Here is a 52023-nt window from a genome sequence, read left to right on the forward strand (position 1 = left end):
TTCATGCGGAGTGGGGAATTAAAAATCCATGAAAGAACTCACTCTGTTGAGGAGCCGTATTCCTGTACAATGCAGCCACTGGACAGTCATCCATCCATCATCTACTACGGCCCCCCTAATTAGAACACAAGAAGCCGTGTCCCAGTCCACACTGGCTGCCTCTAAGCCTCATGCTGAGTTGCAGTTGGTCATTTTTCCTGTCATTTTGTTTGAATTTGTTTTATTAGTATTTAGTAATGCTGAGTGGCATGTCTACTACATGGAAATTGGGCCAGGTACTTGGATTGCAAAAAAACTGATTCCTCCTACTCATTGTAGGGTTGTGATGCTGTTCCCCCTCGTAATTTTGTGTTTTCGTAAGGTTACCCAAGTGAATTTCAAGTTTGAAACTCCATCAAACCTGCCCCTTTGAAATGTAACAAAATGTAAGCCTTTGTTTGTACATGATTTTGTTCAATAAAGCAAATACAAAATAAAACTTCCCCGAGCACTGCTGTCCTCACTTTCCATAGCAGCGGGTAGGAGGGGCTATGGGCACTTCAAAATAATATCCTTTTATTTATTTCTTCCATCACTCAACATGTTCAGTGTAGTATGAAAAGGGTGTTACACAATGCAAACATTTGTATGAAGATTATGTTTTTGATAGATTTGCCAATTTGTGGCCTCCCTGTTACTCATCCGTTCCACTATTTTTAGACTTGCAATGTTGTTACGGTTTCCCTAATTTCCCCTCTTTACCTCCAGAACAGCGATGGGAAACCATGCTATCATCTGTCCGTCATCACAGAGGAGTCATTTCAAAGTTGTTCGATATTATCTTGGCTTTTAACAACCACTCAAATGCTCAACCTAAGTGTACATGGGAAGAGAAACTGGTAATGCAGAATACGGGAGGAGTCCTGAGAACATGGCATAGCAAGGATACGATCTACCACCTCTTGTGCTCGTCTCTGACTTATCCAACTTAAGGTCTGATACAGGATACATTTCTGTAAGTCTGTACAATCTAAACAGTATCCGGAAATGGAAGACATGATAAATGTCATTGCTCTGTGTCACGTTTAAAAAAAAAAATGTTAATCTTTTATTTCCAATTTCGCTAATTTGATTACCTGATTGAATGTGTGCCTGTTATTGTTGTATTTTGTATTGCATAAATAATCGGTAACGTGTGTTGGTCATGATGAGCTGATTCATTCATTGTTAGTTACACTGTATTTTGTAATTTTATTTAATTATTTTCTTCTACATTCTTATCAAAGTGTTTTTTTTGTTTGTTTATTTTTTTTTATTTAAGTTTGTATATATGTGACTGTTAAAGAATGCATATATGTTTGGGTTTTTTTAAAGGAAAAAAACGTTTCCATATGTAACCACAAGGGGGTGAGATAGGTCAGAAAAAAGGTTAATGTAAGTTGATGTCGCTGGTCGTCCAAGGCATTAGGTGGCGCTGTGGCTGTCTGTCAATACGGCCACCCCGAATGTGTGGTCCGGTCCTGCAGATACATAGTATTGTCTTTTCATGGCATTAAAGGATATTTAACAAGTATAAAACTAAGTGAGTTACATTAATCATTATAAATAATGTGTAAATCGTATTTCCAGTTCTCCGAGTTTCATGTGAACAGTTTTACAGGCGCCTCTTTGACACAGCGCTCACACAGCGGAAGTAGACACTAAGCGGAAGTAAACAAACAAGGAGCTAGCAGCGTTAGCTATGGTTAGCTCCGTACTCTGCGTGCGGACATGAAAAGCGTGAAGACGGTGGTGTGTTCATGTGTCGCGGGTTAAATACTCCGGTTGTTAACGAAGCAGCGATGTCTTCGCTTCAGTATTTCAGAGATTTAATCACCGAGCGACTAACTTTTGCTGCGGAAGAAATATTCAGACACGTCGAAAGAACCGTCGTAGAGTACGAGGAAGAGTTGGATCGTCAGCGCAAACTGTTGGAGATCGTTTGTAAACCTCGACTAAAGTTACAGCGAATAGGTCTGTAAAACCATGTTCTTTATAAATACTAAGACGTAAATGTGACTCGTATCGGACTTATTTAACTGTTTTATACATACATATAACAATAGAATCAGTGTTGTTTTTAGGGCAGCAATTTTAGATTTAATATTAGTCTTTTGGCCTAAAATTAGTTTTAGTCAAAATTTTGTAATTTCTATATGTGACAGATTTGGTCCAGTTCTAGTCGACGAAAACTTCAAAAGGTTTTAGTAAAAAAAAAACAACAACAACGTATTTCCAACATCAACTGTTTTTCATGAATTGATGCCATACGTCATCATATAAGAGTGTTACACATAAGTTGTGAAAATGACATTTCCTCCGCCGTTACTACACTCAAATTCAAAATACTGCAACGAGTCGAATCCGCCTCCCCCTTCACCCCCAGACTCGAGGTTGCCAGAGCGGTTGGTGTATCCTCCGTCAGCAACGAGCGAGAAGCGACAAGGGCGAGCGTTTTAGCATAAAGTGGCTCTTAAGACACACAATTCTGTTCTCAGTAAAGATCAAGATGTATTATAATTTATGGTTACGTTGACTAAGGATGGACATATCAGATGGATTAACAGTATGCATGATATTTGATAGAACTGTCCTTGATTTTTGTCTCCCTTTTATAGCATTAAATAGTTTATGGGGATATACATGCAAATAATTTCCAGCAGCTAGAGTCCCACTGGTGCTGTACCCAGTTGTGTCAGCTCTTATAATAGTAAGTCAAGTATTTATTTATTTATTTGTTGATTTGTTTGTTTGTTTAAAAAACAGTTGGCGTGTTTTGCTTAGTATGTTCAGAGACTCCTGTGAGTTCAAACTTGAGTGAGCTGTAGGTGTAGATTAATGATGCTCACCTTGCTCAGGACAATTTACAGTACTGATATCTGTGTGTCAAGGCCCACATGCTTATATTAGGCAAATGATCAGTTATGCAAATTAGGCGTTCGCCCAATTTAGCGAATTTATCGTATGTTTATGTTATCGAGGTGAGCTGCTCAATATATGGTGATATTGATTTGTCAGACAGGGAGTGTTGTTACCAGTGATAGAGTCTACAGATCGAGCCCAAAACTGAATCACTTGTTCCTGGTCCCATTGCGGACATTTCCTGGAGATTTCATCCAAATCTGTTTGTGGCTTTCCGAGTTACGTTGCTAACAGGCAGACACACTCCGGCGAAAACAACTTGGCGAAGGTCAATGAAGGGTTTGGTAGGTTGTCCAAATTCAGTTAAATCCCATCTGGACTCGAGTAAGGAGTTGACTGAATTAAACTTTTTACTAGGTTAAATTTTGCAGTTGTACTAAATTAACCAAGAACTATCTTCCTTTATGTCTCTTTGTGTCTGTAGAACTTCCACCGCAGCATGTCTGTAAAGAGGAGGAGGTTCCCACTGAGCAGCAGCTCTGTAACCAGGAGAGGAACTCCAGTCTGGACCAAGAGGAACCAGAGTCACTACAGATTAAAGAGGAGCAGGAGGAAATCTGCACCAGTCATGAGGGAGAACAGCTTGAAGTGAAGCAGGAGACTGACACATTAATGTTGACTCTTGATAATGAAGAAAGTGACCACATGGAACCAGACAGTGACCACCAGCTCCTCTCTCACAGCTCTCCTGTAGCTCAAAATCAAGATCACACAGGAATTCACTATGTGGAAAAAAACACCATGGAACATGAAGAAGATGTGGATCTTCAGCACAGACCTCATATGAAGTGGAGCCCTGTAAGAACGCTACAGAGGACAGGTCTGTACAGCCAGGATGTGACTTCTGTTTTACTTTGATCATTCCCAAACCAAGTGTGTTTCACCGTGACTAGATCTGATTTAGAAATGAACGAAATACATTTTTTCTTAATTACGTCAGTCACAGTTAAAGCTAAACTACGTAAGATAAACCCACCAGGTTTTGAAACTCAGCAATTAAAATATTCGGACCGAATACAATTATTCGCAGAGCTACAGTTCTATCTTATGTCACGCGTCTCGCCGATCGCTGTCACAGCTTGAGTCGGGCGTATCTCTGACAGAGCAGTGTTGCCAAAATGCCGACTTTTTCGTCGCTAAATCTTTTGTGGTGTTTGGTAACTCTCACATGCAGTTACTGAGCTCAACAAGCAGCGTGTTGAAAACCTCCGCTGTCCCAGCCTACTGTCAGAGCAGCGAGGACCACCTGAGCATGCAGTGTCCAGGCTGCTAATGAATCACGCATGCGCATAGCTGCTGTGGTTCTGCCCTGGAGGGTGGGACTTTGAGGGAGGCGGAGGTGGTCATGTTCAAATTTTTACTAAGTGCTATTAGACATTCAAGAAAGGTAAGTATAGCTTTAATGTAGAGCCTAAGCTCTACAGCTGGAGTCCCACTTGTGCTGTACCCAGTTATGTCAGCTCTTATAATAGTAAGTCGAGTATTTATTTATTTATTTATTTATTTGTTTGTTTGTTTAAAAACAGTTGCCGTGTTTTGTTAAGTATGTTCAGAGACTCCTGTGAGTTCAAACTTAGTGAGCTCTAGGTGTAGACTAATGATGCTCACCTTGCTCAGGGTGCTTATTCTTCTCTGTGTTGTAACCTATTTGTTTGTGTCTCTGTGTCTGTAAAGAGGAGGAGGTTCTCACTGATGTGGAACCAGAGTCATTACAGATTAAAGGGGAGCATGAGGAACCCTGCACCAGTCATGAGGGAGAACAGCTTGAAGTGAAGCAGGAGGCTGACACATTAATGCTGATTCCTGTTAAGGAGAAAAGTGACCACATGGAACCAGAATCAGACAGTGACCACCAGCTCCTCTCTCACAGCTCTCATGTAGCTCAGAATCGAGATCAGACAGGAAGTCACCATGTTGACTCTGTGTCTAATAGAAGTGCAGAGTCAAAGCCATGCAAGCCTTTTAAATGTGACATTTGTGTAAAAAGTTTTGCTTCTAAGTCTGGATTCATTCCACATATGAGAATCCACTCTGGTGAAAAGCCACATTCCTGTAAAACATGTGGAAAGTGTTTTACCCAGAGCATGGCTTTGAAAAGACATGAAAGAATCCACTCTGGTGAGAAACCATTTTCGTGTAAAATATGTGGAAAGAGTTTTACTCAAAGGTTACATTTGACAAGTCATGAAAGAACTCACACAGGCGAGAAGCCATATTCCTGTAAAACATGTGGAAGGGGTTTTACTTTGAGGGGGAATTTGATATCCCATGAAAGACTTCACTCTGGTGAGAAGCTATATACCTGTAAAACATGTGGGAGGGGTTTTACCCGGAGTGGGTCATTGAAACAACATGAAAGCATTCACTCTGGTGAGAAGCCATATTCCTGTAAAACGTGTGGAAAGAGTTTTACTCAAAGGATGCGCTTAACAGAACATGAACGAATTCACTCTGGTGAGAAGCCATATACCTGTAAAACATGTGGTATGGATTTTGCCCAGATGGGGACTTTGGTACTACATGAAAGAATACACTCTGGTGAGAAGCCTTATTCCTGTAAAACATGTGGAACGTGTTTCAATCGTAAGGCACATTTGATATCCCATGAAAGACTTCACTCTGGCGAGAAGCCATATTCCTGTAAAACATGTGGAAGGGTTTTTGCCCAGAGGGGGACTTTGATGGTCCACGAAAGAACTCACTCTGGTGAGAAGCCATATTCCTGTAAAACATGTGGAAAGTGTTTCAATCGTAGGGCACATTTGATATGCCATGAAAGACTTCACTCTGGTGAGACGCCATATTCCTGTAAATCATGTGGGAGGGGTTTTACCCAGAGTGGGTCCTTGAAAAGACATGAAACAATTCACACAGGTGAGAAACAATATTCCTGTAAGACATGTGGAAAGTGTTTTAGTCAACGTTCAAATTTGACTAAACATGAAAGTATTCACTCTGGTTAGAAGAAGAATGTGGGATGTGTTATCGTCAAAGATCGCATTTGATAGAAAAATGTTTGGTAACCTCACACACCATTTATTGTCTTTTCAAAAGTCCTTCCAACAAATCTTCTAATATATTCTTTGCGCAGTAAATACTTTTCATAAATCCAAAAGCAAAGGTAATCCATTTTAAATGGTGTGTATGCAGTGTGTATCTGTTAAAGCAGAGATTTGGTTTTGAAATGATTACATTTGTGATGATATTGAAACCTATGATCACTTTTTTTTATTGTTTTTTTAAATGTTTGTCCTCTGAAGCAATCTGGACTGATATTCATGACTGGCTGATCCAACTTGAACCCTTCTCTAAAGATTAGCTCTAGATTTATTGTGTTTCATAGCGGGTGTCTTTCCTTCACCAAAGCCCCAATGAAAGGTAAAAATTCAATGAAATTATCATTTTATTTGAAAAAATATGATTATTTTAAATCTTATTTTAATTTATTTAATGATTTTTGTTTATTTTCTCATGTAAATTTTCTCTTCTGCATTCTTCCTGAGCACCTGCCCCTTTGAAATGTATAAAAAAAATCTAAGCCTTTGTTTGTACATGATTTTGTTCAATAAAGAAATAACAAAATAAAACTTCTCCGAGCACTGCTGTCCTCACTTCCCACAGCAGCAGGAAGGAGGGGCTATGGGCACTTCAAAATAATATCTTTATATTAATTGCTTCCACCACTCGACATGTTCAGTGTAGTATGACAAGCCTATTACACAATTCAAACATTTGTATGTAGATGGTGTCTTTGATAGATTTGCCAATTTGTCATCTCGCTATGGCCTCCCTTTTACTCATCTGTCACTATTTTCAGACTCGCAATTTGGTTACTAAGTGTTTCCCCAATGTTCCCTCTTTACCTCCTTTACCTCTATCATGGCTTCTAGTCCCCCCCCTCCCCCAATCATTTACATGCGGCCCCCCCACTTCATATCATCATGAAAACATGGCCCACGACCTCATCGTCTTTTAAACACAGTGTAGAGCTGAGGCACAGCTGCCAGCGAGGTAAAAGAATATAATCTTTGTTTGATGTTTTTTAATGACAGTAATAATAGCACATTTAGTCATATTTATCCCATTATTAAATGTATCATATACAACATTCAATTACATTTATAAACAGCTTGTTAGGGCTCGAGCCACAAATGGCAGTGGCCCAAACGGCTCCTGGTACGAATTTTAATAACAGTTGTCCACACTATTGTTTATGTAATTTAAAATAAATTAAAAATAATATTATTAAGTATACGTGCAATATTGTGAACAGTTGTTTGTGTGTGTGTGACATAAAATAAATGACAGTGACCAGGTTATTTTCAATGTACAGTAGTTTAATTCATGAAGTTGAAAAATAAAATCCATAAAGTCAGAAACAAAACAGCATAAGATACATTTAAAAAGCAAAAGTTATAGATAATAAATGAGTAGAAAGATTGCAGTCTTAAATGAGTAAAATATACATTTCCAAATGTACATGGAAAAACATTATTGAAATACAGGTTAACATTATCAGACTCATGCAAAGCAACACAGAATAAATATAATGCATTCAGTCTTTTTGTCAGAATTCTGGCTATTTTAATTTATTTCGTTGTGTTTCCAAAAGAAATGTCACATATAACCCTAATCCGCTTCCGTAGTGTTGTTAATATCATAGTTAAATGTCGTCTTTGGTCATCCAAGTCGGTAGATGGCGCTGCAGCTGCCTGAAACTGCGGTCTCCGCCACTGCAGACACGAACTATTGTCTTTATATGACCATAAGGAATGTTTGTACAAAATTCTAAACTCATTGAATTATAATATAGAATATATACATACGTACAAACATAACTCCATGTCTCGAAGTGTCATATGAAGAGTTTTACACGGGCCTCTTTGACACGAAGCCAAACCAGCGGAAGTAAACCATATGAAGCGGAAGTAAACAAAGCGCTAGCAGCCTTAGCTTACGTACGGTGGTGTGTCATGGATGTATGTTCATGTGTCACAGCTACATAGTTCTGCTGTTAACGAAGCAGCGATGTCTTCGCTTCAGTATTTCAGAGATTTAATCGCCGAGCGACTAACTGTTGCTGCTGAAGAGATATTCAGACACGTCGAAAGAACCGTAGTAGAGTACGAGGAAGAGTTGGATCGTCAGCGCAAACTGTGGGAGATCGTTTGCAAACCTCGACTACATTTACAGCGAATAGGTCTGTAAAACCACAATGGTCTTAACCCTGTAAAGCCTGAAACATTGAAAAACCTTTTTTGGGGGAACTAAATGTTTATTAAACGTTATTTGTTTGTTTAAATAAAACCTTTTGATTTAATTTTGTTGTATAGTCACAGAAACTGTTTCTGTCCAAAAATGGGCAAAAATGCACATTACACCTCTCACAGTAAGCATGATATTTCAATGTACTTTAGTTTTCTCTATTCTTTGAATCTGTCTGACATCTAATGTATTTTAAGATGGCATTTCAGTCAATAATTAAATTATATTATCAAAACAATGTGTGGTATAGTTGAAGGCGTGATGCAAATTACCCTGCAGAAATATGACATGAATTTTCAGAGATAAAGCACCTACTGTATATACCTGCAGTATCGCATCTGATATGATTTTACCATTATATAATGAATATTTTTTGTGTAATTATGCATTGTTTGAACACGGACAATATTTATTTTTAAAAAGGATTAACAATATACATGTTTTTTGTTTTGTTTTTTAACCATAAATTCTTAAATTAGCAAAGACTTTCCTGTGAAAACCCCGGTGATTTAATAATAAAAACACACACCTTCCACTGCCTGCAGTAGAGTGATGCTCCACTAGGGGGAAGAATACAGGTATTAGAATTAGATCATTTATGATTGGAGTTGCAGTATAATAATTGGATCTTCTAGACTGAATTTGTGTATGTTCTCAAGCCTTCAGCAATTGCTATGGTAAACTTCCATCCAAATCCGTTTTCTACCACTTTATCATCCACATGAGGGTCGCGGGGGTGCTGTTCCAATCTCAACCATTTCGCAAGCCCATCGCAGGGCCCCACCTAGAGACCAACAACATTCAATACGGTCAATTCAGAGTCATTATTGGCTTCTGAGTAATGTTGTATTGGATGTTAATATTTTTTTTGTTTTTAATAGAGGCTGAGCACAGACCAATGACCGTTTCAGTTGTAGAGTAAATTATCCATCCGTACTGTGATGAAACGCACCATTAGTGTAGTCAGATCCTGCGTTTGGATTGTTCGCCATCTCTTACTAAACACCAAGAAAGTAAATAAAGATACTTAAGGAAGAGTTCCTTAAAATCTGAGTATTTTGAAAATACAAAATGCAGTATTATATTTTGATACATGCTGTGGCTGCTGGATTTTGTAGTTTATTTTGATAATTTTTTTAGTTGGGTATTTTATTTTAAAATACATTTAGATGAATTTTTGAGTGTCTATGTAGAATAAAATACATAGAAGAACAATAGAAGCTAAATGTAGTAGGGATGCACCGGTCCAACTTTTTCGGTCATGATACCAACATCTTGGCTTTGCATATCGGCCAATACCATTGTTAAATTATAACCAAAACGTATTAGTAAACATTTATTGCAGTCCTATACTACTCCATGACCTGTTGTTACTGAAACATCAATGACAGGTTCTTTCTCATGAAAATGAGAATTTCCACAATGTTGGAGACTGTGCTAAACAGTGCGTCACTCTTTTGTTACAAACAAAAGTTTTCCAGTCTTTACTGTGCATCCACCAAAGCTTTTTTTAAACTTTAAATCATTGTCAGCAAGGTTTTAACCTATTCCTTTGTGTCTGTAGAGCTTCCACATCAGCATGTCTGTAAAGAGGTGGAGGTTCTCACTGAGCAGCAGCTCTGTAACCAGGAAAGCAACTCCAGTCTGGACCAAGAGGAACCAGAGTCACTACAGATTAAAGAGGAGCAGGAGGAAATCTGCACCAGTCATGAGGGAGAACAGCTTGACGTGAAGGAGGAGGCTGATACATTAATGTATCCTGATAATGAGGAAAGTGACCACATGGAACCAGAACCAGATAGTGACCACCAGCTCCTCTCTCACAGCCCTCCTGTAGCTCAGAGTCGAGATAAGACAGGAAGTCACCATGTTGAAAAAAACACCATGTCTAATAGCAATGCAGAGTCAAAGCCATGCAAGAGACGGAACAGGAACAAAGTGGAAAACTGTCACACATCAAAGATTAAGTCTGAAACTCACACAGGTAAAAAGTATTTTAAATGTGACACTTGTGGAAAAGGTTTTGCTTATAAGTCTCAACTTATTATTCATATGAAAGTCCACACAGGAGAGAAACCATTTTCCTGTGAAACATGTGGAATTAGTTTCACACATGGTTCAGATTTGCTAAAACATGAACAAAGTCATACAGATGAGAAACCATTTTCTTGTAAAACATGTGGAAAGTGTTTTAGACACGGTTCATACTTGGTAAATCATGAAAGTATTCACACAGGTGAAAGGCCATATTTCTGTGAAACATGTGGAAAGTGTTTTAGATTAAGTGTACAATTGATGGTCCATCAACGAATTCACACAGGTGAAAAACCATATTCCTGTAAAACATGTGGAAAGTGTTTTAGTCAAAGTTCACATTTGGTAAATCATCAAAGTACTCACACAGGTGAGAAGCCATATTTCTGTGAAACATGTGGAAAGTGTTTCAGACTAAATGGACAATTGATGCTCCACAAAAGAATTCACACAGGTGAAAAACCACATTCCTGCAAAACGTGTGGGAAGTGTTTTAGACTAAGTGCGCAGTTGATGGTCCATAAAAGAACTCACACAGGCGAGAAGCCATATTCCTGTAAAACATGTGGAACGCGTTATAGTCAAAGTTCGCATTTGATAAGGCACGAAAGGACTCACAGATGAGAAGTCCTATTCCTGTGAAAGATGTGAAAAACAACAAAACCCTCTCCTTCCACCACATCACCCCCATTTTACAGGAGAATTCTGTATCACCTCACCCCTCCGTATTTGGTCCACATTACCACCCCTTCCCATTCCCTCAGATCCTCCTCATCTCACTGTCCTCTCAACCTGCCTCGCCACTATGGGGATCACCAGCTGCTCTGCTCTGCAGCACTGGAACTCTTGACCATCTCACGCCTCTTTAAAGAAGCATAAAACTTGTCACCACCTGCACACTATGTGAAAGTGTTTTCTTTGTACATTGTTTACATGTCTTTTATTGTCATGTATAGTGTCCTTGGGTGTTTGGAAAAGTGCTTTTTGAATAAAATGTATCATTTTATTGTTATATTTGGGAGAGAGGATGAAAATCATTGAGTCTAAACTTCACACTGAGAAGACGTCACAGTGTCTTATTGTTCATCAACAATGTCTGGGTGTTATTAAGCTAGTCAATTTTTTTGGTTTTGTTCTTATTATACGATGAGTGTCCTTACCTCCTAGAAAAAGTGTTTCTTTCAAACATTTATTGTCTTCACAGTCCTAGACATAAAACCTTTTGTTTGTATTTCTTGCAAGTTTCTTGTGTTTTTAATAGAGCTGTCAGAGGTAACATGTTTATTTTGGCGATTCATTTAAATAATTTAGCGCATTAAAAAAAATTAACGCAGTTAACGTTGTCTGTTTACTTCCGGTGGCGACTGATCCAGTAGAGGATGAAGGGCTGAAATAAGTAAGTGGCGTTGTGTCGGGAGATACCTCTTATAATCTACAATATATCTACAAAGAAGAAAGATGTTTAAAGTTTAAAGATAGCCATTAAAACATTCTTTGTATTTAAATATACTGTTTGTGTTGATTCTACATTCAGTCCAGAATTGTATATAAATAAATATGTTAGATGATCTTGTTTAATCGAGATAAGTTACAAACAAGTATCATTTTCTTTAATATTTATTATTAGTATTTGGGTGAAGTAAACCTTTAAAAATATAAGTAGTAAAGCAACACGTTGTATTTGGCTGGAATAAAAAATTAATTAAACCCAGTGAATTAAAAATAAAAATATAAAAAACAACTGACTATTAAGACACGGAGCAAACCCAGCGGAAGTAGACATCCCAAAGCGGAAGTAAACAAACACACAGCTAGCAGCGTTAGCTCCGTACTCTGCATGCGGACGTAAAAAGCGTGAAGAAGGTGGTGTGTTTTTGTGTCGCAGATAAAATATTCCTGTTGTTAACGAAGCAGCGATGTCTTCGCTTCAGTGTTTCAGAGATTTCATCACCGAGCGACTAACTTTTGCGGCGGAAGAAATATTCAGACACGTCGAAAGAACCGTCGTAGAGTACGAGGAAGAGTTGGATCGTCAGCGCAAACTGTTGGAGTTCGTTCGCAAACCTCGACTGTTGCGAATAGGTCTGTAAAACCATAATAGTCTTCTACTAACAGCTACTAAAAAGTGAATGTGACAAAGTGTTTAGTTTAGTAGAAAAGATGCTCTGACTTATTTTGCATCCACGAGGATTTGACTGAAGTTGTCAGCTATGTTGCAACCTATCATTTGTGTTTCTTGTGTGTCTGTAGAGCTTCCAAAGCAGCATGTCTGTAAAGAGGGGGAGGTTCTCACAGAGCAGCAGCTCTGTAAAGAGGAGAGGAACTCCAGTCTGGACCAAAAGCTGCGTTGCTATGGTGATGGATCAGTTTGGTTTAAATGTACAGTGTAGCTTAATTTTGTCTCAAACCAGGACACAATGTTTAAACTGAGTGTGAAGTATGCATTCTCTAAATTCTCTCAACTTTGTAAAGTTCACATGATCTTTGAAGGTCACACTGGTCCAGCACTGTTCCCAAGGAACTTGTATGCTCCATCTGCTGGACTATAATGGTAATTTAAACAACAGTTCAACCCCATCTGGACTTGAGTAAGGAGTTGACTGAATCAACCTTTTTATAGGTTCAACTTTGCAGTTGTTATACATTAACGAAGAACTGTCCAATCTTAAGATAACTTCCTTCTAATTTTCTTATATATCAACTGTAACCTATTCCTTTGTGTGTGTTTGTGTCTGTAGAGCTTCCACAGCAGCATGTCTTTAAAGAGAAGGAGGTAACCTGTAACCAGGAGGGGAACTCCACTCTGGACCAAGAGAAACCAGAGTCACTACAGGTTAAAGAGGAGCAGGAGGAAACCTGCACCAGTCATGATGGAGAACAGCTTGAAGTGAAGCAGGAGGCTGACACATTAATGATGACTCCTGCAGGTCAGAATCAAAATCAGACAGGAAGTCACCATGTGGAAAAAAACACCATTGAACATGAGGAAGATGTGGATCTTCAGCACAGACTCTGTATGAAGTGGGGCCCTGTAATAAAGTTACACAGGACAGGTTTGTACAGCCAGGATGTGACTCCTGTTATACTTTGACATTCCTCAAACCAAGATTGTCTGTTTTTCATCATGTTGCAATTTTAAATACACTTGCACAACATCCATGTGGACACCCATTGGTCCTTTTGTCGATCTAATTCGCCTTTATCATAAAGGGAGGTTTTAAGTGTAACTTTAAATCCAGAGTGAGTGTCCGCTTCCTGAACCGACACGGAGCTGGATTGCACAGAAAAGGAGGCTGGTAACTGAATGCTCTGCCTCCCATTCTACTCTCTTTTCCACTGAGTGGAACGATTCGGTGCGGTATTTTTGTGCGTTTCCATAAGGAATAGTCTCAGAGTAACCAACCCTCATGTTCCATTTTTTGGTACCCCTTCCTTAGGGTTACCAGTTACAGTACGGGTGGAGCTAGACCCCTTGTCGGTCTTCAATCACAATAAAAGTGAGTAATGTTACAATGTTGTTTCTTTGGGTCTGTAGAGCTTCCACAGCAGCATGTCTGTAAAGAGGGGGAGGTTCAGCAGCTCTGGAACCAGGGGAGGAAATCTAGTCTGGACCAAGAGGAACCAGAGTCACTACAGAGTAAAGAGGAGCAGGAGGCTGATACATTAATATTGACTCCTGATATTGAAGAAAGTGACCACATGGAACCAGAACCAGACAGTGACCACCAGCTCCTCTCTCACAGCTCTCCTGTAGCTCAGAGACGAGAGCAGACAGGAAGTCATCATCTTGACTCTGTGTCTAATGGAAGTGCAGAGTTAAAGCCGTGCAAGAAACGTAAGAGGAACGAAGTAGAAAACTGTCACGCGTCAAAGACTGAGTCTGAAACGCACACAGGTAAAAAATATTTTAAAAGTTTAGTTTTGCTGTCTGTCTGGAATCATTATACTTTTGACAATCTGCTCAGGAAACCATTTTCTTGCACATGTGGGAAGCATTTTATTGAAAGGTCGCATTTGATAATCCATGAAAGTAGTCACACAGGTGAGAAGCCATATTCTCATGAAACATATGGAAAGGTTTATAGATATAATTAAAATTTTTATAGAACATCAAAGAAATCATTCAGTTCGTCCTTCTTAAATCTTTCACAGCCCAGCATCATTTTCTGCCCCATGGCAATGTTTTCCATCAAAACAATTTACACCTCCATGGTTACCCAGATGACACCCAGCTTTATCTTTCCAGAAAACTAGTGATGGGCAAATGATACCGATACCTTTGGAGCTTGTGTCGCTCTTCCTGAAGCGAAGGGGTTCGAACCTCTGTGTCAGAGCTTGTATCAAAACACCAGCCTCACGTGACCGAAGCACTAACTGCTTCATTGCTTCAAAATGTTTCGAAAGCCTATGACAAACTATTATCTGGACACTGGTGTAAAACGGTACAAAAACAATCTTTCTGAGTTCACATACCATGATCAAATAAATAAACCCCTAACCAATTTAACCCTTCATATCATTTAGATTTATTCTTTGGTATAATCTGGGATGTTTTACAGTATTGGCCAAAACATGTAAAAATGAGCACACAGTCTTTTCTAAACTTTTATTGCTGACATGGGCTTGAAACGGTGTGAGTGCTTCAGTAATGCTCTTGAGAGGCTGCTATGGCTTCAGTTGTCCACCAGATGTCACCGTCACTGAAGCGTTGAAGCTTTATCTGAATCTTTTTCCAACACAATTGTTAGGAAAGCCTCAGTGCTTCATTGGGACTTCACTTTAATTGTTAATAATATCGTAATAATACTTTTTATTAGTTTATATTAATCATTTATTTATATTAAAGTGTCAAACACACAACCCTATCGACAGGGGCTCGGCCTGGCCCACTGTCTTTGTGTTGACAGGTAGCCTAATAGAGCATCCATGACACTTCTTCACTGTCTACCTTGTTTTGAAAGGATTGATTAATTATGGTTCACATACGTCACTCTTTGCCACCCAAGTTTTTTTTGGGTTGCATATAGCTCCTGGAGGGGATGCAGGCTATCAATGTGACTCAAATAAAACTTTATTGGCTTTCTTTGACGGTGTGTGTTATCAAGCAAATGTTCTTTTTGACAGATTCACATCAGATCTTCAGTGAAGCACAGTCTGTTCTCAACTTTGTGGATCAGCAGTGTATATTTTGCAGTCTGGACGTAGAGGCTACTACTGGACATCTACTTCAGAAGCATCTTACTGAAGCTATGTATTTTGTTGATGGAGACACAGGTATCTTGACAAAACACTGTATGTTGTCTCTTTTATGTGAGTTAAAACAAATATGTAAATTACTATTATTGCTCATTTACATTTTTTTTCTTCTGCAGAAAAATTTGTGATGTCGTGTTATTGCAAGGAAGCAAAACCAACTCCTATAAGAATCAGCCACTATCATTGTCCGTTGTGCAACTACAGAGTGCTTTCTCACACTAAAGCCTTCAAGAAACATCTTCAAGAGTGTCATGGTAAGCACATATAATGCTTTAAGATAAAGACAGTGCCAACATCTAAGGTTAAAAAAGTATTTTTTTAACTTATAGACAGGTTGGTTTGTAACATTGTTGTATTGGTTTGCTAATGTTATCAAAATAAAATAATGACCAATCCTTTTATCTATTGTAGGGTTGGAATCTTTCAAGAAAAAAGGTACATTTGTCTTATATTTCTTATATATCTCATTTGTCTGTCATTGTTTATTGTTTATTGTTTATTTAAAAGGATCCCCATTAGCTGTCACCAAAGTTAGACAAGCTAGTCTTCCTGGGGTCCACAAATAAGTTCTTACAAAATCTAAAAGCAGTGAAACATTGCAGACATAATTATAAGCATCATCAGTACATTTTCAGAATAAATTCTTACAAAATCTAATTTAAAAGCAGTGAAACATTGTAGACATCATTATAAACATATCAATAAATGTACAGAATAAGTTTGTCATAAACAGAGATTCACTGTTGTCTGTTTTCTTTTCTTTCTTATGTGTGTCAAATGATGGTGGTTGTGGAACTGTGAAGCAACTGTTATATTAAGACATATTTATAATTGTATTTCATATTACATATTGTAATATAGCTTGTGTTAATAGTACTTAGGGATGGGCATCGTTTGAATTCAAACGATTCCGATTCCTTGTTTGGATTCTGGTTCCTAACGATTCTCGATTCCGATTCTTTTAACAGGAAGGGTCAAAAAAAGTGTACATATTTCAGACGAGCTAACTAACTAAAGGTCTTTCTGGATGAAATAGTCATCAATTTTTATTCTATGAATTTGCCACAGGGCTGTTTTCAACTAGTATGTAAATATCAAACCTATGAACTTGAATATTAATATTGTACATTTTCTTTTCGCAGGGGTACACTTTTCACAAGATAGATTTATTTACTGATGGGCTAACCTGGTGCAGAATATCAAACAAACAATAACCCGGAGCTGGAGGAAGAGGCAACGGCAGCAGAGGAAGGCCGGCGCAGCGCGTCAAAGACGGGGCACTCATTTATGTGTGTGCCCCGGACATCGCTCTCACAGGAGACCACTGGACTTCTGTGAAGTCACAACTACAGTGCATTTCATTGATAAAGACTGGACTCTGCAGTCGTTTACTGAAGCATATCGCATTAACTTAAAATAAAATAAAGGCTCAGTTTTTACAAGATTTTTGCTCCCATGTGTTTTTTACTCGCGTCATCACTTGAGTGATTTTTATTTTTGTTTGAATAAACAACTTTAATTTTCTCTAATATGTATTATTAGTATTTGGTAGAACTAAACCATTAAAAAATACCCTAACCCTTAGAATGAAGTAGTTAAATGTATGGTGGCCCTGAAGTCCAAATCACCAACACAAATGGGAAAACACAAAGAACTGTTTTAGTTGATGTTGTTTCAGTTGTTGTAATTGTTGATGTTTCAGTTGATGTTGTTGTGTTTTCCTTTTTGTATTGGTGATTTGCACTTTAGGGCCACCGTAGTTATGAACAGCTAATTGCATTTTCATCTCTGAAAGAAAACTCCAATCTTTCTAATCCTTTATAATATATAACTTTTCCTTTTTAAATTTATCGTACGCTGTTTTGTTTCTGACTTTATGGATTTTATTTTTCCACTTTGTTGTGGAGCATCTTGAATCTGCGTTTTGTGTGTAAAAAAAAGCTTCATGAATAAAACTACTGTACATTGAAAATAACCTGGTCACACACACACACACTCGTGTCCCAGGTGAATTATCTAGTTTATATCTGAACAAATATTAAATTTCAAATGGAGCAAAGTGAAAATAATACCAGAAATTGTAAATGTAAAATGTTTAGTTTCTGCTCGCTAACCCTCCATGAGCTGCTCACCCAGCTGCGCGTTCTCGACTTGCTCAGCGCGTCCATGAACGGCGAAAGGCATGATGGGAGTACGCTAATGACGTGCGCTAGCGGGAATTCACGAATACCGATGTCACGTTTGCTTCTGCTTTAAACCATGGATTTGTAAATACATGGCAAAAACAACGGATTCTATGTGTGGTGGTTGGATCACTCTAGATGTGAGTAAACGGCAAGATAGTGATGAATATTACTATTTTCTTAAGTAGCACTTCCGCATCTCTACAGCAACAACACTTCCTGGTTATGCATCACGTGTGTCTGAAGCAACCAGTGAGAAGCGAGAAACACTTAGACTGAGGTAAACGTGAGTCAGAACCACAAAAGGCAGATTCAGCTAAATATTTAAACAGTTTTTAAACATGCTGCTGTATATATATCGACACGTAAATATGTAAATAATCGTTTGAGAACCATAGAAATAGAGCAGTGATATAGTGTGCACTACATTTACTGTGTTTATTCCTTGTAGATTTGTTGACATAGTCTCAGTGATTTATGTATGTTTGTCTCTTATTTCAAATATGGCACATCTTTCATTAAATGATTTAAAAAGATGAGTTGGTTATATTATTAGTATGTGTTTCACATGTTAAATGATAAATGTACGCATCAGATCATATCATAAAGCTTTCTTCTTGCTCCAAGACCAAATTACCTCCTCCTCTTCATCTTGGAGTATGCTTCCATCCAGATATTTGAACCTGAGTTGGCAGGTTCATCAAAGAAACATCTAACAGGTTATGTATTAATAATGTCCTCTTCCAAAGCAGATATAAAGCTGCAGCAGGTCCTTTTTATAGCTTATGTCTATTACACAAGGACAGACAAAGAATAAAGGATGTTTGGTTCATTCTCTGGGTCGTAATCTGTAAGCGACACGTTTCTCAATCAATCGAGTATTTGTTTGGTCCAGAAAATGTTGAAAAATGTTAATTGGTGTTTTCCCAAAACCTTGAAATTATGTTCTCAAATGTTAAAATGATTTGACCCCATGTATCTGATAAAGTGCCTTCCAACGCCAACACGTGGCAACCACAAGGTTAAAATTACACTCTATATGCACCGAAAGTGAGCCATTATTGACCTTTTGACCTGTACAATACTGGAGTTATGTTGCTCACAAACAAAACTCACAAAGGCAGGTGAATATATATTATAATCCCCTTGCTGGCAACTTTAATTTTCTGCTAATAAATGTTATATATTTGAATCTGGGGGTGAAAGGTTGTCAACCATTTATAGAAATGAAACAAAAATATACGTTTTTGTTCAAACTTGCACCAATAACTAATTGTGCGTGTAATTTAGTGTGTACTATATACTACTATAAACACTATAATGTATGAGTCTGAACACTTTTCACAGACCCCATTTGATAACCACAACTGTAAAGGTCTTTATTATCATTACTATTGTTTTTATGATTACAATATAGAGCACATGTGTCAAACTCAAGGCCCGGGGGCCAGATGTGGCCCACCACATCATTTTATGTGGCCCGCGAGTGATTAACTGGTCTTAAAAAATCTGTGTTAAAATAGGTTTATGCTGCTTTAAGGCGTGCGTTGGCCATTAACTACATTTCCCACAATGCATGGTGATTGCGTTGCACTCTTAGAAATAAAAGTGCTAAGTAGAACCATATAAGGTTCTTCAGCTTGTCCTCATAGGAGAACCCCTTTTTGGCTTCAGGTAGAACCTTTATATAAAGGTTCCACCAAGAACCCTTTTAAAACCCTTTATTCAGGAAAGGGGTTTTAAAGGGTTCTCTGGATCAAAATGGTTCTTACTGGAACCATCGGTGTTACCAAGAACCCTTGAAAAACCCTTTCTTGGGGAAAGGGTTTTTCAGAAGCAATGGTTCCAGGTAGAACCTCAGTTGTAGAAGGTTCCCTTTTGGAACCCTTATTTCTAAGAGTGTACCCGCAAAGTGACGGCATCGCCCCTCGATCGCAGTGTATCATTGTGTATAGTTCATGCGACGGGTGAAATAAGTAATAAATACAGAAAGTTATTTACCAATATGTTACAGAGTAGTTACCTTTATTTTACATAATATTTGGTTACATTTAGTTACATTTATTCTCTATGACAGTTACATCTGGCCCTTTGAGGGTAACAAAAAAACACAGATTACCTCCATTATGAAGCATGTCTTCACACTCTCAATCCCCTTGGGTGCAATTAAAGATTGCTGAATATTAACGTGAACTGCACAAGACCTTAATCTGGCTCCTTTGTTCCATTTTGTTTTACCTGTCCTGCGCCTTTAAGATTAGACGTTTCAATCTAGGCGTGTTTCCTGCTGCCATTAACTAAACAACTGGCATCTTGCGGAGGAAAGGAAACGCTCTTCTTCTCCAGCAGCAGCAGCGGCGGGTTTACGTTTGCGCGCACACAGGCCGACATTATTATTAATAATATTACTATTATAATTTATTTTTATTCCGTATTGTCGACGTCCTCGCTCACGTTGTGGTGTTCTGTGAAGGCGGAGAGCAGCAGCTCGTTGATGATTTATCCAGATATGATATGAATGTCAGTCGGTCAAGGTCCACTCAGCTGGATCCGCAGCCTCGAAGGAAGCGTTTGGATGATTTTTCTTTGGTTCCTTTAGTGAGTGGACGCTGAAGGACGACGAGGCGTCGAGATTTGTTTGTGTGTGTGTGTGTGTGTGTGTGTGTGTGTGAGCAGCAGCAGCAGCAGCAGCAGCAGCGTGGAGTCGAGTCTCACCGTGGGCATGACACCCTGCAGCAAAGACTGAGAGACAAACTGGGAATGTTACGGATCATCAGAAAACGTCGATGATGTGATTGCGAAAAAATGCTCCACAGTCATGATCGCCGCGCGCTGAGGAAATCTTTAATATCGCTGAGTAAGTTGTTTTTCGTGCGACACTAACTGACCAGAATGTCGTCCAGGAGGATCCTTTTCACTGTGTGATTTATTTTTTTATTTTTTTTTACAGTATAACACCCCGTGACGTTTACCCCAGAGAAGCACTGACAACAGGACGCCACCATGTCGGCGGTGATGATTACGCGCAAGGTGCGTAAATGGGAGAAGCTCCCGGGCAAGAACACGTTCTGCTGCGACGGGCGGGTGATGATGGCCCGGCAGAAAGGAGTCTTCTACCTGACCCTCTTCCTCATCGTGGGGACCTGCGCGCTCTTCTTCGCCTTTGAGTAAGTGCTGTTTTCCATACATGGACTCCATACTGTAACATCACAAGTCCCTACAGTGCCTCCTCCTCCCAGCTGCACCCAAACATGGCAGTGGAATGATGTGACCAACATTATTGTTATTCCCATTCTTAAAGGTTCAGTGTTTCCCTCACCCCACCCTTCCTTTCCAGGTGTTTTGGAGAATCTACATAACCTTTTAGCGTAAAATATCTGTCCATTTTGTGCTATTGTAAAAAAACTCAGTGCCCTGACCCCATCCTCTAAAGGCCCATTTATACCATCATTTGCATAATAATAATAATAATAATAATTCCATGATTGCAAATCTCTCTTTTCTTCTAAATCCTTAAGAGATCCAATGAATTTAAGGTGTTTTATGATCTAGATAACTCAAGGAGACCCGGGTTGGTGTCTGAACAAGGGCCTTTCTGCATGTTCTCCCCGTGCGTCCGTGGGTTTTCTCCTGGTTCTCCGGTTTCCTCCCACAGTCCAAAAATGTAATATACACAATATGGGGATTAAGTAAATTGGACACTCTTAATGGACTGGCGATCTGTTCCAGGGTGTGACCCCCACCTATTGCCCCATGTCAGCTGGGATTTGCCTCATGTGGAGGATAAAGCGTGATTGGATGGCTGGATGGTCGAGATAAACCCGATTTTGTAGTTTGAGGGCGTTCTGTAGATTGTTCCCGTCTGAACGAGCACAATACTGGAATGCCTTTTTTTTTTTTATCCCCACATTCTGTTCGTACACTGAGGACAAAGTCCTGGGAGCGCAGGTGACATCACATAGGTGATGGGGAAGCAGAAGGATACAAAGACCCATGTTTGTACCAATGATGGGATTCCAGAGCAGGCATCCCACCTGAAAATAAAGTTTGACCTATATACGGGCTTTTAAAATGGCGGAAAGTTACTCTGCGAGATGGTGCGGCACGTTTCACCAACGCCACCAGCGAGAAATATTCCCCATTGATGGGACGACTTACATTTCGCGGTCTTGCATTCCACCCCCAGCAAAATCTGCTTGCTTTTCAGTCTATTTTGGATCAAACCCAATAAAATAAACTCCTCAATGGTCGCTATGTTTGTTGGTGCCTGCAGCTTGGCGCTCGTCACTGCCCTCTAGAGGAAGTACTGCTCATAGCGATTATCGTATTGCTCGACGAAGGATGGGAATAGATCACCAAATGGATATTTTGACTAATTCCTACTAGTCTTGTCCGTGAATTCCATTTGGAAGAAGTCTATAAATACCTTTTTTTTGATGCAATATGCTATACAATGCTATACAATGCTATACAATGCTATACAATGCTATACAATAAAGTCATGTTAAAATGCATGTGAAATTCGCACATATGAAAATTTACTCAAATGAATACTTGCTGAATGATTGGTTATCTAAAGATACACATTTTATACACGATCTTCTCGGTCTTCATGTTCTAAAAACATCCCAAATGGACCTTGTGTTCATACTTCACTGCTCCAAATTTCAGCTCCTGATAGAGAAAGGGGTTTATGATTGACCACAGACCGAGTGGAGGTGTTTAATTTTTAATAACCTTAGCTGTCCGGCTCCGCTTTGGGGGGGTTTTAAGAAAGGACGTTTCTGTTGTCTCAGCACTTCCCTACTGTCTCGATTCACTACCCACTCAGCCCAGTGGACTCCTCATCCCTGCGAACACTGCAGTCTCATCTCGGATGCGGCGTGCAAAACCTAAATTCTGTCAGTTAAGGAAGTCGCGTAGAGAGGATTGTTTTCACTGTCTGTGCGTAATCCTCGTAAAACGCCGCCGCTTCTCATTTAGAACGTCTACCGTCTCTTTTTGTCCCTTCTCATTTCCTCCTTTTACGTATGTGACATCTGTAGCCTCCACTGTGGGTGCATATGTGAAAAAGAAGCTGCTTTTACTCGTGCCGGGCCCTGCCCATCATCTCCCACATCCCTCCCCCGCCTCCCCGCTAGCGTTCCTGCGAGTCTGTGCAGAAGGAGCTGCTGTTCGCCTCAGAGCGTAGAGGGGAAAAACGAGCCGATGCTGCTCGCTCTGAGCATCCAGAGCCCACAGGAGGCATTTCAGTGACTAATGGCTGGAGGGTTGTTAGCATGCTATGTTCATATTACAGTGAAATATAATTATCTCTCACGGGGGGGGGATGGATATTAATGTGGAGATTGGACTCGGACAGCATGGGGGGGTAGTTGTTCACTTGTGCACCATTACGCTGCATGTTGATACGTATCTGGTTGAAGTCCAGGCATAAGAACAAGGGATGGGCTGAGATGCAGTTTTATCATGCATGACAGTAATAAGTCGACTGTGGTAAATCTCCGTTATTTAATGTGAGAAATCGGTCACATTTGACACGAGAGACTTGTTTGTGTCCGTTTTTAATGGCTGAAAAAAATGAAGAATGGATTTTTGATTTGATTTGATTGATTGTAGTTCAAGGCCCAAGGAAGAAATCATTCGATTTTGAGTGAACTGACACTGGGACTGCAACCAATTTTTGTGAATTACTTTGATAATCTATGAATCGGTTTGAGTGTTTGTGTTTCCTTACACCGGACAACTAAGAAATCTTTAAAACCCAATCATTTTGGTTTGTGGCGTCTGCCTATCCATAAAAAACACACCTAATAGATGAATCGAGTAAATAATCAACATATTAATTAATTATGACAATAATTATTCATTGCAGCGCTAATTGACACTACAGGAAAAGGAAGCAGTGGTGGAGGTTTGCACTCTCTGAGTGTTTTCCTCTAGTTTTGAAGTGACAATAAAGGGCAGTCTGCATCTTTCAAGTCATGGAACTCATTTATAATAATCACAAATAACAACTAGAAAAGCACTCGGAGAGCGCGGACCTCCGCCAAGGCAGCTCGGTGCCTACAAAATACACCCTGCCTGCGCTCGGCATGTACGGATCACGGCCCCAAAATTTACACACTTCCTGAAAATTTCATCCAAATCCGTCCGTGACTTTTCGAGATAGACAGACTCTGGCGAAAAACATATACCTCCTGGTAAAAGTTTCATTTTCGTCAGGATGCACACAATAATAATCAGGATGACAATAGCACTGCAGCAAAACTGCTCCAAATGGTGTTTTGGAAGGTTAATAACATTAGTATGATGTGTTTGTCTGTTTCCTGTGTAACTGTAAGCTTAACTAACTTTTATTATTTCGAACACTCAGTCATGAGACTGTAATTCCCTCAGTGATTCATCTATTGCATCACTCTCCAACACTGACTCCCTTTCCTAAACTATAGTGAACTTTAAGCACAGGTTTTTTTTCTTTTCCTAAACTAAAATGTTGAGCCTTGTTTCTCTGATCTTGTGATAAACAGAAGACTTTTGTTTCAAAGCGCCGTGCAATGTCCACAATCGATCAAATACTAATAGTTTGCAAAAGGCCTCGCATTGATTTAATAACCGAACAACAACAACCCAGCGTACACACACAAACAATGCAAGGCACTGCATTATTAAAATCTCATTTTAAAGCAGCAAAGCTCTCTGTGAGGGCTAATTCCTGTTTACTGTTGTTCGGTATTGAATAATCTTTAACGCTTCCTCTGCAGTGTTTAGTTTCCTTTCAGTTTGACCAGTTTCTCGTACTTGTCCTGTCTGGCCTTGATGGGAGGACAGTGAGGACAGTGAGGACAGAGTGGACAGAGTGGACAGAGAGGACAGACAGGACAGTGTCCTGGTGTGGACTCGCTCATATCCTCCTCACTTTTATCCCCAGTCATCAGCGCCCGTGCGAGGAAAAACCACTCTGTGCTTTGATTTACACTAAATTGCGGAAGCGAGCGGTTGAACACGCAAATGGAAAGACTCATTAGGAAGAACTAAACAAATGATTCAGCGAGGATGCAGGCACAGCTTCTTCTTTTTTCTTTTCCCAGATTAAATTAACTCTGTAAGACTGTATACATCTTCACTCTGCTGGTTTTCCACTCGTCTCTTTAAAAAAAATAATAATTAGATTTTACACTCGATGTATTGGGTTTAATGAGAGATTATTTATGAAGGCTTTTTGGATGTCAAACGCGTGAATGTTTCTACAAGGTTTGGCCTCCATTTGTGTGTGTGTGTGTGGTTGTACTTGTGTCCTCATGGAGACCAAAACCTGGTCCTGTTGAGGCAGAATCTCATATCTGAGGAACTGGATTGTGGTCCGGTTTAGGTATGAACTGATTATGGTTCAGGTTTGTATTTGCAGGCTCCTTAAAAGAAGAGCTGCATGAGGACATGTGAGGACCAAAGGGACATTTTGTCTCGTCCTCACATCTTTAAAGGGCTTCAGAGACCTGGTTTTAGGGTTAGAATTGGGTTTAGGTTAGGCTTAGGCATCTAGTCCTGACTTTGACTGCTGCACAACCATGTGTGTGTCCATGCATAAGTCGCCTTTAGAGCTTGGATGAAGGAACAGGAGGACAGTGTGTCGTGTGTGTGTGTCCACCCCAGGATGTCAGCATATGTCTCTCTCTCTCTCTGTCGCTGACCATCTGCAGTCAGGGGAGATTTTGTTGTATCTCGTATCCCCGACCCACTCTATGCCTCCCTGAGCATCTCTAACCCCACCCTGTCTCCCTGTCGGGCCAATCGGAGAGCAGCTTTTGGCCCAGGCTAATGAGCAATAACATGATTTATGCTCTATTCAGAGCACAGGGTCCATTTACAGTAACCGTGATGTGGAGGCTTTTGTTCTCAGGCAGGAGGAGGAGAGGAGGAGGAGAGAGCTGGAATTATTATTTTTTTTGCCATACAAAGATGGACATTTAGATGCTCTCCTTCGAGATAGATTACAGATATCTATGCTGCTGCTATTTAAATTAAAATTAAACCAGATTCACCATTAGTCCTTATTTAATAGCAACTATTGTATGATGCAACGTCTGTAATCCAAGCTTCAATGCAAGTAAAATGGCCATGACCTCGCCTCTAATGTTACATCTCTGTCACTCTATCATATGGTATTATACTCGTACTGTATCTTGGTTGTATCTTCTCCAGCTTGAGCGTCACCTCCTTCAAACTCACTCGCTCATTGGTTTTATTTAAAAGTGCTTTCAAGGACGTTTCAGGTCAGATTTCTTTAGTCCAGTGTTGAAGTCACAGAGCTGATCCATAATGAAAAGAAAGAATACCTGATGCTCTTACCTCTGATTAACTTGTATCGTGTAAGAAATTGAATATTTGAAATGAAGGGCTTTTCAGAAGACTTTTAAAATATTTTGTATATTGTACAGCTTTGTTTTTAGGTCAAATTCTGCGATCATTGGCATTCGGATTGGAGTAATGTGACTGACACAGCAGATAATTCTTGACATGAAATAGTAGGACTAACAACAGGTTTTACTACGAACATAAATTAGGGTTTCACTCCAGTTTTAAGAGTCAGGGTAATGCTATAGTTCAAGGTCACACTAAATAATGAATGCTTTAATCTGTAGAAGCAGATTTTTTTCTTGTTATTTTATAAGTGCATACATGTTTCCCGTATTTTAAAGTTATAAGTGATAATTATACTGTATGGGTCAAATCCAAATCCATAGTTTTCAATATTTTGTTATTTTTTTCCCAGAAAATAACACATTGTCATTGATGCTTCTACAAATAGATTAAAGGACTTTGGTTAGTCACGGCGACCAGGATGAAAAACTATAGTTGGAGCTTATGAAACAAACAATGTGATGGTGCAACAGAGAGAATAACAATGTGGACAGATGAGAAATAAATGTTGTCGAACAACCTCCTGGATTTTTCAGGCTCTGTCAGGTATTTATTTTGGCTTTGTGACTTCAGCGAATGAGACGCTCAAACTGGAAAGGAAGGAACCAAGGTCGGACGTTTTTCAAAAAATTATTCCACCCTCTAATTTGAATAATTCCCAAGATCACTGCTGAGCTTTTGTTTCCTTTAGCAGTGTCCCAGAAAGTGGCATAACCACAGCGAACACAGGTGTGGGAATAACACGGGGCCCACTGTGGATCTGCTCGCTCAGCACAATTTATTTGTAGTAGGATTCATAAAGGGTTTGAAATCTTTCACTACAGCGTGACACGGTGACGTTTTTTAATCCTGGTTTTATTTTCTGCGCGGTCGGAGTGGTTTTGAAGCAAAGATGCAGCGACTTCAGAGGCTTTGTCATCTTTCCGCTCGTGTCGTAGATCAAAGTCTGCAGGCGACACGCCCTAATGCACCGAACACTGTAAATACTGAATAAGCAGCTGCTGCTGCTGCTTTTCTTTATCTCCATGTGATCACAGGGGGATTTTGTGTTTTTGTACAGAGACCACGTATTATTAAAACAGTAAACTATCTCCTCTCGGTATTCCATTATATCTGAGCCTAACTTCCACTCTGTTGTCGGGGGCCCATTAGTAAAATATGGCATATGGAAGAAACAATTAACACACTAAGCAGTAGATTAGTGCGGTGGTTAGCACTTGTCATGTCAGTGCAAAGTTCTGGGGTTTGAACAGCCAAATCCTGTCTGTTTGCATGTTTCCCTGTGTGGTTTCAGACATGTAGGTTAAGTGGTTAATCAGAATTCCCTTTAGATGTGAATGCAAGTGTGAATTGTTGTTGTTGTTAGATGGTGGTGGTGGTGACTGTCTCCACCAGTGTCAGCTGGGAGCAGTGGCTCCAGCCCCCAAGGCTGTTAAAGGATAAACAGTAATGGGTGGGTTTAGTTTAAGCAGTAAGTTGGAGTTTATTAATCAATATATGTGCGTCAGGAGATTCATGGTTGGTTGGTTAGTACAGGTACAAAGAGAGAGCAGGTTTCACTCCCTGCTTTAGAATAGAACGCCTTCAGTGGACTTACTGGTGTTGAAATTGATAACGACTTTATGGATAATTTGACCTGCACCTGCACTCTCGTACATATGCTTTGTCATTTGCTGCTGTATAGGAAAGTTAAAGCTTAAGGCAATTGTTGTTTTTCACCTTTTTCGCTTTTGCGTTTCAGGCTAAACCACTATGGAATAAGATTTGTGTCAATATTTTTTTTTACACTTTTCACAAGCACAAGCAACACTATTAAAGAAGCAAGCAAACAAAAATGAGCCACAAAGTCAAAATACACAAATTGCAAATAAAATACTGACCTAATCGATTACATTCATATGTGGAACTCGTTTTCCCCGTCTACATCCGACCATCGGACTTCCAGACGGTGCCCGCGATTACTTCCGGTCCGTTGAGCTGTCGCTCCAAAACTCGGTAGCCAATCAGAAGGCAGCTTCATAAGGCCCGCCCATGGTCAGAATCGCAAACAACAAACAACAAAAGTTGCAAACAACAAACAAAGTTGGAGCAAACCAAAAGTGTATTTTATTTGGAATTCACTCCAGCGGCCCCTACGTAGTCTTTGTAACATTTAAATCTGATCTGAGCGTAAGCGTACATAACTCTTTTAGGGCGGACTGTTCCACAGTGTATAATCTGAATTTGTGTTAAATTGACTCAGAGTTTTACTTTAACGCTGCAAAAATTTACTGTGCACTCGCGTTAACTTCCAGCGCGGCACTTAAATGCACTTTTCATTGCTGGCAGTAGTTTATAATGAGCTAGGTTAGAAAGTTGAGTAAGAGGGAATGGGGGGAGTGTGTAGGAGGCCTGTGAGAGTCGTTTGGCATCTTATTGATGATGAAACCACCCCCTCCCCCCCCCCCACAGTCATGGACACCGGCCAGATTAAGTCGTGTTTTTCTGCTGCCTCTGTAGTGACTGATGAGCACACCACAGCTCCCCCCCCCCCCCCCCCCCCGTGTGTGCAGCCACCACCCTGCCTCCCCGACAGCACAGGAAACGGTCACATCCAGGAAGGACGCGGAGGCTTCGATGGGAAGCGATGATAGAGTGTGCCCTGAATACCTACCAGTCATCATTACTGGAATTACACTTCATCGACAGACTGCTTCCCTCATTCCGTATCCACTGCCTGCTGCTGCCATGTCTGCGCTACAAATGGAGCAGAAGTATTTTCACAGGCCTGCGCCACTGGAAATTTCTATCGATTCGATCCGTGCTCCTTGTTTCCATTAGTGTGGAAACAAAGCCACTGCAGAGAAACTGCTCAGACCAGTACTCTTTAGGATATTTTGGTGTGGAAGTCAATGCAGAGTCCTTTTTTTTTTTTTTTTTTAAAGGATAGCCACGTGGAACCTGTGTGTGCTGTTGTGTTGTCAGTGCTCAGATATGTCGATGAACCGGATTCATCCACATATTGTTTGAGCCATTAAACGAGACTTATCTGCCTCGTTGAAAGCTGACTGCAGTTGTTTACTCGGCTGCACCCTTTCTTTTTAAACTCGCCGTTGGCTGTGTGTGGCAACGCTGGATGACATATCACGTAAAGCAGGGGTTCTCAGTTCAAAGTTTTGATACCTGAGGGCCAATTTAGGGACCCAACATTGGACTGAGGGCCGCCAAAGGTAAAAAAAAGGAAAAAAAACAGAAATAAATCCCATTTGTAATCATTTTAATGACCAGATCGCAGTTCTACAGTTTAGCGTTAAGTAATATAAGCGTTAATATAAAGTAAATAGCTAGTAATTGGGGGCTGTAGCTACCTGCTTATTACCAGCTTATAACCCAAAAATACACTAAAATTCACCATATAGAAACCAGGTAAATACCCAGTATTTTTGTTTACACTTATTGGTCTGTATCCAGTAATGTCCAATAAACCTTTAACAAGCTTAGTCGCTCCTGGATTAAAACTATCAACTGTGATTCATTGCGGGCCGCCAGAAATGTTTCTGCGGGCCGCCATTGGCCCGCGGGCCGCACTTTGAGAACCAATGACCTAAAGGAACCTAAAATTAAACTTATTTTGTCCTCAAAGTAATACTCAAAGATCAAGAAAGTCATATTAAACTGACTTTTATTTCACTACATTTTACTTTCTAGCAATAAAGATATTTGTCTGATCAAACTAACTAGCAATTTGATGAAATAGTCTAAAACTAATGTATGCATCAATGCTCTTGGATCCAAGTAGGGGAGTCTCTCAGATGTGTGGAAAGTTTTTTTTGTTTTTTTCATGATGTGTTACAAAAGTTAGTCTTATACAGGATATGGCCAAATAACTTCTGCAATCCTGCAGTGCAACATTAGCGTTGCGAGTATATATGAATATATACTCGGGGGAGCCATGGGAGCGAGATGAACTATTAATAACTGCACGCAGAAGCTCCTTTTTCTGCTCCTGTGCTTCTGTTGTGTCGCGGCTCACATCTGCTATCGCGCCGAGCAGCAGGCAGCACTGCTGGCTCTAATCTCAAAGAGCTGGCCAGTGGAGTTATGCTAATGTTTGTCCACTCTTTCAGGAGGCGAGGCGAGGCGAGGGGAGGGTGGTGTGGATGTTGTTTATTCATGACGATGACTTATGCATGGCCCAGAGGGAAAAAAAACCAAAAAAAAACAGCCTTTACAGTTCATGACCTCATACTCTGAACACCAGTTCAGAATAAGTATAGTGTTGTTGTGTCATGTCCTCGCTGCTCTTTTTCGAATAGGTTTTTCCATCTCTGTTGAGGAATTTATATAAGGAATAGAACCCAGAACAGAACCTTGTGGGACACCACATGTTGCTCTTTTCAGAGAGGATTGAGGATTGCACATTGAAAAGCTGTTATTTAGGTAGCTTCCTAACCTGAAATGATTTGCCACACCATGTTTTCCATAATGTTCCATTTTCTGGAGGATTAATGATTGAATAATTGCGTGAAATGCTTTACAAAAATCAATACATACACCTACACTGTGACGTTTTTTTTATTTATCTATTGCCATTGTTATATTTTAACAAAAATCCAGGTGTGAACAGTCTTATTTAAATGTTGTCTGAATGTGATCCAGATTAGCAATGACGTACGTTTTCGTTCCACAGCTAAAGAGCAAGATAAACGCAGCATAAAACACACAAACTTCTTTCTCTTGTCACTTTCTTTTTTGTTCTTTGTCTGTCATCCTCCCAACCATAAATCATACTGTATGTAAAAACAGACTACACTCCTCCTGAAGCCAACCAGGAAATAAGAATATGTTGATAATAGCCACTAGGGGGCAACTACATTGGATGCAAAAAGAACTCGATTTGAACCGAAGGGTCCACGGGAAAATGAGCTTACTTTTCACTTCATTTATAATGTTCGTAAAAACATTTACTCGAGGAGTCGACAGTCTCAGTTACTAGTTTCAGGTCTTCTTCAATTAGACATGATGTCGATTTTGTAAGTTATGTTCAAATATTGAGGAAAATGGATGATAAATTATGGCACACGTGAGAAGAAAATACATATTGAAAGCAGGGTTAATAGGGGATGTTTGTTATTGTCCAGTTAAATCAGTTTCAACATCCTAATGACAAGTTAGAACAAAACTTTGTCTATCGCAGCTTTAAAATAGTCGCCTAATTTTCCACTGATGTCTCATTAGAGCTGTAATGACCGTGCCACATTGTCACCTCCCTATATTCACACATAACGTGTTTGTCTTCCTTCTGCAGATGTCCGTACCTGGCCGTGCATCTGTCTCCCACCATCCCGGTTTTCGCCGTCGTGCTCTTCCTTTTCGTCATCGCCATGTTGCTGAGGACGAGCTTCAGCGACCCCGGGGTGCTGCCCCGCGCTCTGCCAGAGGAGGCCTCGTTCATCGAGATGGAAATCGGTGAGTTGTGGCGACGGTTTTAGCAGAAAAGATCAATATTCACCTTTTTATTTCCACTCAGGGGTGTGTAAAAAAATATATATTAATACACTAAAATATTGTGAGAATTTATGGTGTGAAACTGTATTGATTCTTTTGGATATGGAAATATTCTCGACCAGGCTTTTCTAATTGTGGACTCCAACCCTCCTTCTTCTTCTCTCGCTATAAGAAAACTTATTCTTATGCAGATGACACTGCTTTCTCTACATATTTTCTAAAAAAAAAACCACATTTTGTGGGGAAAAAGATGAAAATCTATCATTGTGTTTATACAGTAGTATTGCACTATATCTCTAATATGACTTGCCAACACAAAGCTCCATTTCACACTGAAGCTCATTTATAAAACAGGTTTTTTTGGGACCATAAACTAGTTTTCTATTTGTTTCTCCGCACGGACTAGATCCTATCTTGTGTAGAGGTAGTTTCACCTGGATCTGCAGCGCTCGATCCTCGGCTTTTAATCGAGTTTATCTAGTTTAGTGAGTTCAGTGAGTCTCGGCTCGTTTCTCAACTCTACTGTTGTCGTCGCAGATTTGATTTGAGTGTTTCGTCAGCAGCAGGCAGCTGCTTTCAACCCACATAACCCTGGCTACAGAGCAGCATAGTTGGGCGAAAGATGGAGCTTAAAGGGTAAAAAGAGATTAAAATAAAAGACTTCCAACATTTGTTTGTCAGTTTTCGGGGGGATTTTTGACCATTTATGGCAGATTTATCTAAATTTAATGAAACGTTTTGGGTGATATGAAACTAAAAATAAAAAAATACATACATGGTATGTTGCAGGGAATATTAATATCAGCTTAAATGTGAAATATTCAGCAGGCAATTTGATTGCTGATAACAGCAGAAAGACGGAGCACCACGTCGGCGATAACGCTCTGTTTCTGTTCAGATCTCTGCAGCTTCTGAAGCCACGTGTGGTCTAATGCGACGGTCTCTGTCTGTGCGGCTATAATTCACAGTCTGTCGCGATAACGCCACCAGACGCAAATCTCCTTATCTGCGTCCATTCAAATGTGAAGTCTGCAGCGTAACCAATTTTTTTACAGCTTGTGTGTGTTGATACGAAGATTATGAAAATGAACGTAGCCGTCTGGTTTGAGGATTGTCTCGATTGTTCGTTTCGGGTCGTCTTCTATAGCACACCCTCGATTTTGTAAATTATGATTTTAGTGGCGAATGTAGACGCCGCAGAACAGTACGACTGCATGTGTAACAGACTTTACTTTTACTTTAAACATGTCGTAATTGACTCTCCTGTCTAAACCACAATTTCTTTCATCCCAACCGGTCTAGGCAGATGGCTGCACGTGTTTGAGTCTGGTTCAGTTTAAGATTTCCTTCCTGTAAAAAGGGAGTGTTTATTGTGTGAGTGTTTGCTCATTGTGTGAACTGTTGGGTTTCTGTTGTCTCACTGTGTGCAGTCAGTGCCTTGAGATATTGTACGGTGTGGGTTTTTTGGTGCTATACAAATATAACTGAATCCATTTGAATTGAACGTGACTGGACATCAGTGTGACTCACAGCTGATGTCGTCCAATAGGAGCCTGGTTTGAGTTGGGGGGATTATTAAATATCATTGTCTTGACCTATACATATTGTATTCTGACAGACTGAAGGCAACATTTAAGTTTCTCATAGATCTGCACTAATATCACACAGTAAAAATGATCACAATTAGATTCACTCAAAATCCTTCAACCCTAGTTTCGCGTGTCGTTTATGAATTTCTGGTTTCAAAACCCCTGCTGGTCAAATCGTGAATCTTGGCGCTTCAGAGCTGCATCACTTTTTCTGCACAGTCTGTGGTTTTGAAGCAGCCGAGGTGAAAGTTTTTGGAAGCGTAAATACTTCGGTGCATGAAGCAGGTTAAAGAGACCGTCTCAGTCCTGTTGGTTTATTCATGTCTCTTTTAATGCTCGTATGTTGGTGACGGCCCCGGCGAGCTCGTCTGAGTGGATGTAGAACTCGCTCTAATGCACATTCATTACAAGGTGTCTGCGAGTCTCATTATGCAACACGAACGGCTCCGTGTACACTAATGACAACGAGGTCCTCTTTCATGTCTCTGTGTTTATGTCTGAATGATAATCCTGTAATTTCACTGCAACAGCCCACCCTGCATTCTTCTTCTTCCTCCTCCTCCTCCTCCTCCCCCATCACTCTCTGCCCGTTTGGCCGCCGAGTCTTCGCTCTTTGTCTCTGTTAAAGATTCATAGCGTCCTTCAGCCATCACTCGTGCTCTCTCTCGCTACACCACAGCAGAGCCCAGGGGCGGAGACGGCTCTCTGCTCATGACAGAGGTGGCCTGTAAAAGCTGTGCTGCCGAGGCTCTCGCTCCTCTGAGATTATGGATTATCTGGCAGCCAGCGCTTCTCTCGTCATGACTGTGACTCATTCTGCTCGCTGGATGACAAAGGCCCGGGTGGTTTAACTGGCTTTGTCCGCGATGACACTGGGGGGGAGAGAACGTAAGGCTCTGCTGTGTAGTTCATGTGAGGAACTTATGTGAATACAGTAAAGCTGCAGCTATCGATTCTATATAATTGATTCATCTGAAGCTGAAAAAGCACAGAAACTAGAAAATATTCACATTTAAGAAGTTGAAGATTCACAGAAACTAGAAAATATTCTTTCATGTGAAAATATTTACATTTAAGAAGCTAAAAAAGCACATAAAGTAGAAAAGATTCACATTTGGGTAGCTGAAAAATCACATAAATTAGAAAATATTGACATTAAAGAAGCTGAAAAATCACGTAAACTAGAAAAAATTGACATTAAAGAAGCTAAAAAAGCACATAAACTAGAAAATATTGACATTTAAGAAGCTGAAAAATCACATAAACTAGAAAATGTTGACATTTAAGAAGCTGAAAAATCACATAAACTAGAAAATATTGACATTTAAGAAGCTGAAAAATCACATAAACTAGAAAATATTGACATTTAAGAAGCTGAAAAAGCTCAGAAAGTAGTAAATATTCACATTTAAGAAGTTTAAGGTTCACAGAAACTAGAAAATATTCTTTGATGTGAAAATATTTACATTTAAGAAGCTAAAAAATCACATAAACTAGAAAAGATTCACATTTAAGAAGCTGAAAAATCACAAACTAGAAAATATTGACATTTAAGAAGCTGAAAAAGCACAGAAACGAGCAAAATATTCACATTTTAAGAAGCCAAAACGATCAGAAATCTTGTTTTAATATTGAAAAAACTCTCAAATTCACAAAATGGTTCTTTTAGTAATCGATTAATAATCGTTTATTGGAGTAACTGTTTCAGCCCTAGAATACAGCTGTGACTAATACTTATTTCTGCTATTGATACGCATTTAATCATCTACCCAAAGTTCCCAGAAACCATGGTGACGACCAACAGTATAAAACCAAAGTGTGTCGTCATCGTAAATTCAGAGAAAAAAAGGGAAGGTGAGGGAATCAATGCAAAACAAGAAGTGGTGCAAAAACATGATGTCATTAGGAGCTCAGTGTTTGTATTGACATGGATTGGGTTTGGCAGTTGTCACAAGAAAAACCCACTTTTTAATCAAGAGCACAGCATGTACGGCATTTATAGATTTAGTCACCACCTGCTTTGTTGTTTTAATGTCTGTCAGTGATCTGAACTAAAACAACACGTGAATGTAATGTTCAAAGTTTAACCGGTAACTTTAACGATCCGGTTTTAATAGAATCAGGGTTGTGCGGAGGTCACACTGAATACTTGACACTATTCTTTCTGATAAATGTGTTATTTTAAAACCGTTTGCCCATATTTTCTGGACGTGATCCAAATAAAGTGATTGAGAAATATTTATACTGTAGCTAATCTAATCTAATCTAATAGTGGCCTTTTGCACAATGACATGTAAAGGACACCCTACCTCACACGCTCTTTGCTGCAGACACAAACAAACAGCAGATCTTTAGTAGCATGTAGCATGTTCACTAGCAGATCATATGTTTTCAGTCAGATTTTCCTTTTTTATTTTTATTCTACATTTTGCAGGATTGTTTAGTGGGTGAATATCTCCAGGCTTTTTTTTTTTTTTTGTCCAAAAACCTTTTGTTGAATTTTTCGTGAATTTTTACGCGTTTTTTTTGCGGGGAAATGTGAGAAATGTGTAAACGGCACTTTCCGAGCTTGTCAACACGATAACTTGACAAATATTTTGACATATTGATGTCAAACTGGCACTGTCCATGCCTCTTACAAGTATCTTGGACAAGTTCGAAGATGGGTGACCTTGACCTACTTTTCAAGGTCACAGCTGCACTTGAAACTTGAAAAATAGCCAAAAAACAGCACTTTTCAACCTTGTCAACGCGATAACTTGACAAATATTTATTGTATTGCTGCCAAACTGGCACTGTGGATGCCTCTTGCAAGTATCTTGAACAACTTCGAAGATCGGTGACCTCAACCTATTTCCAAGGTCACCGCTGCACACCACATGTCCAAAGTGGCCTTCATTGCCTATGCAAATTTTGCTTTAAAATTGGCATAAAAATGTGGGCGCATGGACTCAGCGCGGAGCATTAGTAGTCGTTGACTATCACCCCTCTAGTTATTGACTGGTTTTCCATGGGTAAACAAAGAGTTATTGTAAAACTATAATATTTCTCAATCAAAACGGCAACAAAAGACCTAGTTTGACGACATCGTGGAAACGTTGGATTGTGGGAAGTGTTTTTCTTGTCTCGTTTGGTTCACTTGTGCGACGGCAGCTCAGCGGTAGAGCGAGTCGTCTTTCAAGCAAAGTTGCGGGTTTGATTCCCGCCTCCACTCTTGATGTGAGTGAATGGGTGAATGGTGATGGAGACTAGAAAAGCGCTATATGAATACAGACCATTTTCCATTTGTGCTTCATGAGGAGAGCTCATAACACGCTGCAAATGTCAGTGAATAGTCGCGATCCATTAGTGACGGATACACACAATTAAATGCAACAAAAAGACAACACTCGGGTAAACTAGTAACACTAAATATCTTCTTCCTCACTCTGACAGTGAGGCAGGTGACGCCATTAAAAGGTGAATATAATGAAACGCTTCATTACCTTGATGAGAAATATGGATTTCTACAGATTTAAAAATTAACATTAGTTTCAACCTTCGAAGATATTTTCAAAATCGATTAATCTGTCAATCGTTGTCAGAAAATATTGATCAGTGTTTCTCAAACCTGGATGTTCTCAAATGTCTTGTTTTGTCCACAATCCAAAAATGATTCCGTTTTAATGATTTCTCTGTTACACGGAGTAAAGAAACCAGAAAATATTCACATTTAAGAAGCTGAAAAATCACAAAATTGTTGGTTATGTTATGTATTATATTTTAGGTAAACTGCAACTGCAGCCGTTATAGTTTATTATTTAGTGATTTTCTGGGTGTTTACGTGGAGTCGATGAGGCTGTCAAACGCTCCGTCCCCTCGCAGCCTGTTAGGGACGAGTCCCAGGGGACGACGCTAATACAGGGAGAGGCATCCTCTCGGAAATCTAATGCCACGACGAGACCGAGCTGCGTTACCCGAGGGAGTGGCATTATTTCCCCGTGAGTGGTGACTCACTGGTTTATTCCCCCACTGGTTTATCCTGAAAGCAGCTTAATCCATTCTCCGGCTTCATGATTTGTGACGCATTTCTGACTCTTTTGATATCCGTGAACGTGTTGTGGATGGTTTGTATTCAAGCTTGTGGATGTGTTTCCGTGATCAATTTAAATACGCAATTCAGTTACTGCTGAATGTGTTGTTCTGTGTAAACTATTTCCAGCAGCCGAGGTAATTAAATTTCCACAAATGCCACCTTTTTCTTTATCTTAATGTGTTCCCAAAAACCCAAACTAATAATGTTTGTTTCTCACGAGCATAAAAATAGTGTTTTTCTCTCGGCAGATTCCAGCCTGTGATCATGAGCCGGACCTCCTTAAACCGCTCGGCTCCTGCAGAGTGACGTAATAGGAAAAAAAATAAAAGTTGCTGAGAAAAGGGGGAATGTATGAAAATCTGATTTGGTTTGTAACCTGCTGTGCAGAGAGAGAAAAGATAAGACGATTTCATCTGACAGATCTACTGATTGAAGTCACTATTACCTGAGTAATGGACTGCAAATAACGATGAAGCGTCGCCACATGAATCCAAATAATAACTATAAAAGAGAATTCTAATGCAGTGCTTCTCAAACTTTTTTATACCAAAGAAACAACCTTGAGAAAATAATGAGCTCTGGAAGCAACACAGTGATTATCACCAACGTTAAAATACAGTCTACGGAACAGTATTTCTTATTTTCCGCCCCAACTATCACCAGAGGAAGTGGCTCGTACCACAGTTTGAGAAGCGTGGTTCTCAGGAAACGATGGAAACGTAATTAAGCCACAAACTACTCCCGTGAAATACGGTGACGTCAGTGTTCTGTAATAAGACGAGTGGATGCGTACACAGATGAGTAAACGGTGTTGTTATTATTCTTATTATATAAACACGAGCAGCGATTACTCATAAATCCACTACGCTGAGCCTCCGTCGTCACCCACATGGTTTTCTCAAGGTTGAGCTGCCGAGATTTATTGACTAATGTTTTTATCATCTCGTCTCTAAATCTTCCGTTTATACCCGTCTGTTTTATAAAATGTACGATCTCGTGCAATAAAGCTGCAACAAATTCTACCTTTTAGCTTCTAATACGTTGCTGTTTTGAGTTAAAGGTGCCGTATGTAAGAATGTGGCCAAAAACGGTTACTACATTCAAATTCAAAATAAAGAGGTCTTTTAGGTTTTTGATTTCTGACGTAACTGGCAACCCGTGGTTGCTCGGCAGCTGAGACTCTACTGAATCCAATTGATTGGTAGACGGTGGTAGGTGGCGCCACATGACGCCAAAACATGATTTGCAGTCTGCAAAATATTTTTTTTGATGCAAATATTTTGACTGTTGTTGTTGGTGAGTTCAGTTGAACATTATTCCTGAGTCTCTGTGACATATTAGGAGGATTTTATGGCCAGTTGATTTAGATTTATTACATAATGCACCTTTTAATTGAGTGAAAGACAATCAAATCATAAGAGATAAAAAGTGTTTTTCTTGTTGTTATTTGTTTCTTGTTGGATTCATTTGAGCAAAAAAAAACGTCGCCAAATGTCGTTTCCACAGAGGCCGCCAACGGGAACGTCCCCGCGGGCCAGAGGCCGCCGCCGCGGATCCGCAACGTTCAGATCAACAACCAGATCGTGAAGCTGAAATACTGCTACACCTGCAAGATCTTCAGGCCGCCGCGAGCGTCTCACTGCAGCATCTGTGACAACTGTGTCGGTGAGGAGACGCCGTCTCATCCACTTTATATATACTTTATATAATGTCTTTCTGACGTGTGGTTTATAACTGAATCCTTTACCTTAATTTTCCTCCTGCGTTCATTTGTGATGCAAAGTTTTATAAATAAACACTAAGCAGACAGGGTGAGGAGGTTTTAGAACACTAAAATAAAGACTGTGGTTTGATCCGAGTGTGTGTGTGTGTGTGTGTTGGATATTTGTGTGTATGTCGAAGTGTGTGTTTGGCTGTTTTATCTTTCAGTTCGACAGTGAAATGCAAAGTCATTTGGCCGCCGATGATTGAGGAATGTGTTTGAAAGCGGCGCAGACTCGCAGGCGATACGAGAGTAGACAGTGGAGGCTCAGAGAAGGGAATAAGTGCTCCGTCATTGTGAACACTGGTTCATCTGTGTGCACCTGACACACACACACACACACACAGCATGCCTCTCTCTCCTTCTTTACTGTAGCCTTATCATTTGGGATAAACCCTAAACTCATTTTTTCTGGTTAAATGATGCTCGTCACATACACAAACCTGGATCAGTGATATTTCCAACAGTAATTTGAATCAAACAATGAGTGTGAAAAAAAAAAAAAAAGAATGTAGAAAAAGATATATGAGGCTAACTTATTTGTTTACTGACCTTTCGATAACCGCACACGTCTCTTTATGTGGGATTTAAAAATAGAAATCGATTTGAATGTCAGGCAAATGAAGTGCTGACTTTAACCTGGAATTTCGGCGCTGTTGACGTTGTCCACGTTAAGCAAATGGGGGTCGGAGCGAGGGACGGGAATCCATATCGGTCTGGTGCTGGTCCAAAATCTCTGGGTCGGATATCAGACGGATAAGAATGTTAAATCAGATACAATCCAAAAATCCTCGAGTCTATATATATCGTATCACCACTATGCACAGACTATACTATCAGCATTTCAGCTGAGTCATTTCTTCTTGTTGGGAGAACAGTGTTTGTTCCAGAACCAACGTGTTTCATGTCCTCAGGGTTAATCTTTACCTATTTAAGGTTTATCCTCTCAGGACCATGAATGTCTGTCCCAAATTATATGGTTTAAATATACAGCCATGCCACTAATATGAAGACAAAAGGACTATAATTCCTGTATAATTCTGTTAAAATAATCCAGATGTTAAGTCTCTGTGAAATTATTTCAGACTCGGTGCCTCAGAGGATAAAAAAAAAAATACTATTGATGTTTTTTCTTGCTATATGTTTTGCCATATTTGCTGCAGTGACCATTAAAACGCATGAATACAGGATTTTTCTTCCCTGTGTTGTTGACTGTTTTGACCAGGTTTGGCAAACCTCCAGTGACAGGAAGAGTGGCTCTATATTTAGAGCACAGGTTTACAGGACAATGTCGTCTTTTTTTTTTTTTGTGACATTTTAGTGAACTTTTGCCTCTTTTTTTTTTTTTTCTTCCTCCACAGACCGTTTCGATCACCACTGTCCGTGGGTCGGCAACTGCGTGGGCAAGAGAAACTACCGCTACTTCTACCTGTTCACCATGTCCCTCTCCATGCTCACCATTTACATCTTCACTTTCGACATCGTCCACGTGGTCATGCGTGAGTATCAGTCGTCACGTGGGAAGTTGTAAAATAAATAAATAAATAAAAAATGTGGTAAAGCAGGAAGAGCTTTGTTAAACACGCTGAAACAAAAGCTTTCTTGTTTATTCTACTGTCTTTCTATCCCCCTCTTTTCTATCTTGTCCTCATCAGTGCTTTTCTTTAATCCCAATCCTTTTCTTTTTGTTGTTTGTTTCTGTATCTGCGTGCACTACTTAATAAAAGCAAACGAACAGGAAGAGCGACTCAGTCGAGCTTGTGACGCAGGAAGAGCGACCTCGCCAGCGGCCTCCAGTGTTTATGCTAATGCAGGCTCATGTTTTTGGGATTTTGACATGATGACAAAGATGTCTTTTTTTGGTCCTCACAAAGATGTTACATACAAGCAAACGCACACATAGGGTGAATTCCAATTCCTTCCTTAATCCTCAATCTTAACCCTCAATCTCAAAAATGCGCGCTCCCTCTAGTGCAAGTGCTGTCCCGATTCTCAGGAAAATTAAGTTGAGGGGCGAGTTTAAGGGCTGTATCGCCCTCGATATTGAGATTTTCCGAGACCACCCTTGGGAGCAACGGCTACCCAGAATGCATTGCGTGTTTTCACATAACAAAGATGGCACCGAAAGCAGCGAAGCCAGTGCGATACAAATTAAGTATTTTCTTTGTTAATAGAGATATAAAAATGATGAAAAACATTGTATTATCTTAGTTTAGGCCCATATTATGGATTACTGACGTCATTGTTGCGTAACATTTATTTTACGATCTTTTGTCAATAGCCGGCCGGTGCGGACAAGCGATCATTTGCTATCGTTTACTTTCCAATAAGCCGTGGTGTGTGGTAACTGTCAGCTGAATATGTCCGTGGTTGTGGTATTTGTATGAGTATCATCTTATAACTAACTGACAACCTAATAACTTGACGTCCAGTCTGTCAACTCTTTTTTTGAGTTGACAGACTGGACGCAGCTTTCACGTTATTCTGCCCCCCTACAGTCTGAAGACGTATCTGCATTTAAGGGATGTCCCATTTCTAAGTGACAAAATAACCCTCAACACTTGGTTTTGAGGACCAGTTAAGATTAACGGTTGAGCTTGAGGGTTAAGATAGGAATTGGAATTGGTCCTAAAGATGGCTGAAACACCTCACCTCGTGTGTTTCAGAGCTGCAGCGTCAGATTTCGGGGGGAAACATCCTGCTGTGTTTTAATGATAATCTAACCTCACTTTGACCTGAGGAAATCCTCCTGCTGACTCTACAGCAACAGCACCGCAGATTTTAAAAGGAAACCAAAAATGTAAACATACAATAACTCAACAACTCCATCCGTTCATCCTGTAAGCGCTCAGGCAGCGACTCGAGGCAAACTCGCCTTCCATGAACTTCAAAATACTAAATTCTTTGAGCTGACGGAGCATAAATTCTGTCTCTTCATCAGCACAAAAATGATTGATTTTGAAATGTCTGGTTTTAGTCGGACTAAGGCCGTATTTAAATGTTATTTTAATAACATCGTGTAAATGCACTGTATGTTTTTTTACCGTCTAACCTCTCTTCTCTTCATCTGTTCACAGGTTCAGTGGACAACGGCTTCTTGAACACGTTGAAAGAAACACCTGGAAGATATCCTTTTTTAAAACTCTTGCCTTAAAAATTCTAAGTCATGTACGTGTGTGTGTGTGTGTGTGTGTGTGTGTGTGTGTGTGTGTGTGTGTTTGTCGTCTAAGTGGTCCTGAGGAAACGGTTGCTGGGCAACAGCAACGCGGACGTCATTACTGTCCAGATCTAGGAGCCACAGACACCAGACAAGAGTTCAGTAAACTAGCAGGCTAGTGCATATCTCTGTAATGATAGGAAACGCAGATATTAAATGTTTTGCTTCAGGCGTACACACTAAAGCTAAAGAGAAGAGTAATAATGATTTAACATCCATTAAAGTTAAAAGCAGCAAAAACAGCTATGTGCAATAATAGGCTAAATATCATGAAAAAAATGATTGTCACACAGATTAAGGAATTCTTAAGGAGAGAATTAATCACCGATCTGTGTAAATTGTATTTTATTACCTTTCCATTCAACAAAAAATGTCCTTTTTATAAACTAACAAATGCATCACAATTAAGAGATTTTACACTTAAAATATAAACAGTTGCATATACTTGCCATTTTGGCTGTGTTGAATGAACATAGCTCATATTTTCCTATTAGGATATTCATTTTTGGTAAGTAGTTTTAAAAGACTAACTCATTTAAAGTCAGTGAAAATAATATCTAATATTTTTACAGCAGTTTTTGTGTAGGTGGCGTTCTCTGCCACTAGGAACAAATTACTAAGTCTTTTTTTAAAGGAACTCTTAAGGGTTTATAGTGGTGTTTTCTTAAGCATACTAAGTTAATTCAGACTAATACACAGCAGTAAAAGAATCATGCTGCTCATAATCTTCCACTTTGTCGAATAAACAATTCTGAAAATGATTTATTTTGGACAATGAGAGGTTTTTAACAAGATCGTTTTTCATGTTCCACAACCCGTGTTGCTGTTCTCTTAACTGACGCTCACTGTGCTGGAGGTGCTGGTGTGTTTCTTCACCCTGTGGTCAGTGGTGGGACTGACCGGCTTCCACACCTACCTGATCTCCCTCAACCAGACCACCAACGAGGACGTAAGTGCAACCTCCCTGCACGTTTCCCTGCATCAGTGTTGTACATTCGCGCCGAGTTTGTTTAGATTTCTCTTCGTCGTGAGGTTTCTACGGAACTGTTATCATTCAAGTCTATTCCTGCAAGGGAAAATAATGCATATGACTAAAACCGCACGCATATTATCGTGTTTTGCTAAATTCCAGATTCAGGCATTGAGTGACTGACTGAGGACAAAACTGCACCTCAGCATTTTATTTACAACCGTAACAGCTGCTTCTTTATAACGGCTAATCTACGAAGAGAGACGCAGTTAAATTCTTATCGCTGTATCCGACAGCTCTGCCGTTTGCTGGAGACGTGTGAAGAGTGCGATCCAAATATTCAGACTGTCGTGATGCTGCATTATGTTCATCCACAAAGACGATACTAGAGAGAGCAACGTTTCACTTTGAAACGTGAGATGATAGAAAAACGCACGTGAGAGCAAATCGATCACTCGCAGAAACATAAAACTGAATATTGTCTGTCCTCCACTTATGAAAGAGTTAATTTAAAGTATAATACAAGACTTGATGAAGATTAAAATGTCATTAATTGTCAAAGGTCACTCTTTTAATGTGTTTGTGTGTAAATATTATGATCCAACCGCCTGGAATCATGTGGGCTGGAAAGATCAACATACATTTTGCCGCGGTGTAAACACCACGGCGCCTACACTACGCAGAGCCGTTGCCACGACGACGTCGCCGCCTTTGTTCACGACTGAAGGACACGGGGCGAGTAAAGTGTAAACCTGTTAAACGGGGCCATTATGTTGCGACGCGACAGGGAAAGTAACGCTAATGGAGATGCTGGAGAAAGTGTACACATGAAGCAGAATGGAGGCTTTTTATCACATTTAGAGGTTCTTCTAATATTTAAAAGATTAATCTACCTTTTTATGCAGCTCAATAATAAGAACAACAATGTTTTTGTAAAATGGGCTGGTAAATGCCTTAAGTGCTAAAAGCTGCGTTGGACTTGGTCTCTGCTCACCAACAGGCCACCGTAGTTTAATCATCATCTCAAAATAAGCCTTCTTCCAAAATGCTTTTGATGCGGAATGGAGCATTGACTGATTATTAGTCATTATTTTACGAATCACGCACACACGAGGCTGATGTATGATGGGTGGGTGAAGTTTCACAGTGTGTGTTTATATCCTGTATTGGAGTCTTTGTTTGGCCCAGATCTGACTGCAGAGGCTGTGACGAGAAGCAGAGGCAGCTCTGGTGGAGAGGGTGGGAGGTTTCTAGATGCTGAGAGCGAGAGACAGAGAGAGAGAGAGAGAGTGCACTCATGCTTTTGTTGTAATGATTCATTTATAATTCCCTTTCTTCTTTCCTGTGGGATGTGTGGCCTCCTTTTTTTTCCCCCACTATTTAATCAGAAATGACGCTGTGAAAATGTGCATCTACAGTGTTGCGTTGTTGCTCCAGGGGGGGCAAAACAATGGTCCATTTCAATATCTGCGATTGGCCTAATAATAGTTGCATTGATACCTGCAGGGGCTGGGAACGCTGCCAGAAATACTGCTGTGGCAGAGTGGGTGAGAGATGGAGAAGAGAGGAGGGAGTAAAGGAGAGGAGAGGAGGAGGAGGAGGTGGGAGTAAAGGAGGACAGAAAAACAGTGGAATAAGGGCGAACAAGAGAAGGCACCTTGAGAGTTGTAGCTGCTCTGGTTTCCCATAGGATGACACACACACACACACACACACATTCTTGTACTTGCTGCATACTGAGGACCGGGTAAAAGAGCTGACCAAGTGAGGACCAGCATTTCCACTTTATAAATCAACACAATTACAAATATCTACTTCATGAATGACATCTACAAAAATTTGACCCAAAATTTTTCGTCCAAAATTAAAAAAAAAATTGATGCAAAATTTTTGGTCCAAAATTTGAAAAAAAAAATTGACCCAAAATGCTTGATCCAAAATTTGACGCAAAATTTTTGGTCCAAAATTTGTAAAAAAAATTGACCCAAAATGTTTGGTCCAAAATTTGAAAAAAAAAATTCACAAAAAAATGGATGCAAAATTTTTGGCCCAAAATTTGAAACAAAAAAATTGGACCCAAAATGTTTGGTCCAAAATTTGACGCAAAATTTTTGGTCCAAAATTTGTAAAAAAATTTGACCCAAAATGTTTGGTCCAACATTTGAAAAAAAAAATTAACAAAAAAATGGATGCAAAATTTTTGGTCCAAAATTTGAAACAAAAAGAATTGGACCCAAAATGTTTGGTCCAAAATTTGAAAAAAAAAATTGACAAAAAAATTGACGCAACATTTTTGGTCCAAAATTTGAAAAAAAAAATTGACCCAAAATTTTTGGTCCAAAATTTGAAAAAAAAAAATTGACAAAAAAATGGATGCAACATTTTTGGTCCAAAATTTGAAACAAAAAAATTGGACCCAAAATTTGAGGCAAAATTTTTGGTCCAAAATTTGTAAAAAAAATTGACCCAAAATGTTTGGTCCAAAATTTGAAAAAAAAAATTGACAAAAAAATGGATGCAAAATTTTTGGTCCAAAATTTGAAACAAAAAAATTGGACCCAAAATGTTTGGTCCAAAATTTGAAAAAAAAATTGACGCAAAATTTTTGGTCCAAAATTTGAAAAAAAAGATTGGACCCAAAATGTTTGGTCCAAAATTTGACAAAAAAAGTCATACTATATACTATGTCCTCCAAAATTTGATTTTTTTTTTTTTTTGACAAACAGAGTATAGCATGTTATAGCAACCTAAGGAAGTGATTTCAATGAAAACAAAGTGAGGACCGACCAAAATGTCCTCACTTTGTTGGTTAAAAACCCTCACTGGTCCTCAGTATGGCGCAAGTACAAGAACACACACACACACACACACACACACAGAGGTATTCACACTTAAGGCCTAAACGAAGTGTTTTCCCAAACCTGAGCCATAAGCACAATTAAAATCTTAGCCCTAAACATAACAGATAAGGTTCTGGTTAATTAGGGACCAGGTTTTGGTCTCCATGAGGACTACTGGTCCTGACGAGGCCAGAAAAAGTCCTAAAAAGATGACACACACACACGGATAAACACATGCTGACCTACATCTGCAGCACATTGATTTAAGCCTTTTTTGTGTGTGTGTGAAGGTCACTCGGTACAAACTGGAGCTTTGTAAATAAATAGTGATTATTATATCGGTTACATGTGCTCTAAAGTTAGAGCGGAGCCGTTTGAGTAAAATATCTAATTGCGATGTTTGTGACAGATATTGCGATTGATTTTTAGTTCTTTTTTTTCTTAGCTTCACTTCAATATTAACTGTGTACTACTACGGTTTTAGATTTAGGAAACAGAAACATGACTCTATCTAACATGAGAACTGTAAGATATGATTTGGTCCCAACACATAATGTTTTAATCTGCACAGAACATGGAACCACATGAATAAAATACAATTGCATTTAAATTTTTAAATCCGGTTGCACTTAAATGAATTGGGGTTAGTGTCTAATCAGCCATGTACCATTAAAAATGAGGATGCCACAAAATAAAGGTTTTAACAAGTGAGGGGGATTTCCACTTGTATCTCTATGATGCACGTGGAAAGTATGTACTGTATGTAAATGATAACTCTTTTATAAATGTATACCTATACATACTTGACTAAAAGTGCAAGCATGGTACCAGAAAATGACTTTGGTAGAAATTGCTTTTTAGTATTAAAAGTAATTTTCTGATTGAAAATGTACTTTTACGTTTTAGAAGTAAAAGTATTAAAAAAAAGTGAGAATTGGGATTAAGCCGTGGTTTCTCAGTGGTAGGGCTTGTTGTCTTTCAACTGGAAGGTTGTGGGTTCAATTCCTGGCTCTGCTAGTCTATATGTGTCCTTGCACTAAGACACTTAACCCCATGTTGCAGCGTGTGAATGGATGAAAAACACCTGTTTAAAGCAGATCATCAAGACTAGAAAAGCTTGAGTAACAAAGACAGTTAGAGGAAATGTTGTGGAGTAAAAGTAGACGTTGCTAGAAATATAAATAACAAAGTAAAGGACAGATGTGTGAATTGTGTACTTCAGTACAGTCATGAAGTATTTGGTTTTTTTGGTTTTGCACTGTACGATTTTAAAGACCTCCATTTACACACTACAAAATATGTAAAGAGTTAATGCCCTCAATGTGCTCAAGTTAATTAGTTAAAGCCTGTGTTTGTTGCTGGCACATAAGTGGAGAGTATAAATAAAGCCCAGTGAAGGACTTTCACACTCATCAGCACATGGAGGCAAAAAAAAACAACAACAGGGATCATTAAAATCCCTTCAAGATGTTTTTAGTAGGTCAAACTCATGCCTGCGGGAATAACATCTAAAAATGGAGCCGTGCTTTTGAATAAGGTATAAGAGTGAGGGCGTGAGATCGTCGGGGTGTGTTTGGGAAATTCAGCCCCAAGTCTGTGTGTTTTCCAGTGATGAATGTCGTAATTTTTTTTTTTTGTGTTTTTTTTTCTCAGATTAAAGGATCCTGGTCTGGAAAGAACAGAGTCCAGAATCCGTACAGCCACAAGAACATCCTCAAAAACTGCTGCGAGGTTCTGTGTGGGCCGGCCTACCCCAGGTAACACATACACAGTCTCTCACTGACGAATTCTGTATTAAATGGCCCGTTTCATCACGTCAGAATCCAGCGTCTTGTTTTATGCGTCGTCACAAACGTTCTTCACCTTTTATCGATACGTTCCGTACCCCCGCTGCCTGTGATGGATTAGTCTTTTGGCTCCGACGACTCCTTCGGGTGAATAACAAGCAGGAGGCTGTCGGTGACTGATCGCCCTGTCTCACTTTTTTTTTTTTTTAGTGTGCTGGACAGAAGAGGACTGATGCGCGAGGACTCGTCTGCTGCGGCGGCGGCGGCCGGCAGCGGCATGAGCGGCAGCAACAGCATGAGCAGCAGCACAGCGCCACCAACCACGGTACACACTCACGCAGACACACACGATATCCTTTTTAAAGTACAGCGTTTGATGTATTCGACCACCGCCCAACAGGTCAGAGCTGACGATGACTCATTACTTCTTACATGCACACACAACCTCAAGTATAATCCAATTACAGAGGAGAGGAGAAAGGACACCTGTGTGCACTATCGACAGTGTTTCAGTGTTGTTGGAGGAAGAAAATGCACAATACATTTCCCAGCTGACGATATAAATTATGAATGTGCAGTCTCACTCCTCCTTAAACACATCATTTAAACCATTTATTGTCTCGTAAGCTCTGCGTCAGCTAAATGTATTGTCATTTTGAATTATTCAAGATTAAATAACTTAGGACTCCAGGATCTATCCAAAGATGTGACAGAGCAGTATCTAATCTACTGCTAATCTCTTTTTACTGTCTTAATCCTCAGAAAATGACTTTTGTTACTTTTGGTACAGTAAATGTTATATACTTTAAAGGTGCCATATGTAAGAATGTGGCCAAAAACTGTTACTACATTCAAATTCAAATTACGGAAGTCTTTTAGGTTTTGTTTTCTGACGTAACTGGCAACCCGTGGTTGCTCGGCAGCTGAGACTCTACCGACTGCAATGATCGGTAGACGGCGGTAGGTGGCGCCACATGCCAAAACATGATTTCAAAACATAAACATGATTTGCAGTCTGCAAAATATTGTTTGTAATGCAAATATTTTGGCTGCACTGTTGTTGTTGGTGAGTTCAGTTTGTTATATGAACATTATTCCTGAGTCTCTGTGACATATTAGGAGGATTTTATGGCCAGTTGCTTTACATTTATTACATAATGCACCTTTAAGACTTTTACTTCTGTAATATTATAAAAAAAAAAGTGACTTCAACTTCTACCAAAGTCATTTTCTGGTAAAGATACTTTTACTCAAGTATCCCTTTGAGGTACTTTAAACAGGAAATGGCTGTGCTATAATAAGTTGTTAAATGCCTGAGCATGCAAGTATAAAAGTGTAAAAATAGATGTAAAAGATGGAAGAGGCTGAATTGCACTGTGATGTCGGCCCTGCAGGAATTCAACGTGAAAATTATATTGGGTCCGACACTAAAAAGTGTGGTTTATTTGTATAAAGCTGCAGTGCAGCGTCTGTCATAGTGCAGTGTCTGTAGTCAGTGCAGTGTCTGTCACCAGTGGCTCACACAGTGTCCGCCCTGCGTCTCTTCAGCATGCTGTCCTCTGCCTACAGAAAACCACCGCTCCGCTCATCCCCAACGAGCACACGCCCGAAGACGTCAAGCCGAGCATCGCCGCCTCGGAGCAGAAGAGCTCCTCCCCTAAGGAGCAGCGCCCTCCCACCCCCAAGCTCCCGCCGCTGGCTTCACCGGAGGCGGACGCGGAGGCGGCCGCGGAGGCGTCCCTCACCAAGGACAAGACCCATTAGCCTGCATGAGGGGACGGCCTTAATCATAGCCACTCCCCCTCCCCCTACTCCATCTGCAGCACCTTCCCTGATCAGGAAGTGGAACATTAATAATCGATGTCTGATGATTACTGTGCAGGTGACCTCGCTCCTCGGAGCAGAGTTTGTGCCGCTGCAGCTCGTCCTCCTCCCTCCTTCTCCTCAGCAGGAGCTGCAGGAGTGTGTGACTGACACTGACTCCTGCTGGAGGAGGAGGAGGAGGAGAAGAAGAAGGAGGAGGATTGATTTAGTGGAACATCAGCAGCTTCCTCCTACTCCTGAACACTGCATGGAAAAGACAGAGGCAGCCGGTGGGGAAAACTGCAATGTAACCAGAAAAACAAAACACTCTTCAATGGGTTGTTATGATCGTCACTAAGACTTTTCCTTATTTAAAGTTGCGTAATGACATTTATTGTGAGAAGCCACTTCACATATTATATTCCTGGCAAAGACGGCGACGACGACAGAGTCGTACTTGTGGACTTGTGTATAAACCTCCAAAACATACGGTCAGTTTTTGTTGTGTGCACATTACATACATGCCCCTATGCAAACCATGAGAAGGTGTGTGTGTGTGTGTGTGTGTGAGTGTGTGTGAGGACACACGTGTGATGTCTAGGCAGGGGGAAGGATGACATCTAAAGTCTTCGCTGAGAAAATCACTAACGGCTCCTTCCAGGCAAATAATAATTTTAAAAAAAATCAACCTTTTTTTCTGATTAATGCTGCATTCAGTACTGTTAACGTTTTTTCTAAACGCCACTTCGATCCAGACTCGTCCTTCCATTTTTTTATATCAGAGAGGGTGTCGCGAGACGGATGTGGAGCTGAGGAGAAAGTGAGGCCTGACGTCCGATGACCCCCGAGACGCTCGTAGTAACAGTGCCTTAACGTAGGTCGTTTAACAGCGACACCGTCTACAGTGTTAAGTAAAAAAAAACAAGAAAAACTACACCGTTGACTTGCCCGTAGAGTAGTGAAAAAGTTAAAAAAATGTCACCACAAGATTTGTGTCGCATGCCTGTGTCATGAGCATGAAGCTACGTGTGGAGGACGTGAGACTGAAGACGGTTTGTGGTTTTTACAACTCCAGCTCTTTCTCGACTTCCTGTCATTTCTATACGTCAGTATTTACACAAGTTTAAACAAGCGTTCGGCTAAACCGCGTTCAACGCTCTGAGAGGAGAGTAAGTGCATATCGCTGCAGCTTTGGCCAACGTGAGACATCAGCAAACCTTTGTTTTCCCCCCTTTAAATCTTAAGTGATTGATTGTTAATTATTCTGCCTGTGAGCTCGAGCGCCTCCTCCTCCTCCTCCTGCAAATCACGTCGGAGCTGATCTTCCTGCCGTCCTCCGCCTTTTCACGTCGGTCATGTCTGCAGTGAGGACGTCTCGCACTCGTCTGTGCGTCTCGCACTCTTCAGTGTCTTTAGTTCGCAGAGGTCGCTGGAGGGCGAGAGAAAGTGGGAGAAAGTGAAGCAGATTCTTAGTATTTAGAGTTTGTCCTTTTAGTGATTGTGTCATTATGCAAGAAGACAGAGTTAGTGTTTTGTGATATATATATATATACTTGTGTAGAAATTCTAGTTCGTCAACAGCATTGTGTCAGAAGCTTAAAATCTGAGAAATTCCTCCTTAATCCCCTTAAAGATTTGACTTAAAGATAAATGGAAACGTGCTGGGACTGTATTTTTACTGGAGCAGTTTAATGCTCGTGACTGATCTGAGATACTCATCGTATAAATAGTCAAATATAAAGAGAGGCCTGCGCGTGACGCATTTTATCACCTGCACTAATTATTTTCGTGACTCGATTGTATTGAAACGTTGACATTTAACTGATTTGAGTCGAACCAAGAAAAACCTAAATATTATAAAGACAATTTGCGTTTTTAAAGCTTGAAGTCATTTCTTTTTTTTTCTTCCTTTTTCCATCGTTCACCGTTGAGGACCGGGAGGATAATGACACGTCTGTTGGAAGATGCTGTAAAGTGTGTGTGACAGTATTGTTTTCTGTGAAGTGAAGAACGCGTATTTAACTGAGATATTTGTTGGGAAAAATGAATCGAACAATGTTCGGCTGTAACGAGAAGTGCTTAGCCGAGATTAGAGTTTTAGTGACGTTTTCTTTGTGGAAAAATGTTTGAAGGCGGATTTATTTGTCCGAACAAGAACGCGTGTGATCCATAAATGAAGGGAACAGATTTTTAAAGGGACAGTTGACTTGTGTGTATGTGTGAGAGAGATTTCTGTGTTGAATGCTCTGTTCAATCTATTACATTGCATTATGTATACATATACAGTACTATACCATTGATGAAGCTCTTATTTATGTTCACTTTTAGTATCAACACTGTGATTATATGTATTTAATTTGATTTACTTAACTGCTTTTTACATGATCAATGTGG

At 39.9% G+C, this 52023-nt stretch overlaps 2 protein-coding genes across 2 annotated transcripts; both read left to right on the forward strand.

Moving 5' to 3' along the window:
- The first annotated feature begins 12133 nt into the window (after nucleotides 1-12133).
- On the forward strand, nucleotides 12134-16773 carry LOC310928545 (uncharacterized protein). Its single transcript, XM_083891114.1, has 8 exons — nucleotides 12134-12321; nucleotides 12490-12594; nucleotides 12978-13292; nucleotides 13775-14134; nucleotides 15364-15513; nucleotides 15612-15749; nucleotides 15907-15930; nucleotides 16638-16773. The coding sequence occupies exons 1-8, from the start codon at nucleotides 12156-12158 to the stop codon at nucleotides 16670-16672; spliced, it is 1293 nt and encodes a 430-aa protein (XP_083747240.1). The 5' UTR covers nucleotides 12134-12155; the 3' UTR covers nucleotides 16673-16773.
- Nucleotides 16774-20681: 3908 nt separating this feature from the next.
- On the forward strand, nucleotides 20682-49590 carry zdhhc9 (zDHHC palmitoyltransferase 9; the record flags this gene model as incomplete). Its single annotated transcript, XM_083891397.1, has 9 exons — nucleotides 20682-20845; nucleotides 31387-31547; nucleotides 38757-38915; nucleotides 40374-40511; nucleotides 42090-42138; nucleotides 43076-43178; nucleotides 47693-47796; nucleotides 48037-48151; nucleotides 49375-49590. The coding sequence occupies 9 exons, from the start codon at nucleotides 20682-20684 to the stop codon at nucleotides 49588-49590; spliced, it is 1209 nt and encodes a 402-aa protein (XP_083747523.1).
- Between the last annotated feature and the right edge of the window lie 2433 nt (nucleotides 49591-52023).

The sequence above is a fragment of the Microchirus variegatus genome (genome assembly GCF_963457635.1).
Source record: "Microchirus variegatus genome assembly, chromosome: 6".
Taxonomy (NCBI): domain Eukaryota; kingdom Metazoa; phylum Chordata; class Actinopteri; order Pleuronectiformes; family Soleidae; genus Microchirus; species Microchirus variegatus.

Coding starts and splice junctions, on each gene's coding strand:
- LOC310928545 (XM_083891114.1), top strand. CDS start 12,156: ATGTCTTCGCTTCAGTGTTTCAGAGATTTCATCACCGAGCGACTAACT. Junction 14,135..15,363: donor TGAGTCTGAAACGCACACAG/GTAAAAAATATT, acceptor TCTTTTTGACAG/ATTCACATCAGATCTTCAGT. Junction 15,931..16,637: donor GGAATCTTTCAAGAAAAAAG/GTACATTTGTCT, acceptor TTCTTTTCGCAG/GGGTACACTTTTCACAAGAT.